This window comes from Guyanagaster necrorhizus (genome assembly GCF_019112545.1).
Source record: "Guyanagaster necrorhizus MCA 3950 unplaced genomic scaffold BT62scaffold_27, whole genome shotgun sequence".
NCBI lineage: Eukaryota > Fungi > Basidiomycota > Agaricomycetes > Agaricales > Physalacriaceae > Guyanagaster > Guyanagaster necrorhizus.
Window position 1 is genome coordinate 159588 of NW_025064906.1, and position 67210 is coordinate 226797.

The 67210-nt window shown below is 46.1% G+C and overlaps 13 protein-coding genes across 13 annotated transcripts; 5 read left to right on the top strand and 8 right to left on the bottom strand.

Moving 5' to 3' along the window:
• Positions 1 to 1336: 1336 nt before the first annotated feature.
• On the bottom strand, positions 1337 to 3470 carry BT62DRAFT_922394 (uncharacterized protein; the record flags this gene model as incomplete). Its single annotated transcript, XM_043184395.1, has 11 exons — positions 1337 to 1400; positions 1488 to 1554; positions 1610 to 1629; positions 1685 to 1816; positions 1878 to 1974; positions 2025 to 2198; positions 2252 to 2542; positions 2605 to 2885; positions 2943 to 3021; positions 3072 to 3232; positions 3289 to 3470. 11 exons carry the CDS (start codon positions 3468 to 3470, stop codon positions 1337 to 1339), a joined length of 1548 nt encoding a protein of 515 aa, XP_043036174.1.
• A 795-nt stretch (positions 3471 to 4265) lies between these two features.
• BT62DRAFT_366905 (uncharacterized protein) lies at positions 4266 to 4716 on the bottom strand. The gene has a single exon (XM_043180657.1). It carries the CDS (start codon positions 4608 to 4610, stop codon positions 4326 to 4328), a length of 285 nt encoding a protein of 94 aa, XP_043036175.1. The 5' UTR covers positions 4611 to 4716; the 3' UTR covers positions 4266 to 4325.
• A 2830-nt stretch (positions 4717 to 7546) lies between these two features.
• Positions 7547 to 9310, top strand: BT62DRAFT_1009999 (RCC1/BLIP-II; the record flags this gene model as incomplete). The annotated part of the gene is made up of 5 exons (XM_043177598.1): positions 7547 to 7876; positions 7934 to 8137; positions 8190 to 8641; positions 8691 to 9209; positions 9271 to 9310. 5 exons carry the CDS (start codon positions 7547 to 7549, stop codon positions 9308 to 9310), a joined length of 1545 nt encoding a protein of 514 aa, XP_043036176.1.
• Positions 9311 to 9701: 391 nt separating this feature from the next.
• Positions 9702 to 11002, top strand: BT62DRAFT_1010000 (uncharacterized protein; the record flags this gene model as incomplete). The annotated part of the gene is made up of 4 exons (XM_043177599.1): positions 9702 to 9901; positions 9969 to 10178; positions 10414 to 10513; positions 10565 to 11002. 4 exons carry the CDS (start codon positions 9702 to 9704, stop codon positions 11000 to 11002), a joined length of 948 nt encoding a protein of 315 aa, XP_043036177.1.
• Positions 11003 to 11110: 108 nt separating this feature from the next.
• Positions 11111 to 12123, bottom strand: BT62DRAFT_367244 (uncharacterized protein). Its single transcript, XM_043180658.1, has 2 exons — positions 11614 to 12123; positions 11111 to 11560 (listed from the first exon to the last, which is right to left on the bottom strand). The coding sequence occupies exons 1-2, from the start codon at positions 11869 to 11871 to the stop codon at positions 11213 to 11215; spliced, it is 606 nt and encodes a 201-aa protein (XP_043036178.1). The 5' UTR covers positions 11872 to 12123; the 3' UTR covers positions 11111 to 11212.
• Positions 12124 to 12375: 252 nt separating this feature from the next.
• BT62DRAFT_1010003 (uncharacterized protein) lies at positions 12376 to 14116 on the bottom strand (the record flags this gene model as incomplete). Its single annotated transcript, XM_043177600.1, has 9 exons — positions 12376 to 12651; positions 12750 to 12797; positions 12878 to 12962; positions 13017 to 13051; positions 13125 to 13412; positions 13475 to 13743; positions 13793 to 13946; positions 14004 to 14025; positions 14055 to 14116. 9 exons carry the CDS (start codon positions 14114 to 14116, stop codon positions 12376 to 12378), a joined length of 1239 nt encoding a protein of 412 aa, XP_043036179.1.
• A 2129-nt stretch (positions 14117 to 16245) lies between these two features.
• Positions 16246 to 20852, bottom strand: BT62DRAFT_1010006 (RdRP-domain-containing protein; the record flags this gene model as incomplete). Its single annotated transcript, XM_043177601.1, has 24 exons — positions 16246 to 16332; positions 16393 to 16680; positions 16739 to 16826; positions 16878 to 16994; positions 17052 to 17325; positions 17376 to 17482; positions 17536 to 17572; positions 17624 to 17646; positions 17699 to 17829; positions 17873 to 17965; positions 18026 to 18044; positions 18099 to 18172; positions 18207 to 18503; positions 18552 to 18660; positions 18717 to 18824; positions 18874 to 18976; positions 19025 to 19152; positions 19202 to 19278; positions 19331 to 19391; positions 19440 to 19752; positions 19800 to 20085; positions 20139 to 20507; positions 20577 to 20701; positions 20756 to 20852. 24 exons carry the CDS (start codon positions 20850 to 20852, stop codon positions 16246 to 16248), a joined length of 3411 nt encoding a protein of 1136 aa, XP_043036180.1.
• Positions 20853 to 23988: 3136 nt separating this feature from the next.
• Positions 23989 to 26267, top strand: BT62DRAFT_1079064 (uncharacterized protein). Its single transcript, XM_043179447.1, has 23 exons — positions 23989 to 24042; positions 24096 to 24121; positions 24176 to 24187; positions 24245 to 24287; positions 24336 to 24371; positions 24426 to 24439; positions 24493 to 24591; positions 24646 to 24673; positions 24729 to 24754; positions 24805 to 24830; positions 24885 to 24919; positions 24967 to 25003; positions 25058 to 25073; positions 25123 to 25162; positions 25210 to 25251; positions 25299 to 25354; positions 25408 to 25467; positions 25522 to 25552; positions 25602 to 25656; positions 25710 to 25729; positions 25782 to 25892; positions 25942 to 26007; positions 26059 to 26267. The coding sequence occupies exons 1-23, from the start codon at positions 24004 to 24006 to the stop codon at positions 26113 to 26115; spliced, it is 975 nt and encodes a 324-aa protein (XP_043036181.1). The 5' UTR covers positions 23989 to 24003; the 3' UTR covers positions 26116 to 26267.
• Positions 26268 to 27063: 796 nt separating this feature from the next.
• BT62DRAFT_1010010 (uncharacterized protein) lies at positions 27064 to 28421 on the top strand (the record flags this gene model as incomplete). Its single annotated transcript, XM_043177602.1, has 6 exons — positions 27064 to 27172; positions 27227 to 27268; positions 27328 to 27581; positions 27648 to 27711; positions 27766 to 28100; positions 28155 to 28421. 6 exons carry the CDS (start codon positions 27064 to 27066, stop codon positions 28419 to 28421), a joined length of 1071 nt encoding a protein of 356 aa, XP_043036182.1.
• A 1628-nt stretch (positions 28422 to 30049) lies between these two features.
• On the bottom strand, positions 30050 to 33759 carry BT62DRAFT_935709 (uncharacterized protein). Its single transcript, XM_043186999.1, has 11 exons — positions 33072 to 33759; positions 32865 to 33020; positions 31864 to 32806; positions 31546 to 31809; positions 31358 to 31491; positions 31248 to 31310; positions 31005 to 31190; positions 30922 to 30952; positions 30835 to 30872; positions 30542 to 30772; positions 30050 to 30494 (listed from the first exon to the last, which is right to left on the bottom strand). Exons 1-11 carry the CDS (start codon positions 33453 to 33455, stop codon positions 30255 to 30257), a joined length of 2670 nt encoding a protein of 889 aa, XP_043036183.1. The 5' UTR covers positions 33456 to 33759; the 3' UTR covers positions 30050 to 30254.
• Positions 33760 to 33801: 42 nt separating this feature from the next.
• On the bottom strand, positions 33802 to 35135 carry BT62DRAFT_935710 (uncharacterized protein). Its single transcript, XM_043187000.1, has 4 exons — positions 35074 to 35135; positions 34882 to 35014; positions 34729 to 34806; positions 33802 to 34676 (listed from the first exon to the last, which is right to left on the bottom strand). The coding sequence occupies exons 1-4, from the start codon at positions 35074 to 35076 to the stop codon at positions 33997 to 33999; spliced, it is 894 nt and encodes a 297-aa protein (XP_043036184.1). The 5' UTR covers positions 35077 to 35135; the 3' UTR covers positions 33802 to 33996.
• Positions 35136 to 36093: 958 nt separating this feature from the next.
• BT62DRAFT_922403 (uncharacterized protein) lies at positions 36094 to 38300 on the bottom strand (the record flags this gene model as incomplete). The annotated part of the gene is made up of 11 exons (XM_043184396.1): positions 36094 to 36161; positions 36214 to 36277; positions 36350 to 36378; positions 36516 to 36615; positions 36898 to 37145; positions 37193 to 37277; positions 37323 to 37441; positions 37536 to 37724; positions 37774 to 37938; positions 37977 to 38201; positions 38273 to 38300. The coding sequence occupies 11 exons, from the start codon at positions 38298 to 38300 to the stop codon at positions 36094 to 36096; spliced, it is 1320 nt and encodes a 439-aa protein (XP_043036185.1).
• A 1567-nt stretch (positions 38301 to 39867) lies between these two features.
• Positions 39868 to 42676, top strand: BT62DRAFT_935715 (zincin). The gene is made up of 15 exons (XM_043187001.1): positions 39868 to 40057; positions 40111 to 40168; positions 40217 to 40362; positions 40409 to 40488; positions 40538 to 40557; positions 40603 to 40734; positions 40788 to 41039; positions 41093 to 41123; positions 41171 to 41249; positions 41297 to 41519; positions 41573 to 41612; positions 41664 to 41833; positions 41890 to 42061; positions 42111 to 42451; positions 42502 to 42676. Exons 1-15 carry the CDS (start codon positions 39909 to 39911, stop codon positions 42517 to 42519), a joined length of 1911 nt encoding a protein of 636 aa, XP_043036186.1. The 5' UTR covers positions 39868 to 39908; the 3' UTR covers positions 42520 to 42676.
• Positions 42677 to 67210: the final 24534 nt, after the last annotated feature.

The following is a 67210-nucleotide window of genomic DNA, read 5'->3' on the forward strand; positions in this document are numbered from 1 at the left end:
TATCGCTATGCCGGTGTGGTTCTCCAGTTGGTATTACACTCGGTGTAGATTTTGACATTTTGCACTATTCGTTGTTCTGATTCACGCGCCACTTGATATGTGAGATACTCTGCTTCTCAAACTCGTTCCCGTGCTAAGCCTGTTTGTGCCATCTCGCATGATTTAGGTACATACAGCTTCCATAGGCTCTTTCAAGTAGGAGTCTGCGGATTTCTCGAGCTCTTTCAATGAACCGGCGATTGCAGTCAGATAAGACGCGCTTTCTGAAAAGATATTGGTTGAATCACAGCTAAATAATATATGCTAGAACTTAATAAGTGTTTGTCTGGGCACAAATTAAAGAGATTCACCCGCACTGTTGCTCGTAACAAATATGCCAATAATTTCAGACTTGCACGACGAACCACCAGGCGACGGAGCGTAAAGAATCACCGAACTCCGTCGGACTTGTACACAATCATCGGCAAAACAGTAATATTAGAACTAGAAGCCCGGACGTACTGAATTGATGGACACCGTCGAATGAATGTAAAAAAGATTAACCTAAGCGCGTTCTGCGAAAAGCCGGAGTACAGTAAAGAGTTCCGCGCGTTCAATCTCGCAGTCCCATGGATGTCACCTGACCTTGAATGAACTGCGCGAGGGAGCAGCCACACATGCGTCCTGGCGTGGGGCTCTTTCATTGGTATTGATATATGATAGGCGAAGAAAGGCACGTAGCTTGGAAATTAGTTCACCAAGAGTACTGAGTTTCTGTTCTTCTAATCAACTTCAAGTTTCAAGTTTGAAGGGCTGCCTGGAACTCGGCAGCTTCTAGTGAGTCGCTATGCAACGAGAAAGACTCCTTCGCCTTATTAGACGCAAATGTGAGGTTCTAACGTAAGACAATCCACTTTTTGGTGTAAGCGTTGACTTGCTATTATTGCTCACTGAGTCAACTGAGCCATCTGTGGTGACAATTCAATGACAAGCAGAATCTAGAGAGATGTATTGATTGCCTGGTGGTTTCGAGCTCAAGAGTCATGAGATGATGGCTCATCATCTGTGAATTCTTCGTTACTAGGGCTGACTTTAGGAAGCCAAGACGGAGTTATTTTCATGATATCAATACCGATCACGCGCATAAGAGACATACTCAGCACAATCGGATTGAAGAACCATCTGGGTGACATAAACTTCAGAATTTCCAGATTCCTATTCAGTACTAGTACAGGTAAAGCCTTCACGTTAATAATAAAAACGTTTGGCGGGGTCTGAACCAAGACTCAAGAAATACGTAGTGCAGTGGCGTTTAATATGTACTGCCATAGCACTTTCGCAACAAGCCTAGGATGCATCATGTCAATTGAAGGGGCAAATAAATGCCTGCAGTGGAATATTGCTGATCCAGCTTGCTTGTCCTGAAGATACTAGTGAGAAGTGCGCTTTGAGTCAGAGCTTGAGAAGGGCGTACGGAAAATGCCAAAATGAATATCTGTTTCACGTACCAGCGACCTAAGGAACCTGAGGAGAGCGTTTCTCCAGCCATAGGCACAGTAGTCGAATATCCATAGTCTATAATCGCGCAAAATTCACGTCTGTCTGACGCCAAAGATGGCCTGCCACGTACCAAAGGCTTTTGCTGCATCCCTACGGTACAAGCAGTCAAATCAAATCCACAAATTGATGAAATAGAATTTCGTACCAAAAAGGAATTGTCTTATCTGCCTGCATTTCGAAGAATCGCTCAGAAAAGTTGCTCGGAATCGATTGGACGTTATTTTGCAGCAACGTATTGAGACAAATGGCACCGATGAACGCCTTCATACATCCTTGCCTGGAGAAGGAGAAATCAGAATAGAACAATGAAAGAGGGGGGGGGGGCAGAAACTACTAACCCAAAGACAGGATTGACTCTCATAACACTGTCTCCAGCAGCGACAAAGTTTGCTGGTAAATTAGTAGCCTTCTCGTAGCGAATGTGATTTGCAGTTACTGTATAAGCAAGTTTAGATTGGCAATGTGCAAATAGGTTGAAAACACACGGAATTGAGTCTTGCTGCATTCCGCAGTGTCTTTGACCTCATCAAGGATGTCCAAGATCTGCAGGAACCATTCCGGGATAGGCTTTCTTACAACCAAGCTATTCGTGTATTCCTTGAACTCATCGAGTGTCTGAGGGAGGTCGGGACAGCCCCAGGCTCCGGCGCACAATTGAACTATGAAGATGGTCAGACCTGGCACCAGAGGGACGTGGTACAAGATAGCGTACCAATGTCACCTTCGATACGCTGGCAATATAACGCGCGAGATTCAACCCCAGCTTCGGTTAAACAGACATAAATTGAACTGCACCGATCCCATGACGTCGTAAGCCCAGGGAACTTCTTTCCCACTTCGGGGGGCACATGGAAGCGCAGTGTTGAGTAATAAACGTTCGGGTTGTACTTGACATTCACTTCCTCGAGAGAAAGTTTTCCCCTCGGGTACTCGCCCGATTCAGGAACGCCGAAGCCTTCGCGTCGTAGCCATTTCATCCCACCGCTTGCTGGACCAGTGCAGTCTGGGTGCGTCTCAGTAATAAGTCGAGACGCATTCCATGAATTGAAGGCAAGTATGACCCACCCATAACCATCACGGCGTCCAAAGTCAAGGATCCTTCCTCCGTGCGCACAATAACCTTGTCAAGGTACCGCTTATCTGACCCACTTCTAGAGACGCCGATAACGGTGCCAATAACTTGGCGAACATGCTCGTGACGACCACCGAGGACCAACCGGCGTAGAAGCGTTTCGAGACCGATGCGTCCGACAAACGTCGAACTTGGAAGCGCGCCGCCATATTCTTCATATGGGACGTATTGCCATTCACCATAGGTTGAAAGGCGGAAGTCAGCCGGGTTGATGCTAAACAGCCGACACGTTACCGGGTAATCATCAGGCGCAGAACAGAAAGGTACCCACCGTACATCAGAAGCTTTGCATTCCTCATCAAAGAAGGGGAACAGCTTGCGGTATACCTGGTAAACGAGGGCAGGATATGCTGTTGACTAATGTCAAGAGAGTAGAGAATACATAATGGAGCGGACGAACCGTGGAAAGAGTGATATTGCATTACTCGGGAACGATTATGTTCCTGGTTCCAAGCATCCCTCCGTTGGGCGTCATCACGGCCCAACCATGACTCGGCTTCGACAAGAACAACATCTTCAAAATGATCAAGGCAAACGCGAGCGGCAAGGAGACCTGAAATGCTGCCAGATATATCATTTAGACAACCAAGGGCGGATCATGCTGTGGATAATGCTACCTGCCACCACAGATTACGGCAGTGCCTCGAATTTTATGTTGAGCTGTACGAGGAAGACCAAGGGCGTCGATGTCCTTGACGCAAGTCTGTTTCAGGAACAGGTGGCGCCTTAAAGCGCGCCCAAGTAGTGATAGAAAGTAGTAGAGGGCAAAGGGAGCCACAGAAAGCCATAAAAGTCTCATCGCGAAGACACGAATATTGCCGACAACGGTTGCATGTCGCCACACATATATATGGCTACGGACCCAGATAGTTCGTTCAGATTTAAATCCAGGTTTCCTCCATCAGAAGATACATGAGGTGCTGAAGAAGCAAAGGAAAACGCTGAGGTGGGAACTATCATGTGTTCCCAATGTGCTTCTATCAAACAGCAGGGGCTGCCGGCGCCGGAGTAAAAAAAAAAGTGCTCACTTCAGGGGTCAGAAGAGGGACAGATTAGACGCAGACAGAAGAACGCAATTCAGAAAGTTGCGATCCAATGATTTAGTCGTTTGTTAGTGTAACAGTTTCGTCAAGGACGAGGGGCGTACCGGCAGAAAACTTTCCCATGCAGTGGCTGTGCAGGTCCGGACCCCAACTTAGAATACTTTTCGGTGTACTCGAGACCATCTCTCGGTCGATGATAAGTTTGTGGATCCTTTCAAGAACTTCAAAGATGTGACGAAGGCGGATTCCAGGCCTTTGGCGGAACATATTTGCGGTCAGAGAGGTCCTGAAGTGATTTTGCTTTAAATACGCAACAAAACTCTTCGTCCCTTCTACGGTGTGATCCGAGTTGCCAGGTGCGCTACAACTCCTGATAGCGGGTTTAAACGTGCCCTTGATTATTTGGTAAAGGCAGTTGCCTATCGATTCATAAAACTATACGGGTTATCGGTCCATGCAACTTGGTGAACAAGGGGCGTGGACACTCATGAAAGTATTACTGTGTCCGCTCATGACAATATAGCGAAGTCTGGGCGTTTTTCAGTTGAAATGCCAGGTTTACTTTGTCATAGAGGATGACGCGTGCTCGTTGGCACGGCCCGTGCATTATTTCACCGGCTTTCCCTCGCGGGAGAAGAATCGTCTGTTATGATATTGTCGAGGTCTGCAATAGTCCCGATGTCCGAAGATAGGTTCCCGGACCAACAAAGGAACCTTGGAGAAACCGACAAGAGAAATGCGACACTGCAAGGGAACTTGAAGAAGATCCTCGGAGTACAACGATGTGTAAAACTGAGGACGAGTAATCCCCCTACCAGAACACAAACGAGACTACCGGAAAGCGTTTCGCAAGGCAACGAATAATTTACGACGTGAGCTTTGAATAATGAAGTCATTCAGTTAGTGGCCGACTACGACGACTACTGTCGGAATTCGTTTCAGATTTTACTCGAAACTTGTTTAGTTCAGGTCAACCACACCGATACTATGATATTCGTACTGCCCCTGCAGCAAGTCTCGATTACTATCAGCGCTCCATGGCCTGGAGAAATTCTTGGCGCACGTATTTTCGCCCTTATCCAGCTTTTCGGCGTAGCACTCATGCCATCAGGAACTGCAGCAGGGCTCAAGCATCCATGAAAATCCGTGAGCATCCTTTATAATCATTATCTCGCGGAGTTCATAACTCGTCGTACGTTGTAACAGTATGATGCATCTAGCTGCATCGATACCCTTCATCAGGGCACACGCTCCTTTACATATACCTGATCCTGATCCAATCATTCTGATGATGCTTCTTTGGTGAGTTTTCATGTTTGTTCTGGACACGTCTCGGCGTCTTATACAGGGCTGTATTAACAGGTCTTTACCTTTCTCCGAGAGCCTGAGGTTGTAATGGCCTGCGTAGGACATTGTTAAGGCATGGTTTTAGGGTATAGCGCCGACTATCTGCGTGTGTATAACTGCGCTTCCGAATGAAAGCCCTAATATCCGCCAAGTTTTATCACTGCCGCAGACTTCTTTCTTATGCTCTTCAAAAGAAAGACTCGAAATGACCGGTACGTGCTATTTTCCTTTTGTCAATGTCAAAAATTGAAAGGTTATCCCACAGAGCCGATCATCGACCAGCTTTTGCTGTATTGGCTGAATATCAGATTGACCAGCTACTGATTATTGAGCCGTCCACTTTCGTGCATACTCACCTCGTATTATTCTCATTGTGATTCTTCGCTTTAACCACGGAGGTATGAAGAATCCCTGTCTTTTCTTCCCATAGCCCTCTGACACACCACAGACGATATGGGTAGACCCACTCATTTTGGTCGCCATACACTCTTTGGTCATCATACATTCACTTTTGTGTCGAAGTACATCTTAATTTCTTTCTGACTTACCGGATCATTAACCTGCTATTGCCTGTCCGTCCTGGTAAGATAAGCTGACCTTGCTGTCCAAATGTTACGAAATTAATTTATAGGCCATTCACGGAGATGGGTTAGGTCTGTAAGTTCGAGGTTTCAAAGATGGGCCTCCGAATCTATGTTAAATGGGCGTCGAGCGGTCGCCGAGGCAAGTGATGATATTCTTCATTGTATATTCATCGATCGTGTAGCCTGGTGAAATGGCCACTCAAGTCCAGTACGACACCATCGAATTGGTTTGTTTTTATCTTGTTATTTCTTCCAGATTATTTACGGACTGTTCAGAAGCAAGATAAAGTCAGGGAGACGTTCAGGCTGACATCCTTCTCCGGGAATAAATTAGTCCAATGGATTGTTGAGAATGGTGGCGGTATCGTTCTAATCCACAAGTTTGATGGAGTGCAATGAAGAATTTCATCTGGACTATCGCCTGCGTGGTATTGCAAATGAACATCCTTTCTCTCGGACGTAATCTCTAAGAAAACGAATTCCCTCCAAGTCCTTCATAATAAGTGAATTGAGAATACTTGTGTCGTGATGCGACAGATACGCAAATTGGAAGGATTTTCAGTCCGGCACCTTCTTTTATTCAAAGTCTCTTCGGCAAATGCCCTGTTCCGAGTCGAACAATGAACGTGTTTGTCCACTTCATCGACTATTTTGGCCCTCCTCCCTCTCAGAAGGCCAAAAATTGAGTTCAGCGATATTTGCGGCGGCGTAAAAACCCGATCTGGCACATCTACTTCACTTATCAAGACTGAACATCCAAAGACCAAGCCAACCAGGCGGGTGAGATATTGTTATAATACATAATACTTCGTTCTGATGAGGCATGTGCCCTAGCGATAACAACTTTGAGATACTTGGGGCGAACTGGCTTATACATGAAGTTTACGTCTTTGGGTCAGTCTGTTCCCCGGTGTTCCCAGCACACGGATCTCACGATACGTCTTCCGCGTAGCCAGCTTTCGATTGGCAACGTGCATCCGTGGCGCTCAGAGCTCAAAACACAGATCCATGAAGCATGGTGCGGCATGAGCACGCCTTCTTAGTATCACTCATGAACTCTGAAATCTACAGTTCTCTATCCCAGGCGCCCAAGATGGCCGGGTGACTGAATCTGTGAGGAAAGCCTTCCACGAATATTGATGTTCTAAGATTCATTGTCGTTACCCAGGAAACTAAGTCCGAATAATCCCTTTCGGAGGTCTGTGCATGCTTCAATCCAGAACACAGATTAATCGAGCTCATTCGGCAGTTACCTCTGGTAGAAATGGGGATGTGGACTCTTGCCCCCAGAAGTGTGCCTCTTGAAGTTCGGTAGGAGTATACATTTGTTTGCTCTTCTTCAAAATCGAACTTTGGAAGAGTGAAATTGGGGTATGGAAATGCACTTGTTCTGTACAGTAGGGATAGCAACATGATAAGATAGTTTACCAAAACATGCGGAGACCAGGCGTGTCTGCAACTAAGGGCGAATAGACGACGCCGCGTTTTGCCCAAGTTACTCGCTCAAGATGGAAAATTGTATATCGGAGGTGAATAGAAGCAGGTCTGTATGAAGAAATATATGATTTGCAGATAGAAAAACCGGAGATGACGACAGAGCTCGAAAGTTGGATCCCCAGATCGGATAATATCCTTGAACTTAATTAATTAAGAAAAAAAAGGAAAACGCGTGGGTGACATGTCATGTGCTTCAGTCCCTGAAATGTCACGTCACAAATGAGAAAATTCCCCCCACCACCACCATTGACCTCGAACATCTGAAAGCCTTTCGCATTCCTGGTAAGTGAAACTTATTTGATTGAGTCATGATGCCTAGAAAAAGTTGGTACAGAATATCTTCTTGTCACTCACCACTTATTTTTTTTTTCATAGGGGCGATCGTTCGGACGGAAAGAATGACCATGTCAACTCGAGCTGCAAAATACGTCTCAGTCGCCCCAGGAACAAATGGAAAGAAACGAAAACTAGCGCACGAACCAGGGTCTCCTCGCCGGAAGAAACTTCGAACGGTCCAAGGCCCGTTGAACCGACTTTCTACTTTACGTTCCAACGCCCCATCTGCCTTGTTCGTTCATGGAGGAGGAGAATCTGGACAGCTTGGGCTTGGACCGGACGTTCTAGATGAAATTCCTCGACCCAGACATCACCCAAAGTTCGAGAAACTAGGTGTGGGTATTCAATGTATGGCGGCGGGCGGAATGCATTCTTTGCTCGTTGATTCGAAGGGCCGGGTGAGTCAGCTATCAGAGAAAATAAATCGGACACAAAGTCATGGATTCTATTCACAGGTTTGGTCATGGGGCGCTAACGATGAATTTGCTCTGGGTCGTGAAACGGAGGGTGTGGCAGGCACAGATGCTGATGAGCTGGAATCGACGCCGGCTATTGTCAGTGGCCTTGATGACTTCACTGCTGTCTCTGCATCTGCGGGTGACTGTATTAGTGTTGTCATCAGCACAGAGGGTCAATTGCGTGCTTGGGGAGCCTTTAGGGTGAGTCAATGTGCAACCGCTGTAGTCTTTCTGTGAACGTATAACGACATAGACAGAAGATGGCTTACTGAGCTTCGACGGCGACCCTTCTCATCCCTCAAAAATAGCCCAGCCGCAGTCCTATTCCTGGCTCTCCGAGGAAACGATCTGTCAGGTCAAATGTGGTGCCAGCCATGTTCTAGCGCTCACTACTGACGGGCACGTCTTTACATGGGGATTTGGCAAGCATGGAGAACTCGCACGTAAAGAGCAACACCATACTTCAACTCTAAAGCCAGAGCGGCTCTCTTTGCGTAATATTGTCACTATTGGAGCCGGGAGTCACCAGTCGTTTGCGGTGGATTCAGAAGGCTCGGTATACGGTTGGGGATTGAACCATATGCATCAGCTGGGGTTAAGGCCCGAACGAGTTGGACCAGACACGAGCGTCTCTGTCCCGACGCTCATTGATTCGCTGCATCCCAGCTTGCATGGCGGTGCCCGGGTGATTGCAATAGAGTGTGGGTAAGTCTGTCAGTCTAATCCATCTTTTTGGTCCTGACTGTCTCTTAAGTGAATTCCATACCATATTTCTGTTCGATAATGGTGAGGTTTATGGATGTGGACGATGCGACGAATACGCCGTTGGGCTTGCAAATGACCATCCCGCCATGATAAATGCTCTACAGAAATACGAAGAAGAACTTCCGTCGCTCCGAGAGGAGCTATCAAAGAAGTATGGGTGTCCTATCGATGATCCCCAGCTGAAACGTCCAGTCGTTGACCTGCACATTCGTGAACCTGTCCGGATAGCATTTCCCCCGCCGCCAACCGACGAAGAGCCTGCACCCACGCTCCCCCCCTTCGATCACGAGTATTCATCGACGAAGATTGCAACCATCTCTGCTGGACTCAGATACAGCTTGGCGTGCTCGACAGAAGGAATGCTGTACGCATGGGGCGTAGGCAGCACTGCGCAATTGGGGTTGGGTAAAGAAGAGACTGCCGAGACACCGACGAGGGTGCGTAGTAAGGAACTGAAGGAATATTCAGCTGTCAATGTGGATGCCGGAGGTCAGCATGCACTTGTGAGGTAGGACCCCTCTTTTCTTGCGTTTCCAACGTTTCCGGTGCTCAAGCCAAAACCGTTGCAGTGCAACCCGGGCAGGTTTCGCCGCAGCCGCCGCTTCTTAAAGTTCATCGTGACCCACGGGCGAGATTTCGCTCCACTCTCATTCATATCTGTACCTAACTATTTAGATGCAAAGGAAGAACATATACTTATAGGTCTTTATTTGTTTTTTTCTCTTGACCCCATGGGGTTTCGAACGGATGCGGAATATCCATTCCCGACTTGCTGTTTTCCCATCACTTCGGTGCAAATCCATCGCCACGAGGTTGTATATTCTTCCATGTTTCATCGCGCGCCATAACATCATCACAGTTCATTATGTCAAGATAGGCCGGGCCGTCAACGATACAACTCGGATAAACTGCTTGCTCCAAAATGATCAACTCTAGAAGCTTCAGACGCGTTACAGTATAAAGCTTCTCGTTTCTTGTCGAGTTCTTCTTCTCTGCGCCCATGAAGGTCACGCTGCCTGTCCTCCTAGCTTTTGCGCTCTTGGTACAAGCGCAGGATACCACCCTCCCAGCAGATGTTGGCACTGCAACGGCACTCGCTACGGGTACTCCCATCCTCAGTAGCTTGGACAGCTCTATCAGCACCACCGTCCTCGGAGTAAGCGATGGGGGTGGAACTACGCTCTCCTTCGAGGTCACTGTGTGCGTCTTTCGTTCCTTTGTCTGGCGTCCGACGTTATTATTGACGCGTGTCATGTGTCGTGTGTAGGACGGACCTAAGTGATTTCCCGTCGGATTCGCTCACCATCTTCAGCAATCCGTCAGGGTCAGGGACGTTGACGACGGTGCCGTCAGTGTCAAGCGTGTCCACGTCGACGTCGAGAAAGTCAGGAACGTCGACGGCCACTCAGAACAGTGGAGCTGGGGGATTGAGGGTGGAGGGACTGGTAGTTGGTGTTGTGGCGGCTCTGGTGGTATGGTCGGTGTGAAGCCGAGACGAGTAACGATGAACTTTCAATCATGATCAAACAGACATACTATTTATTCTACTTATCGGCTATCTTTTTATTCTGTTGAAGCATTTGTTCTGCCCATCGTATCTGCCACCGTGACAGTAGTATTTATTGTATTAACATTCAAAATCTGTGATTGATGGCATCATTTCGCTTGTTTCCTTCCTCCAACGTCACTCGGCTTCACATGCCACCCACCAGTGCCGATGACACACTCTCTTCAAGCTCCAAGGAGGAAGCTCACCGCGACTTCTCACTATCGGTCGTCGTATCGGCGTTTCGGGACTCAGGTCCGAGGCGAGTAAAACTGTATAGTCCAGGAGGCACAATTGACATTACCAAATGATACCAGAGACCCCAATGCCATCCAAGCGCCTGCTACGAACTTTATCCTGCCAAAGCCTCTCGATTTCCCAAGGGCGACAAGTGGCGCAAACACGATAAGCGCTCTCTGCAGCGTCAGAGCGAGAATGGAATATTCTCTCTATGCCTCACCAATCGAATACGTATCCCAGCACGGGCGTCGCCATCGTTATCCATCACATTATCCCATAAACTATGCGGTGGATTTAGAGAACACGTTACCCACGTCTGGACTGCTACCACCTCGTTTTCTAAACCGAAGAAAGGCTCCACTATCGTCGTCGCCAAATTCTACGATCCTCTATTCTTTGGTGACTCCGATGGCACGGACATCAGGGCCCCCCTCTGCCTTGCTACTTGGTCTGCCGCCACTCAAGTGGGATCGTACGAGAATCTCGAGTCTCTCCAAGGGACTGGCATTCCTTAATGTTTAGGCCTCTACGCCGCACGTTTTCATGGAAGCAAGGCAGAACCGTGCACGTCCTACTGCTGGAGCATGTCGCTGGAAAGGACCTACGGTACTTCTGTAGTCAGGGAGAGGTCGTGACCAATTACCTGCCATTTGACAAACACCGTGATGCTATATTCGCCACCTTCTTCCGATTGAACTATGGATTTCACCAACCCTAGGCGTCTTTCAGACCGATTTAGGCCCAAGGACCACCATCGTCAGAGCCCATCTCGTCGAGGACCATTTTGTTCTGCCGAGTCTTGTCCGGTGCGTCTCGAAATCGATGTCGATGATGTTCAGGCAGAGATGGTCGGCTTGGAAAGGGTTCGACTTGACGAACCGCCTGACCAATGTGCGATTGAACGTATTCGGAACAAGTTCGCTGATTGCGTACCCAGCGAGTACTTCTACCGCTGGCTCAGGGGTTTGCGCCGACATCCATAGTGTTGTTTGTTTGGCTCGGCTTTGAGACGTACCCAGGCCAGCGAGTACCTCTACCGCTGTTTGAGGAACCAAAGTCACTGTGTGTTCGTCCTTGATTCTCAGCGTTAGGTGACCTCGTGACTAACTCTTTCAGTCAACCTCACCTTTTTCTCCTGCAAATTCGCTTTAGTGGCCGTCAGTTCGCTCCCTCCGCCGTCAAAGACCACAACCAGGCAGCCGCTTGACCAAGAATATAGGTGCAATGCGACTGTTGGGCTCTTTTGCCGCAGAATGCTTCCATCCTCGATTACCCATAAACACGTACACCTCCATCTTTGGTCAATATTATGGGGCGGTTTGCAAGGCGGCATGATGGCCTGATCTTGCCATGAAGGAGAGCAAAGGGGCCGCTGACATGTCATGTCTGAACTACTTCCTCACACAACGCTGGAAGACCCCAAGGCCATCTACTTTCCGGCGCTTGTTACCAGCTATACGCCGTCCCTGTTCCTGATTTTCCCGAGGGCGACGAGCGGTGCGAACACAATAAGGAGTCCCTGCAGCGTCAAAGAGATGAATGGCGTATACGCTCTGTGTCTTGCTGATCGCATACATCTCCCACCATCTCCATCTCTGTCCATAACCATATCTCAAAGCTTGTGCGGCGGCATTCGAAAACGCGTCACTCATGTTTGGACCGCTTCTACACCAAAGAATTCTCCTTCTACTATCGTCGCCAAGTTTTATGGTCCCCTATACTTCCGTGCAGAGTACGACGATACTGATCCTTTTCATCTTGCCGCATGGTTTGCTGCTAGCGAAGTGAGAGCGTACGAGAAAAATCTCTTCAAGGAACTTGTATTACTCGGTGCCTCGGCCTCTATGTGACGGGCCTTCCTGAACAGGAAGGACGGACCGTGTATGTCTCAATATTGGAGCATGTCACTGGGAAGGACCTGCGTTATCTCTGCGAGAAGGCAGACGAAAGGGAAAAGATCGTTGCTGATGATCTGGGCGAGGAGCACCGGGATGCTATATGTTCCACCATCTTCCGATTGGCTATGGAATTTATAAACCTTTGTGTTCTCCATGGCGATTTGGCTCCACGACCTGTTTGCTCCACCAAGCGCTGCCTGGCCCGCCATGAAGTCGACGTGGAGGATGTTCAGGTGGTGATAGTTGACTTTGAGAGGGTCTTCTTCCTTGACCCAAATGATCAGTCCCTCATTGATCGTTATAGAAAAACGCCTTGTGGATGTCATACCTAACACGTACCTTTCTGCCTGGTTTCGAAACTTACGTGGGTTCCCGTAGCAGTGACCAGTGGTGTCAACACGACAATCTTACTCTGCAACGCCAAAGGAAAGCTTGACGCGCGCGATATAACTCTGGTGTTCATGTCTCCTTTATCGCTCTGCTTCCTCCCACCCCATATTTCTCTTGCGGCATATCAAATTCGATAGTGAGCCCCCCAGCTCGTGGAGGCCGCGGCTCCGCGCCGAAGACGAGGTGCCTGCAGAAACAATCAAGCATGTGATGCATAAAGTCATTGAAGTATCATCCATACTGCGTGTAGACAAAAGATATAGAACGGAGCTCGCACTATTGCGGTACCAGTAAGACAGGCAGCTCGCTAGCAGCAAGACAATAATACGTGCCCAAATCTACTCTACACCAGCTCAAATCCCAGCTCATCCCAATCATCCCTACGTGAATCCACAAAGGTGAAACAGAAAAGCTTCACCCTATTCGTCGTAAGGCGCTGGAACAACTCCTTAAAGAAACTCAGCGCCGCCCAGGCCCACGATCTATGAGAACCCGTCAAGCTCCGGAGCACAATCTTGAGGGTACACTGAACGTCTGCTACATCGACAGTCTGCTTTCTTTGCTTGTGTAGCTTGGGTGGCGTCATATGATCATGCCATCCCTGGAGCTTGTGCAGGAGAAGCACCTCAAGGGGAACCTTCATGGCAGCATCATCGTGCCAGCCATGACGACATCAACTTTGGTGTACTTGGTAATGACCCCTTCTCCGATATATTGACGGTGCTGATACCATGAGACTTGGTAAGTGGCTCCCGATGCCTTAGCCTTTCTGAGGTAAAAATGGAGGGGATCCTGGTTGACCAGGCTGCGCTTGACGACTTCCGAGCCCGCCGAAGACAAGATGAGGATATCGACGTTTGCTGTCGGTGACCTGCATGGCGAAGGAGAATCGGTGATCTGCTTGCTAGGCGCTGGGTGGCATAAGCGAGGGTCGATGAATCGCCCACGACGTGAATGTCCAGTTGCCACTACTGCGGAATAAATTAGCTTATACGATGGAGAGCAATAAAGTAAAACCCACGGAGCCACCGGTTGCTGAACCACAGAGAAGATACCATGCTAGATCACCGTAGATAGTCCAACGAACATTTAGGGCTTGGAAGGAGTCGAGTATTGCGACAGCGGCACTGCGGATGACGCTGATCCTGAATACTTTGTTGCCGGTCAGTTGCTGGGCGACGAATGCGAATGAGAGAATGGAGTTAGAAAGCAGGAAAGTACGTCTTACGAGAATGACTTTGTTGCTTTCCCTTGGACCGTGTCAATGGAAGCGCAGTACTTTTGCGAGCGTCTATCAAGGGATTGGCATAGATAGAAATACAGATTATGAAAGGATAACATATTGCGACAAATGATCCTATCGCTGAAATAACGACCTAATTCTTCTCAATCAAGGTCGTTTAATATGTGACTTTTCGTACAACTATTACTTTGTGACGCAGGGTGTGGTAGTGGCGCGCGACATCCAGCTGGAATATATTTCATGAGCCATAGAAGCAAGAGAAATGAGTGAAACTTTGCATTGTTCAACCCAAGTTTCCTTCGAAGTGAGGATGACGGCAAAGAGCATCCTCTAGAAATTCAAGGCGATCCTCAGAAAAGGAGCCAGGCCCTTGTACAAGTTGGAGAGATTGCCAGCCTTTCAGCTGCTAGGAGAGTCCTGAGTAACTATATTAGCTCGCAGAGTTCCAAGGAAATAATTGAACGGTGTGCTTGCCTTTTGGCACTCGAACGCTCTAGTATCGTTCCGATTGCGTATAGTAGGCTGAAAAGGCCGACCTGAAGAGAGATAGGAAGACAACGTCGCGGCCGAGAGGAAATGGGGAGAGGATGATGGGGGTTCCAGAACTCTCAGAAAGACTTTTTAAAGAGGTGGTCATCGACCACTACAGTGAGAAGACACGTTCGTCGTTGCGCTCGACTGCCGCGTCTCTACCCCTCAGAATTTGTACTCTCTGTTCTTGCCACATGGTTTACTTCTCTCTCATCTTGTAGCCATGTTCTCGATTTTGGCATCGGGAGCACCCACTATGCAGGGGGACATTATTTCTGCCCGCTTCCAGACCGTTGGCAAAGAATCATCACCAACAGCGTTCATCGTTCAAAATGTTCTATTTCCATGGGCGTCTAGTTTCAGCCATCAAAGAAATCCTTCAAAGTTGCTAGTTTGTAGAACTTTGGATGGTCTCCTTTTCACCTTTGTTTGCGAAAAGTTCTCTGTCCTTAGCCATTTGTACGAGTATTGCCGACCTGTAATTGGGTTTTCATCGACATTTTCTGGGGTGAACGGTTGGAAGGTGAACCAACCACGGTGCGTATGCTGACTCTGCTGTTTCGACTACTGCAAAGTGTTCTTCAACTATGGCCTCGTGCAGCCTGATGACGTCCCGCTCCTTCCCTTCTAGCTTCTTCTACAGCGCTGAATATATGGATACACCTACACTAGAAGGCGCAGGGTCACCGTCGAAGCTTGCCGAGTTCAGCATCGATGATAAAGTGAACTTTGTGTGGTGGGAAAACTGGCTCCTGGCAGGCAGTACGATTAGTACATCCTTGGAAGGCATCATGGACCTATGGAATCTTTACCTATACCCAGGGATGGACATCGACTCTCCTGCCCTAAAAGTTGCATCTCAAAATGACCCGGGAGTAACGCTTCAAGATCGCCGGAGACTGAATCATGGATCAAGTCTCCGCCTCCGTCGTCCGAAAAAGTACCTGTTCGACTAACTTGAGGTCTAGATAAATTCATATGTCCTGCGATTCATGGACTGTCCTGTATATTATAACTGCACCCAAGGTATCTTCAATTTTCAGATCTTGAATCCATTTTTCCTTGTTTATTTACAGAAAAGTTCATCAACTAGAGTATTCGAGGGCAAAATCATGCTTGCTGTCAATACTGCCGCCACTCCACCAGGACACGTGCTGTCCAGTGAAGATCGTTCAAAATCAAGAATACGCAAGGTCCCGCTCCGATCTGTCGCACGTTCCTCAGCTCGAGGTCATGGCGATGAAGTCCAATGGAGTGGAGAGCATTCGCGTGCTTCCAAACACTTCGGCTACATTCATGACGAGTCAGAATCAAGTCAACAATTTATCCCAACACTTACAGCTCCTCCACGCTCATCCCTGCTTCGCCCCACGCGATACAATGGAAGGCTTCTCCTACGTCACCCAAGATCACAGTACCCCAAGATTCATCGGGCATCGTAAATGTACCATAATACAAAGGGGCGACGTCGTCCAAATTTTCGTAGTTGCACTATTTTGTACAGTTGAACGGTACTAATGTAACATTGTTGATTTTGGGAGGAAGGTTGTGCCTAATATTGAGGAACTTGGTGATGAAGTCGTACACAACAGTACTTCCAGAAAAAAGGCACATCTGTTAACTATGCCATAGACTCAAATCTGGTCTCGCTATGAACACAGCTGGTTACGTTACGAATCACACCAAATAATAATAGTCAGACGTCCTCCACCTGGTCTTGCAACAACGCAGCGTCGTCTTCCTCCTCTTCCTTGATAATATCGTCTGTAACAGCGTGACACAGCTACACCAGTGGATCAGCGATAAATTAAACACCCAGGACGTAATTGAAAGGAGCATATACCTCTAGCGCCCATATCCATGGGAATGAAATCAGTTGTTTCCGAGGGACCTCTTCATCTTGTTCCTCAAGTAAACCTTCATCAGCATACATGCTGCCAGGTGTGCTTCCCCTGTTACTCTCGTTGTGTATATTGACGTATTCGTTCGTCGAGTCTCGTTCGTATGTAACGTGATATGCAGCAATAGCCCATTTTTTCATGTCCCCGCCCTCGCGCTGAGCTTTGACAAATCGCTTTGCATGATTTCGGTACGTACGCCGCAATGCCTCCATTGCCTCTTTGACAGGTCCCTAACGACGGGAGCATAGTAATCAGAATCGAGAATAAGTAGGATAAGCTGTTTCTTACCCGCACAGCGGAGTCACGTTCTCGTTTCTTCTTTCGATCCCCATTGACGGAGACGCCCGCCCACAGCTCTGCCTCACACATGGTGTGTCTGTATTATGTGCGTCATCAGAGTCGTCTTGTGCGACAGAAGAGCACATACCTTCGCATGAGCCCCTCCAATTCAATGTCATAGGCATGTTTGGCCTTCCCTGCTTCCTTCAGGTACAATGTCGGTATCATCATGTTTGGTAACCAGGAGTGTTTTCGATGCACGCCGCTTTCGTTAAGTCTGAAATTAGCATTACTCACCAAACGTTCGAAAGGCAGTACTTACGAGATAGGTATATGCTCTAGAGGTGGCTGGATAAGCCTGTAAAGTTGTCCCAAAACCTTTGGGGACTCGTATCCGCCTTCACGTTGGAAGTCTGGACCCTCGCTGTTTTGAAGATGAAGAGGTATTTTCACAGGCACCCCCGACTTTGTAAAATCGACCGCGTTCGAAGCTAATCGTGCAAGTTCCAAACACTGAGGATCGGACGGTTCAAGCTCGTCAGATTTCGCCTCGTGTATACTCGAAACTAATCCCAGGACATCGGATTTCATGAACTCTGGAAATGTCCGTGTCATAGCGAGAAAACGGAGAAGAGAACGTACGTACCTACAAAGAAGTCACATATATCTTCGACTTCAACGTTCTCCTGCTCATCTGGGATCTCCTCTGGTTCTACAGCAGTATAGTCCATCGGTTCTTGTGGATCCTTGATCCTGAAGGTCTCATCAACGTTGTATACTATGACATGTCTTCAGCCATAGCTCACTGAAGTTCAGGGTCCCATAAAACTGTGAAGAAGTCCCCTAATAGGCAATTAGAACACGGTCTGAATGGGAAAAGCATTCGAGACGCACCGTCCAAGTCGCCTCCAGAAAGTCTATTTACAATGAGCTCATATAAAAACAGCAGAAAAAGTATCGTATACTCACTTAGAGGGAAGATTTCTTTCGCCCACTTGCGTAGAGAAGATGACGACGTTTGTAGGCGGATGGTCCTGCCAGACCTGCGAGGAAAACCGCTCATGGTCGATGGCTGTTGCTAGCTGAATATCACCTGAAATCTAGGGTGTGGACAAAAATAGTCACAAAGACAATCACACTAACCAGGATGGAGGCATGGATTACGAAAGATCGTACATTGCCCAGTAACAACATGCCGTTTGCCTCCAGGCGGATGTACGGCGCAGTATATTTCTCCTGGTTTCAAGACACTACGAGAATTGGTCAGTAGATACCACCATGCGTGAACCAAATTACCCAAATTCGTCCGCGATACCTTGATGGACGAAGATGAGCAAATGGATGGTTTGCGGAGACGAGGCTTACTTACCCATCAAAAAGGCTCCCTCGTTTACTTGGATCCGCTGTTGAATTGGCATTGCTGTTTAGTCTTCCTGCTTCTTCCTGCTTTCCATAAAACGTCCGGAACAACACTCACAGCCCGATATTTCAAATCCTGCAGAAGCTGACACTCTATGCACTTCAGCACATTTCGCAACAGGGGTTCCTTGTTAAATCGGGCCTTCAGCATCTGCAAGATCGGCAGCTCCGAAGACTTGTAGAGTTTCCTGGCCATATGCTTTGTATCGTCTAACCGCTCAATGTGCAATTCAATATTCTTGATATTCCTAATCTGGACCTGCATCATCCGGACAAAGACTTCGTCGGGCACGCCGAGATGAGATAGAAGCGAGATGGCCTGGCGATTGAGGTGGGCATGTGAGTGGGTGGATATCTAACAATGTTAACTATAACGGATCTCTCGGTAAGGGGCGCGACCTACTTTCATTACCCCCAATTCAGTGTTGCGGCTAGCAAACTTTCTCATGGAAGGGCGCACCCTCACGTGCGTTCCTCGAAGGCGAGGAAGGACGGATAAAACGCCTTTATAGCTACACACGAGGCGCGTTAGCGTCTTCGAGGTGCCAGATGAAACTGTTGAGCGCACCCTCCCATCCGTATTTGAACCGCCGATGGAGATGTGGTATTTCCAAGAGCTTTGGCGCACATCTCAGCAAGCTCGACGCTACAATTCCCCACGCCGTCAGTGTAGTTGCTATGATACTGTGACGACACTTCGCTGAAAATGAGACAGACATGCTCACTATCCATGATGCTCGATGTCTGGTATTCTCTCTTTCGACGTTATGTCGCAGACCTTCCTCGTAGCGCTGAAGCATAAACCCATCCTACTAGCGTACTTGGCAACTTGACCCTCGTGAGATTGAGGCGCCACCAGGCCAATCAAACACTCACCAATGCGGATATGTCCAAAGTTGCCCATATGCTGACGGACAATGTCTGCAGTGAATCCGCGATCCGGCTCTTCGTGAATCATCCAACAAGAATGTTCCTTCAGCTGTGACTCGCCGGCGGCAAGAAAACTTTCCCCTTGTTCAGATCCATATGCTGTAAAAGAAGAGAACAACATACACGTAATGTCGTGGGCCAATTTGTATGCCTTCCTCAAGAGCAATGCGTATCCGTGCAAGAACTCCCGTGCGTGGATTCTGTGTGAGTGTGAGTGTTTACGTTCAGCCATACAAAACAGAATAGACTGACATCATCGTCGCTTCGTTGCAAAAGCGCGTTGATCCGAAGTTTACCATTTTCGTCCCCAAAACTGTGTGATAAGGAAGTAATGGGAAGATATAAAAGTCCCTAGACAAACCTCACGCGCAAAAAGTTGTCCTGAAACTCTGCCCAATGTCGAATGACCCTATTGCTGGTCTCAATCGTCGCTGGAAAAAGCAGAATTCGAGTCGGGGTGACGTGGACACGTCTCATAAAAATACGATCCGACAGAAGATCAGTCGGAAAACCAGCTTCGTTGGTCGAATGGCCAGCCTGAGTGATATGGACGACCTCTGCGGCCTTGACCTGTTGCTCCGTTTGAGATTCATCTAGGCGTTCTAACCGAAAAAGGGCACGGAGAACCCTAGGAGCATTGAACGAGAACCGTAGGTGGTGCCTCAGTTTGCTGACTGAGGAAAGATAAGTCTGTGTTTGTCAGGAGACGAAAGGTGCTCACCGGAATCAGCGTGCGGCAAGAGGATGCCATGAGAGACAAGCCCGAGGAACAAGTATTGACACTCAAAGGAGTTCGGGTGGTCCTTGTATTCGTGTCTTAAATAATCGGCAATGGTATTTATTGTTGAAGGAGATGTCTGGATGACCCTGATGGGATCATAATCCACTGTTGTTCGAGCTTCTTCCCCGCGTTCCAGCGTCCGTAACCGATCAAGAGTATGAAGAACGCTGTCTCGTGCTCTCTTGTCCAAGACGGCAGTAAACTGATATGTCCTCCAAAGTCCAAACTTGATGAGGCGTCAGTGTTAATAATTTAAAGCGAACACGAAGGACCAAGCACCTTCATCGGGGCTTTCCGCCGGTCCCCGCAAGGGAGTGGAGACAAAGGCTGAAAACAGTGTTCATCCTTGGGTATGGCATTATTCCAGTCATCCTCGGTAGCCCGCCGAATGTGAACCCCAGGCGGTAGCGGCTCGTCACGCGGATACAGGTGCTTCCAATCAGCTTTGATATGGGGAGGCCTAGAGAATGTGATGGTCAAAGTTACGTGTTTGAAGTCTCCACTGCGTGGATCATTATTGTATATGACCTTCTCGATGTCACAGAGTTTGCTGGTGCAGAGTAACACTTGAAAATACGGAGCGTCAAAAAGGGCGCGGCCAAGAGATTGCCTAATGCTTGCCAGGATAGTCGTCGTAATCGAATCTTGCTTTGAAGAACATTTCCTGTTTCGATAAGAATTTAAATAAGAAATGAAAGTAAGAAGCAGGCAACATACTTGCTTCCCGAAATTCAGAGAGAGCTGAGCATGCTCCAGATTTTTTGTTTGAAATCCAGGCATAAAGTGAGTCGGAGGACCCCTGATAAATCCCATTCCGAACGTATCTATCCCTATCCGAAAAGCTAATATGCGGATTTCTCAGAGAAGAAAAAGGGCGTGATAGCCTGACTGCTCACCGTCTTTGGGCTTTTCTCCTTCACCGTGGGTGCTGGGAGCCTGGAGGTCTGCATTATTTCCGTCAAACTGTATTGAATTTAGGAATTCCTCAGCCATGAGGGCATTCGAAATGAGGGGAAGGAAGAAAGGGGCAAAGCGCAGTATTTCAAATCGAATGACGATCCCTTACCCTCTCCCTGCAACGACACCTGTGCTATTTTTTCCTCCTGCAGCTAGGGCTACCACCAGGACATCCTGTCCAGATCATTGCAGAGGTAGGCGCAGGCGGGAATGACTCTCTAGTACCAGCCGAGTGTGCACCATACACCATATCGACGAAAAGTCGACTGCAGATTTTTTTCTACATTTTTGTCCACTTTTAGGAATGGCGAGGGACAACGAAGATATCATACCGAAGGCACTAGTCCAGGTCGTCGAGCTTATCCTCTTCAACATCCGTCAATATGTGGTTGCCGCAGAAGATTTCTAAGGTAAGTCAAGATGGCCGCTTTGTTTCCGGTGGTATCCTTTTGTATCTTAATATACTCAGCTCCCTCCAAAAAATGATCGTAGACGCTCCCTTCCCCTTTATCGATAGGATCCGAGCGCTACATCAATCGATGGGCAACGGAACGAAAATCTTCCCGTCAACACCAGCTCTTCAGGAAGAAAGTTTAAACAAGGTCTCGCGATACGATCAAGGAGAACGGAGAAATCTTGCGGGTACAAGTTGGCGCAGCGGTTCTTGTCAAGTCCCACAAGGTCTACACGAAGCTCCTTACCATGTCAAGAAGTAAAGTTTTATGACTGGTCACAGAATTTGACGATACTTGGATCAAACCAACAAGTACAATGAAGGGTACGTTTCTTTTTACCGCACGGAGTTTTGCTGGCTCAAGGTCATAAGGAAGCGATTGTCACCGGGGCTATCAGCGATCGGGTTGGATTTTTAACTTCAATATGTATGAGAAGTTTCGGCGACCTTGCTTCAACGAGCCACAAATTGGACGCCCAATATTAGGCGCTAGCATCTTGGATGATTACAACAGCTCCAAACCTTAAACCAGTCTTTTATGGCCGAGAGGGAGGATACTGATCTGTCATCACTCCCCGACCTCCAGCGTGTATTTCGTAGGTGATTCTTAGAAACCCGCAAAAAAAACAGTTTGCTAAGCTGATGAAGAAGAATACAGATCAGCATGAACGACTCCTACGGCAAACAGAGGATCGTATCAGATGCTGTTACTACTAGGCAATTCGGTATACGAAACGGAGAATTTGGTCAAAGGTAGAGACGCTGCCACAGTCTAGAATATGTCGATGAAGAATCTCAGTCCCATAGACCACATCAGGAATCAATCTCAGCAAGCACGGCGTTTGCCTCTTCTTCTAATGGATGTCTGATTGTGTGTATCATTTTGCCTGATTCTTACTTCTTACTTAATGTTATCAGCTATATTCATAGCGAGACTAGACTTGAATCTATAGCACAATCAACAGATAGGCAGTAACTATCCGATTCTCACGTCTGAGATCGCGTCAGTAAGCCCTCAGAAAATCCATAAATGTTAGATCGGTGCCAGTCAGCTGCGTAAAATAGATGGATTCAGACCTGCAAGTGTGTACTTGGTTCTCTTTAGGGACACGGCGGATTGCTTCTTAGGGTGAGGCATCATCTTCAGTACAGCTGTAATGCACCGATGTTTACCGTCGGATAGCTGGTAGTCGGTGCTTGATGATGAGAGACGTCAGTTCTTGATGTGTGCGCTTGGTACCAAATACATTTAGAGGCTTCTCCACACCTCCCTGAATGTCATGGTGCGCTACAGGCCATGCTACATCGGTACCTGGATGGTATATTCTCGTCCTAGTGGTTGTTCCCACCAAGGTACTGCCCTGGGAATCCACTTGAGAAGATCAAACTCCTCAAAAGCCTGGCCCCCTTCTTGCGCCAGCCTACAAACCCGGTAAACGCTATCCCGCTTTAGCAAAGTGTCTCCCGAGGGGAAGTTTTCTTGAATGTTAATGCTGAACTGTCGCACCGGGGTCTTCTCGTTTCCGCACTTACCGGACGTGCTAAAGAAGCATATAATGTGGTCAAACAGGTCACCGAACATTACGGCGTCCGTTTCTGTGAACGTAGGAAACTCATATCCATTCGACAAACTTGCTCGTAACACCGTAAAGCAACAGTCCGATTCGGGGGAACGAGCGTAGAGTTCCCGTAATGCCCTTCACCACTAACTCCAAGGAAGTATTCAGTATATATCTTCCGGATGCCAGGTGATGGGTCCAAGGAAGCCATCAACTTCAGTCGACAGATCAAGGCAGCAGCATCGCAGTGTTCTTCATTAGATTAACAGCCACGGGGAATGGTTGAACAAGGTAGTATGGTGAGCCTACCAAGCTATAGAGTGGTAGACTGATCACCGTGACAAGTGCAAATTAGTTCTAGTATCGTGTCGCGTCAGATAACGGCACTACCTCGGAGGTTCTGTAGTAGTGCCGGCGAAACTAACATTAAGAATCCTGATCCTAAGTCTGTTTCAGATAGCGGGTCCGCCTAAAAATTCTTCCAATGTGATCGTCGAGAGAAGGGAGGGAGGATATTTATTCTTGAGACTCGCAGGAAGCCACAAAAGACCGAAGTATGCACTGCGGAATAATATAGTGATATCCATCGCCAGAGAGCTTGGCCAGAGTACAATCCAGACTTTATTTCCCATCAGAAGCTGCCAGTCGTTGCTGAGGAAGCCCTGCGATCCGAAACATGTGTTCTATCTTGTGCTCCTATCGGACCCACTGAGAAGAACCGTCCCGCTGGCAATAGAACAAAATTACATTCCAGAGGGTTCATACAGTGAAGTAAAGAGAAGTTGAAAGACGGGATGACGAAGCATAAAGGAATGCGTCTCAACTCGGGCCGGATCCTACCGACGCATTTGTGGCGGTGCAGCTGCCTCAAAGTTTAATTACTACTTAATTTTCAGGCCTGGAGTGACGCAAAATGGTCGTTTCCTCGACTTTCCAAATCAAAATTGGCTCGAAATTTGCTTCTCAGGTTCTGATGATCTGAACTGACAGGTGTATATGATGATCAAAAGGTTCGCTGATGCTACATTTCGGTAAATTATCTAACCATAAGGGCTGTTGCTCTATGCGACTTCCTTCAATAGAGACTCAAGTTTTCTTTTGGGGTTCGGTCTATATAACTGTTCCGTTCAAATCGACGTGTAACCCTGCTCCTTGGTAGCTCTGTCCAGTAAAGATGAGTGAAACAACCTCCACTGCAGCTCCTGACAATACGGTATTCAACATGCTCTAATCGAATTACAATCGATACTCAGTCGTTCGATACAGATGGGAGCGCTTCTCATATGTACAGTGTATGAGGTCTTCCGTCCTTCACTGAGTATTTCTCATCTCATGGCTTGTCTCAGAATTTCAGCATGGTAGGCAATTTGATGAACGTCTAGCGCTGCGAAGCCTCATCAATCTCGGCACTCTAGTTTTCAGGGAGTAACAGTGCTCTGTTCTTGGGAATACTTTGTAGTACGTATCCTTTACCAGTCCCGCTCTTCTTCATATTCACTGCCACAGGATCACAACAAAGATCAAGCTATCACCAAAGTTCTTGTGGGTGTCGCTTGTCTAAGCTGTTCCTATCCAAGGTTAATTGACCTCTCGCAGGTTTCAGTGGTGTGGTAAGTACGGTCGTATCATGAATTTCCAGTGGCTGTAAAATCACCGCATCTAGCTTTATCGATACACTCCATCAAATTTTCATCACGCATGCCCTTTATATATACTTGGTGAAGGGATTCTCCGATCCGGCAATAATGCTGCGACTACTTTGGCGAGTTTTTTTTTTTTCATTCTTGATTGCACCTCATTTACGACCCGGCTATAGGAGCTTCCTTTCGCAGGTCGTCCTCACTGTGAGAATCCGCACATTTCTAAAATTTAGCCCATCTCCATTCATCATTTTTCAAGGCGTTTCAAGGGCTTCTTTGCCAGGGGTAGGTGCCTATGTTTCATGTTAGATCATGGCCTCATTCATCGCCGTTAGCTTTTTTACATGGAGAGTATGGATAGGCACGTATTTGATTTCTGTGAATGAAACTCGTGCTTGCTGATGACGTACTCCAGCGAGCCAGAAGAACAAGCCTTTGAGTGCCATAATTGTGAGGGTAAATATGTACACCTCTGGCTTTGTATTGACTCGGTGCAGGCAGCTCTAGTAGCCGGAAACTTTGTGGTCACTCTTTGCAAGTAATTTTCTAGCAAATGTTTTTCTGGGCTTTGACGCTTTCCTTTTGAAGATTATTTTGGTAGAAGGTGGGCTTCTTTTCGAGTGCATGTCCGTCGATACTCATGCAGGATATAGTGTCCACTTCAAGTCATTAGCAGAGCTCTTGCAACAAAAGGTATCATCGATCCGCGCTACTTCGACGTTGCTTGATCCCCTGCGTAGGACACTGCAATGCTGCTAGCCATCGGATATAGCGCCAACCTCGTACGTTTGCCGTAATTCTCTATGACGACGTCCCGACGCTTTTGTAGCTCATCACAGTGTCCCTCCTTTTCATTGACTTCAGAAAGACGACCTCAGGTGAACAGTGAGCTACCATGTTCACTGTTCGAGAGTTAGTACTGATCTCTGTTCATAAAGAACGAACCGCGTTGTCGACAAATTCAAGTCGTGTGTCATGAACAGCGGCTTGTTGATAAGGTGCCCATAATGACATTGAGTTTTGCGTTCCGCACAAAGCTCATATAAGCCAAGCCTCGTCGGGGTCTTTTGTTTTGTTACAGAGGTATATTGAATATCCTTCTTTTTGTCCGCGATTTTTCACGCTCGTATAGGCTGCTTGGCCCCAATCTCTGCTTTCTGCTGCAATGTACACCCTTCTTTGTCGAAGTACGTCTTGCTTTTTTCTTTTCTTCGCAGTACGGAACTGACTGTGCCCTTAGTGTATAGTGTTTCTGTCTTGGTAAGAAATGATGATGTTGAAAGTCAATTCGGTTTAATAGACACGATCCTAGGCCATCTTGAATTCGCGGAAGCAACTTGGGTCTTCGAGTTCAAACAAGCAGAGTTCGTCTAAGGAAATTATGCCAAATGGATCCCGTAGACCTCGTATCCAAGTCGCCAGGGTGACTACTTCTTTTTATTTCGTGCTTCAGTCTGCTCATGGAAGGTTAGCCCGGTGAACTCGCGATTCATGTAGAATGCGATACACAGATGCAATACGACAACATGGAGTCACCGGCACGTCCACTTCCCATCTGCTTTTCTCAGCTCACTTACGAATATCTATAGCAAAGTCATAAGGAGGGAGAGACGTTTGAGCTGACACCCTTTCCCAGGAATAAATAACTTTATCCGGCTGTTAGCATCCTTTCTTCCTCGCTGTATCTGATGTTAGAACGGCGGACGGGTATGCAATATAAATATGGTGCATCTGCTTCCTCAACTAAGAATGCCTGAGCCTGGCCTCATTCAATGTAAGGTCAGTAGGCACGTACAACGCAAATCTCTCAGTTGGAGTATGCAGAAACAAAACCGTGGCTAGAGAAGTGGTCCATGTAGTGCGGTCCTCATGGGCACTTTACAGCAGTTCATAAAAAAGCTGATGGGGAAAGGACAACTTTCTCATTTTCAACAGAGTTATACCTTTCCGGCTTTTTCAAACGATAAGTAGCTTTTCCTTCTGCGCATTTCTCTCGAAGTCTTGGTCTTCATCGATGCATCACCGGTCTTTCGTTTCACGCTCCCTAGATCCTGATCATCTATCCGATAAGCAATTATATAAAACACAGCCAAAGAACTGCAGATTTCGCTGATTTTGATGATACACCGCAGATGTGATGGTAATGATCCCTGTAATGCAAGACTAAACGCCGAGAGGTGGGCATTAGGCAAGGAATACCATTTAGGAGTGAACTTTCTCCCCGCGCACAGCCAGAGCTATATATGCATTACATACATTCAGAATGTATTCAAAGAGTCAGTATGGTCCTTACATCGAGGGTAGCGGGCCTTGCCGCTTGTCGGCCGGCCTTAGTTAGTGGACTTTGAAAATAGAAATGATGGTGCGGGCAACGGCAAAAGCTATTGGCCTTCAAGATGATCAAGGTGATAATCAATGCCCCTCAACAGTAATAATTTCGTTAACATCTCAATCCTGTTCATCTCGCCGATATACTAGGACCTTTCAGCTGATACTATTTTGTTCCGTGGTATGCTATTAAGCCCTCTCTGTCCTTGTTCTATTAAAAGGGACTTCGTTCCAATACCAAAACACCATCCACGAATTCCATCGACATGTCGAGAGGAACACAACCTCCTGACCTCTCAAGTGATGATGTTCAGACAATATTCGAGGCAATAAATGTTTTTCTAGACGAAACCATACTCTATGCATTTTGCTCTGGTATGTCTTTCCGAATAGCGCTCGTCGAATAAATTCGATTTAAACCATGCGTAGGAATTTATACGGGCGTCATCGTTGTCACTATGTGGAGCATTTGTCAGTTCAATCTCAATTACTACTGGCACTTACCTGCCGTCGCTAACATGATGGCGCAGTATCTGCGAAGACCACTTCACACAGACTCATGGGGAGCTATGCTATGATAATTGTCATTCTGACCCTTTATGTCCTGGACATGATATCCTTCTCGTTCTACTGGCATTTTCTCTGGCACACTTTGGTAGATGAGGGCTGGAATTTTTGGACCGAGTTTCTAGAACTCCAGATGAACACTCCTACGTCCGTGAGGGTGTTGTGGATTACAAGTGTAACCGGAGGAATCAGCACTATTCTCGCCGACATGTCAATGGTTCGTCATCTTTGACCACTCCTTTTGCATGCAAAACTAAATGGCTTGTAGATTTGGAGATGCTAGACCGTGTGGGGACGGAGATGGTTAATCGTCCTTCTCCCCATTCTCTGCTCTCTTGCTGGAACAGGTATGCATACGTGCCAGAATTCTTCTTCCATCCCAATGCTCATAGATGATGAAGCTTCGAAGGTCATGCATGCATATCTTCAGTTGCACGACACATTCAGCAATGTTCAGAATGCTGAGACCTATGCTAGTCTAGCGACATGGACTATTGCCTATCTATCTCTATGTCTGTCAACAACGATGCTCTCCACGGTTCTCATCATATTTCGGATCCTTACTGTTTGCAGGACAATGCACGGAGGGACGGGTCTCCGGTCATATAAAGGTGCCCTGGAGATCCTTGTGGAATCATTTTTGCTCTCCTCCACCATTAAGCTAGTATACATAACACTTGTGGTTCGTGACAGCACGGGAGGGGAATATGTCGACATTCTATCTGGTGTAGCAAAAGTACGTTTTCTTCCTTCATTTGGCCACCAAGCAATCATGCTCGCATTATTACAGGGAATAGCACCTACACTCATCGTTGGACGAGTTGCTTCGGGACATGCTCGCCCAGACGATTCTTGGAGCGTAAGCATCGCGTCATCGCTTCGTTTCGGAGGTCATCCCGCCAACCAGAGTCACGGTAGTAGTACGGATGAAGAAGTTGGCGGGAGTTACCTCGATGATTATGAACATAGAAATCGCACTAGCAGCGAAGTTCCTGGAGGCCAAAATGAGCCATCAGAAGGATCCGTAGCAGCAGATGGAAGTACGACGGAGAATTAATTTTACGCATTGGACTTGGAAGTTGGCGTCGATCATCGCCAGGCTGTTTTTGTTCGAACAGGTCTCTCCTGACTATTATCACTACCTCTCCACCTTCATAAATATTAGTAGATATGGCTGCTGTGTTTCACTCTCGGGTTTAATGCCTACGTATGTATTTCCTTGTCCCTCAGATAATTCCATGAGGAAGTCCGAATATCAAGCACAAACAAACTGATGATGACTCGCATGGAGCTTTCGAACACTAAGGAGAAGATACACTTGGTCTAGGCCACCTGGACTAAACATTAGGCAGCATAGCAACTCGATAAGATGATTCACAGCAGTAAAGGCACGGGATACATTTGCTTTGATTCCCATACCCTGACGTCATTCTTCCGAAGTTCGATTGTGTAGAACGGCAAAACGAATGCATCGTGCGTTCCTGCGGAATTTGATGAAAAGGTGCACTTCTGGGGCATACGAATATATATTCCCGTTTGGCTTGATAACAACGTCCGAACAAGCTCGATTAATCATGCTCTGAAAAAGCGTTTATGGACCCTCGCTTTCCTAGACAGTGGCAGTGAACCTTAGACCACCATTATTCGGAGAAGACTTCCCTTTGGCTATCTTACAGATCCAGTCACTTCGAGTTCTTGGGCACCTCGGATAGGGACATGTAGTTTTTAGATCTGAGTATATGTGTGAGGCTGAGATGGAAATTTGTGCCCATGCATCGCACCATGCTTCATGGATCTGCGTTTTGACTAGCTCTGACCCCTATGGATGCAAGGTTGCCAATCGAATGACGAATCAAAGCTACTTTGGCGACGCATCGTGAGATCTGTGTATACTGGAGACACCAGGAAAGAGACTGACCAAAGACGTCAACTTTCATGTATAAGCCAGTTCGCTCCAAGTATCCCAAAATTGTTATCGCCAAAATCCTAGGGCGTCTGCATCATCGGAACGAAATATTGTGATAACAATGCCTCATCCGCCTCAGCTTCGATCTCATATACCGGAATGAACTTGTGAACCTACGGTCACCACGGGTCATGCTCCAACGTCCTATTTTGCCAATTCATCGTCATGCAGTACTCAATATGAGCTGGGAACCAACCGGCGTGAGTGAATACCAAAGAGTGGGACTTAGCGTACATTCGGTAGTTATGGATAGGTCTACCCAGAACTGAACAGATCCGAGTGTCAGAAGGAGGCGGTATAGAACGGATTTCGCAGACATATTTTGCAAGCTATTCGACGATGATCTTTTTGGATTCGTCCCGGAGATCAGGCCAGATGGTAGCCAGGCACTCCCCTGGTATAAGTTGCACAACGATATAATTAAGCCTCTTCCACCGAAAGTACAGCCAGACTTTAGGAACCGGAACCGACCAAGTTTTGATTTGAATACTGATTTTCCACCTAAGAAATCTTTGATGGAGGCGCCATAGCGGATGATTCTTCTGGCGTCGCAAGTGCCTCTGAAGTCAACTCTGTGCATCAGGAGGCGCACGGAGTCCAAAGTAGTCGATAATGAGGATAAACGTGTTCATGCTCAGGTTGGTTGCAGTGGGGAAACGGCACGGCGTTTACCGGCGTCATTCAGTAACATTGTCCCTCACGAAATCCCAGGCTTAAGCATGAAAATAAGTTATGAAGTGCTCAAGAAAACATACTTAACTTACAAGGATAAAGAATGGGAATGCAGAAGGATTTACAAACCAAGGCCTAGACCAAAAATAATTACACATTACCAAATGTTCTGTCAAAAACTGAAATAAAACCGTTCTCATGACAAGAATAACTAGCAAAAATAATCATACAAATGCGTTTCTTTCCCAAGGCTCAAGCACTATGTCTTCTGAATTCCAAGCTCGTGCGATACAAGCCTTGAATGGATGCCAAGGCCTGCCCAACATCAGGCCTCTCCTGCGGATCATCCGCCCAGCAACGCTGAATAAAATCCCACTGTGCGTTGGTGACGAAGGATGGCGCAGGCCGCCGCGGTTTCTTGCCGTTATGCAGCTCGATAACAACCTGGGCGTCCGTGCGGACATAATGGTACGGGATGCGGCCTGACAAGATCTGGGAATGTCCCGGTTAGATTGACTTGGATGGGTAGCTCCACTCACTTCTAGAGTAACGCTGCCGAAAGAGTATATATCACTCATAGTTGTGAGTGATGTCACCCTATCGTCCTCATCGTCTCCCAGGAGAATTTTGAACAACGAGGCGTCGGCCCAGCGCACAGCTCCGCTGACTCCGGACGTCATGCAAGATGTCCCGTCAAACTCAGCGACAATACTTGACAATCCAAAGTCTCCCAGGAGCGCCTTCCCTTGATCGTTAATCAAAACGTTCGACTAAAAACCCACCCAGGTTGAATTAATCCCCCACTGAAGAGCAATAGACTGTCTTCACGTACCCCGGTAAGATCTCCATGTACAATGTTGAAAGAATGTACTAGATTGTGAAAATTAATAATAGCAATAGGCCTCGCAGACTAACTCACAATATTTTAACCCTTCTACTACCCCGCACAACTACAAGATAATTAGCGCTGTACAGCTTCGAAGGGAGACATTGAAACCCCACAAGCTGTAAACGATCTGTCATGGAAAGGAGATCTCCGCATCGTTCCATGTACTGGGTTACGCACCCATTATCCAACCATGGGCAGATCATAGCGTCGTATCGACCAAAATCTGATACAACCCCAAGTAACGGAAGGATATTCGGGTGATCCAACTTTTTCCACATGTTCAGTTCCCTCAAAAGCCGCTGGACGTAAAATTAACAGCGCTGAATAAATAGTTCGAGAAATAGATAAACACCCACCAACTTCATCTTCTCTTTCATCTCCGGGTTGTCTCCGCCGGAGCGCAGAACTTTGATGGCGACCTGTGACAAAAGTTAGATTTATACGAGATGAAAGGAATTTACCTTACCGTTCGTTCGCGTAGTCCGTCCATCCATAATCCTTTCCATACATCGGAGAATCCTCCGTGGGCTTCAGGGAATCGGCCTTTTCGCGTGACTTTGCCAGTCAAATCCAGTAAGATTGTTGGATCATGCTCATCGACTGCACCGAGGACGTCATAAAGGGTGTTTTATTCTTGAAAAAAGATGTACTCACGAGTATCCAATTCCGGAGGTGGTGTAGGTGGCGGATCGAAATGTAGGCCCAGAGGAGTAAAATGGGTCTCCTCCGATAAAGGGCTTATGGGGACATCTGAAGTGCCGTTGAAGAGAGTAGGTAACAAGCCTGGGCTCAACAGAATATCGTTGTTCCCAAAATTTTGGCGGATCAATGATGAAGACTCTGATTGAGGTCCTTTACGGGCAATGATACTCCATGGTCTAGGATGCGATCTCCGTCGTCCGCCAGCATCTTCATCTTCTGTTCAAAATGTAATTAAGCCAGTCTCGGATCTATGAAACGAACATGACATACCAGAAAGGAGAGAGACATTATCAAGACTATCCCTGGAGCACGACTCGTCAACGATGGCTTCAGCGAAGAGTCCCAGCATCGAGCACCATTGCTCATTCTGAGAGGAACAGATCGTGTTGAACTCCAAAACACGGGCGTCTGTCCATTCAACTGAAAAGGATTGAGGACCTGTAATACAGACCATGTCAAGAGCGCTAGTCGGAATAGCATGGACGAGATTTAAGAATGACTTCTCCCTCAGCCCAGGACCCAACTCCCATGCTTTAGTGGGATATTGCGCTGGCAGGCGATCCCCCGCACCATCCAAGCAGCACAAGAGCATCGTTTCGAACAAGAAGACGGCGTATCGTACTCCTGAGGCCTCCACGAGGACATCATCGAGAAGAAGAGACCCGAGGGAACCGGGGTCGATCTCACTGTCCCAGAAGTATGCCCGCGCCTTGAGGATCTGCGTGGCCCGCATCGAACGTATCTGTCGACTCATCTCATCGATGGTATCCGATGACTCGCGCATTCGAAAGACGACGGTACATAGAGAATCATAAGACGGATGTTCGGCTGGGGAAGACACCTGCAAGATCGCAGTGAGGAAAAACCAGTACTCGGAAATTCTGGAAGGTAGTTGGCTGAGAATGTTGAGAAGGGTCTGAGCATGAATCTTTAGCGCCGGATCAAGGAGGTGCAGCTGATTCCGGAGGAACTCGAACATGGGGAGGTAGTTTACGCATATGGACCGATACGCGCTGCTCGTTCTCGTTTTGAACGATATATGTTCCGAGTTGAACATTACAGTCCAGTTCTCCAGCCAAGGAGCAGTGACGACATTCTCCAAGAAAGATAGGACTCTATCGTGATATTCACGTAGATGGGTACGATTGATGAGAAGGCACTCTAGGGCTGGATCAACCAAGCCTGTCGTTTCTGACATCATCAATACAGATTCCTATCAATGCAATGTTAATAAGTGATAGACATCTACATGTGAAGCTGGCGCAACGTACCGAAACCATACCCAAGTTGCACACATGAGCCCGCTCAGTATCCAGCAAATTTTGCACAAAAGCTTGGCGCTGATACTGCGACCGGTAAGGAACGACGAATAGTCCTGGATAGGACCCTTGTAATGCGCACAGAATGCTCTGTACTGTTTTCAACACCTGTCGCATACAATGAGGAAGACTATAGTTATACATAAACCACCCACATACCTTCGCAAACCCAGGATTCGACCTCCCAAACATATCATCAACACGAATGACCTCCCCATATGGGAGTAAGCCCCGTATCTCCAGCAGGCGCACATGATCAATGAACTTTGCAAAGAACGCGACTCGCTCGTCCATCGACAGTTCAAACTCAAACGCGACGGGATGATACGGCGGCGACAAGAGGTTCAAGAGTGTACATGATGGCGCCCCCAGCGAGAAACACTCCCACAATATGCGATACGCCTGGTTGGGCTCGCTGCACCGTGTTTCACGGGCGAACCATGGCTTGAATTCGACAACCAGTAAGAGTCGGCTCAGGATCCGAAAGCTGTCAAGCCGCAGCTGCTCGGAAGGTGCCCTGGGTGGCGATAAGATACAGCTCATTCAAGCATACGTGTATATGGGAAAAGAGAGAATGGGGAAGGGCCTATCAGGCGGACAGCCACAAGTAGTACACAGGTAGTAGCACACTACCCTGCAGGGGCAGCACAGCCTGTGCTTAATCAGACATCGGAAGGAAGTCGGAGGGATTAGTGCTGGATTAGTTCATTGAGTATCCAGTAGCATCACAAGCAAGAGAAAGACACATATCTTTGTCGGTGACTCCGAAAATTTTGTGTCATTCCATGTGAATTATTGCTCAGCTGGAATTCCTGGCACCCCAGCTAACCGCGCAATCAGCAAACGGGAGCATAAAGCAAAAATCATACCTGAGAAAAATAATTGACCAGGTGACCAAGACAAAGTACTGACCTAGTCAGCTCACAGTGAAGTAGAGTACAGCATGCATAAATATCATCGGTAATAACAAGACAAATCAAGTGTAAAAGAGTGTAGAGATATGTATCCAACGAAAAAGATAGACATACAAAGAGGAGATCCCAGGAATCAATAAGTATATGGAGCAGTAGGTACCACCAAAGGGCTACAACCTCTTCAGGGCCTTTTTTCTCTTTTCCGCACCTGTGACACCGGGCCCGGTGGCGGCTCGCTTCACCGCTTTGGTTCCCGTTACAGGTGTACTCCCCGGTATACCGACCCCAACTTTGGCGACATTCGCGTCGGCAGTGCCTAAAGGCAAAGGAGAGGTATGCCGTTCTTTGCCGACGGCCGGCGTTCCCAGTTTACCAACAGCGACGTTGGATGGCGACGCTGTCAACGGCCTGGGGTGAGTCGTCGGAGCCGGAGAGGCTGACTTACGCGTTACAATGGGCAGGGTAGGTACAGATGACACTGCGGATGAGATTGATAGAGGTTTCGCTGGTGTTGATGAGTCTAGGGCTGGAGATGAAGGGGATAAGGATTCGGTTGTCGCTGCTTCTGAAACCGATGGGGGGTCGAACTCCGCTGGTCGGACGCGTGGTGTTGCATGAACGCTGGTGATGAGTTTGGCTCGGTCACAATAACTTTGGTAATTCTCCAGCAGAAGCTTGCCGGCCTCCTCGTCAAGCGCTGATTCAGGATTGGGGTAGATAAGCAGGCACTTGACGGTCACCAATATATGGCCAATGCCGTAGGTTGGTTTCCAATCTTTCTTGAGTGTGTTTACACAAATTTCTCCCGCCGCGGATACGTTGGGATGAAAGATCTTGGTGGCGAACCAGCCTGCAAGTAAATTCGATAAAACCTTTCGAAGACAAGAGGATAGGCGACGTACATTTGGGTGGCGCCGCCGGGAACTCTTCTGTAAAATTGAACTTCACCTTAAAGTACCCTCCAGCGTAAGGTGTGCCCTCTGCGACATACAGGTCAGTTTCTGAGCCACCAGGAGCGTATCTCGAAAAACGCCCAAATACGTAAATGGACTCACCTGGGCCCTCGATGAGACCTACAACGTCTAGCATATCGTCATCACTGATTTGAACGCGAATTCCTTCTGGTGGACTCTTCTTGAGCTCCAACAGCTCGCGCATGAGACGTCGGAGTGCGGCAGGTGGCACAGACTAGAATGGGCCAAAAATACTAAGTATTTTGAGAGCATACAGGCAGAACAGTGACGCACCATAGCTCTTGACAATAGGGAAAGAGTAGAATGGAGAGGGGTGGCAGTGGTTCAAGTCCAACTCACAAACATTACCAAATCAAGGACGTATCGAGGACGTATGTCCTTCCACGTGATCAGCCAGCAAGTAAACCCAAAATGGCAGTCCACCTTCTAAACGGAGAATGATCTCCCCCTTTGACGCCAGTCGACTTGGAAGTTCACTCCCTGCTAGTGGGATTGTGAATAACTTTTTGACACGCAGGATGATGAAGTCCTGTGCTCCACTCACTCACTCACTCCGAGGTACCCGTTCTGGAGAAACAGCAGCAGCCGTTATCAGTGAGTGCACACCGGTCATTTCATTTCATTAACGGATACAGGTTCTGGATTCACTATAATTACCCTCGTATAATTGAACAAGGAGATCCGTAACTATAAACAGCGGAACAACGCCCTTCCTTGACAACAAAGTCGGGCCATGGAGACGGTCACCTGACGGTCGCGACACACGTACGCGTCAATATTATATAGGACTTGGCAGTCAGGGGCCAGCAAATCCAGGCCTCATTATAGTTAATAGCGCTAGGCTTAGCTTTCTCTCGGTGGGAACAATCTATTACGCCGGGGCAAGAGAGCGCCCTTCAAAGATCCTGGTACAGCTGCAACTTTTATTTAGCCTTTGCCACAACAACCGGAGAGAAAGAGCTGTAGGTAAAGGGCTAAGAATTCATCGAAGACAGCTATGGCGGGCCGCGCGGCTCCGGCTCCCACCTTTATTTGAACTTCATTGACAACTTGTGTAATGGCAGAAAAAAAGGGAAATCAACAGTTCTGCGGAATTTCTGTTTGTAGAGGGAATAAAGGCAGCCTTGCTGGTCCCTTCGGAACTACAGAGCTCTTCTCGAGATCAGTGTGCATCTAGAACCAGGTTGCGTCTCGCCTTCAATTTTCAGATCATAAGTCCATCGTTCCTCGTTTATTTACAGAAGGATTCATCAGCTAGAGTATTCGAGCGCCAAATCATGCTTGTAGTCAATACTACCGCCGCTCCATCAAAGAGTCGAAAACTTCGTCAAAGTGTTTCAAGTTCGCTGCAAAGACACGAGCTGTTCAGTGAAGATCATTCAAAATCAAGAGTACACAAGGCCCCATTCCGACCTCTCGTGACGTTCCTCGGCTTAATGTCATAGTGATAAAGCCCTAGCGGAGTGAAGAGCATTCGCTTGCTCCCAAACAGTTCAGCCACATTCACGGCCAGTGAGAATCAAGTTAACAATTTATCCCAGACGCTCACAGTTCCTGCACGCTCATCCCCGCTTCGCCCTACGCGATACAATGGAAGGCTTCTCCTATGTCGCTCAAGATCACAGCACCTCAAGATTCATCAAGCATCACAAATATACCATAATACAAAGGGGCGACGTCGTCCAACTGGTGACGAGAGAGAAGCCGATACGCACGAGTTTCCTTGTCCATAGCCTCAACGTGGCGCTGGGGGTACACCTTGACGACGATAGAGATGACGGTCTCTCGGCTGTCCATAACCGATCCGCACCATACCTGTGCGAAATTACCAATAGTAATGCGCTGGAAGACATGCACATCTGAGCCGGGAAGATGAATAGTCGAAGGAGCTGGTGGAGAGGTATCGTCCGGAGAATCGTCGCATAGCACCTGAGGAAAGAGGATCCGAGGAAGCCGGGTTACACCAGGATGGTCGAATGTCAAGGATATCTAGAATCTGGCGTTCAGCGTTTTCGGAAAGTGAAACAGCAGAAAGCGATGCCATCGAGATCTTAGCTGCCGTAGTTGCACCGTTTATATTTGGTGTCCCGTCGGGACTTGCGCGTCAAGTTGATCAGCCTGTTCGGGTTGAGTGGTGGGATTCCGAATGGCAGGAAGGACACCTTTATGGACCGAGGTATTTGGAAGCATGAGGTAGGTTATGATTGTGAGTAACGGAATACCCTTTTCACAACGATTGAGTTCATCGATAAAAGGATACTCAACGGGAGTGGGAGGATTGTCGTCGCAATAAAGGTGGTAGTGAGGCGACACAAGCAAACCGTGATGATTGGATGCATATGAACCTATAAAAAACCGAGCATTCGAATATAGGGGATACGAAGACGCGTACCTCTTTCAAGGACGACAGCAGATAAACCGCTGAATATTATTCTGTATTCCGATGCTGGATCGCATGTAGATAGTTGAAGCCACGCCTATGGACATTCAGTTATAATATGAAAGTATGCATAAGGTGTCACCTTACTACATGTGGCCTTTGCTTTGCGCTGTTCTATGAGCAGTTCATATTCATGCTCCTTCTGCATCTCCTTCGCGGGATGAAACGAAATGTACAGCGGGGTATTATTTCCGTAATAACCTGGAATCATAAGTTGCAAAGAAAGTGACGAAATCTACCAGTGGCATGTCTACCTAGTATCGATCTCGCTGACGAGGGAAAATCCAGTGCAGACCTGGCGGTTTTTGTCGCTGCTGACTATTACAAAACGCGAGTTTCCCAATGATGGTCGCACATAGCGTATTCACTTTGGCGCACGTCTGTAAGTACACCTCTTCTGCTGCAAAGTTTTCCTTCGGTAGCTGCTCGAGATCAAACGGACAGAGTTCATCGTTCTCTATCCAGGACGCCGCCTTCTCTAGGTCTGAAGCAATTCTATGAGCAGTCGACATAACGAGCCAGAGACTACGAACCAATCTTATACGTGCGCCCTTCCTCGGTAAATAATGTGAAGTTGGAGATTTCGGGAAGAATGGGATCGATGGGGCAGCTAGCGAACGCGATGCCTATAATGCCACTGAAAAGGGCATGCTCCACTTTGTGTCCTGGATCAGACAGCCATTCGTCTTTGTCAGTCACTACGCAGCCCGGATAGCAGCAGGAACAAACTCATGACGTGTTGCGTGAGCTACGCCGTGGAGAATTGTGACGAGAGCGAGGAATGAGGAGCCAGGGGAATTGTGTTCGAGAGCGGCTGAAATACGCTTATCCACTCGAACGAGGGTAGGATCGAGGGCTATCATGAAGTGAGGTTTCTTGTCTACGGATACGACCTTGGGGAATGAGTTGGTTAAACATTTGGTGACATCACTGATAGTTGGAGCAAAACGTGGAGATGTGACTATAGGAAAAAAAATATCGACATTCCCAGAAGATGAAAGTGTGTTTTTCAGAGTAAGGGCCACCTCGGACCATTCAGATATGCGTCTTCAAGCGCCATGGCAGGAATGAAAGCAAGTTGAACTTGTTACATAAGTGAGTACGTCCTGTTTGTTTGGCTCCGCCCTGCTCGACGCACACCTGTCCACGTCAGGGACAAATTTCCTGTAGCTGATAATCGTTAGTTCTCCACATCATCTTTGTCTAGTTTGAGGGCTTCCCTTGTTCAACTACTATCTTCTATCATAGTCGACCGGACGGGGTTCAAAAGTACCTCTTCTCTCTCAACATCGTCTCTCATTCAAGATAGCCGCGCCAGACGGTTACTTTCGACTTTACAAAGAATTTCCCCGCCCAATTCCTTGTTGTGGCGTTCGTACAAACTGACTATAGCTGCAGCACAAATTTCTGAGCAAGTTGGTTCGAATTCCTGCAATTGTTGTTTCAGAATACCATTTTACGGCATGACAGGCCACAGCACACCTCCGCGAGATACGGACGTCGCGCTCAGGGACTTTGAGTACACTGAAGAAGACCTTCCTTCAGCGCGAAGAATGATCCGTCTCATACAACGCGGGCTGACCCGAAGTGCCGACTCGAACGTACTGAATCACTGTCTCCATCCTCAGGCAAGAGGTTTCCCTGGATGGCGAACAAGAACAAATGCTCGCGTTTTTTTCAAACTATTTCCCTGCGGTCTATCTGTCTATGGCTTTGACAACTAGAGTTTATGGCCAAGTCTTTTGTGGAGCTGGTTATGGTTCTATCATTTTCGTCAGCTACGATCTAGCTGTTGCTGCGAACCCTATCCAGGTTAATCGATGAAGAAAGCAATGCAGGAATAAAAGCAAGTTCAACTTATTATATAAGCTAGTATTAACCGCGGGCGGCCCGTCCTTAGCCAACTGTCCCAAGCCAAGTCCGTAGAAGCTCGGCTCATGCTTATCGAAATGGAGCGACGACCGGTTTGTGGTGAACCACTGGCGAAAGCATCTGCTCAGCACTCGCTTTCAGCGTGCGGTTCAAGTGAGCGACTGCGATCGGAGCCATTATACAAACTACCGTCTGTTTTCAGAATACCGAACGTTCGATTCATCGTGACGAATTCCAAGGATTGGGCGGTAGCCCACCTGCACAATCCTCCTGATGGCGGGACACCTGAGATCGTATCATGCCGCTATTTGATGAGCTTCTCTGGTCGAAATCCGTACAGATGACACTATGGAACTCTGCTGGACCGAGAGATAGAAATGTACTTTTGGAGAAGGCATGTGCGGGCCATCTATGCGATGTTGATGGAATGGATACGTTCTAATCACGCGCAATCATGTCAGTATTCATTTTTCCTTCTCTAATTGTTTCTAGAGAACATGTCGGCCACCCCGAGTCTGCCGTTGTTCGACGACTCGAACCAGGAGCACGGCCGCTGAAAACTTGATTTCCTTGAGTCACCCACACTGGATATTGGTGAAAAAGAAACCCAGAGATTTGGATGTGTGTTGGAAGTTAGACAGTAAGGCAAAATGAATAACAAAGGCCGCAGACATCAGCATCATTTAAATACGAGGAAGCAAAAATGGATATAAATACGACGACACTTTTTATTTAATGTCGATCACGCCCGAAAACGGCGACCTGTATAGCCACCACGTAAGAACCAACTGTGACAATGAGCGACCCGATAACTCAGTCCAATTACGATCAAGTCTACACCGAACATGTCTCGTTCATCTGGGCCATCGACTGGGAAGCAAAGACCGTCAGCGGGGAGGCAGTTCATGATCTCAAGGTAAAGGTCGATGGAGTAACAGAAGTAATGTGCGTATATCCTCTTCAGAATACTGAGAAATGTTGGAGTTCACATTCCAAAGCTTCGACACGGCAGATCTGGATATCAGTAAAGTCTCTGTGCAAGACAAACCAGTCACCGTGGGTCCACCAGCACGTCGGTCGAGCTGTCGTTGACCAACGGCGTAGTACGATGTCAAAGGGAAGCATTTCGTAATGGGCTCTGCTCTCCATGTTCCTCTTGGCAGTGGACTCAAGGCTGGATCAACCGTCAAGGTATCAGTGCTATACAAGACGACCAAGGATTGTATTGCGCTTCAATGGTTGGACAAGGAGTAAGCATTACTGCCCGTCAAGTCTCTTGTTACCCATTCTTTGTAGACAAACCAAGGGAAAAAAGTTTCCGTACCTCTTCAGTCAATGCCAGGCCATCTATATGCGAACTCTTGCGCCTGTCCAAGGTTCGTAGCTCATTTCGGTTCGGCAGCATTCTATGACCACAGTTCGCAGATACTCCGTCTGTCAAGATTGTAAGGATCACCTTCCTTTGCATCGTTACCTGACCGTTCCACCAGACATACACGGCCAAAGTTACGTCCGTTCTTCCAGTCCTTCTATCCGCCATCCGACAATCGCCACCCTCGGACGGCCCCGCTCATGGAGGAAAAATTGTAGGAAAGGATCTTGTCGAATACATCTACCACCAGGTACGACCTCTCGCTCTCTCTCTCTCGCCTGACTTTTGTTTGACCCAGCCCAGCCCGTCCCCATACCGTCCTATCTGATAGCCATTGCGTCCGGAAACGTCGTTTATCGACCCTTCCCCAAGTACGAAGACAGAAATTGGACTAGCGGTGTCTGGGCAGAGCCAGAGATGATTGACGCTGCTTATTGGGAGTTTTCTGAAGACACATGCAGATTTTTGAGGGCGGAAGAAGACATCGTCACCTCGTATAGATTCGGCGTATACGATCTCCTTGTCCTCCCGCCTTCCTTCCCTTACGGTGGCATGGCGAGTTCTCATTTGGTTGTTTCGTCTCATTCGTCTTAACCGGCTACTCGTAGGAAAATGCTTGCCTTACCTTTTTAACACCCAGTAAGACGCACTTTGGTATTTCCTCAGACAACGCTTAACCTGTGCAGCGCTGCTGACCGGCGACCGGACCCTTGTCGACGTCGTTGCTCATGAGCTCACCCATTCTTTCTTCGGTAATGGCGTGACGTACGTGCTCTCCGACATCTTCTTTTCATTTTTGACGCAAACTACAGTCACGCTCACGCAACCCACTTCTGGCTCAATGAAGGCTGGACGACCTACATGGAGCGCCTCCTTTTGCAGGTCATCCATTCCCCGGCCGACCGAGGGTTTTCCTTCCTTATTGGATACAAGAGTCTAGTCGATGATCTGGAATTGTATGCGGACCGACCCAAGTACCAGCGATTGGTCATCGAGTTTGAAAAGGGCGAAGACCCGGATGACGCATATAGCAAGGTTTGATGCTCCTCGCATTGTTAGGAACGGCATTTTGAGTTTCTTCTCTTCAGGTTCCTTATGAAAAGGGTGCCAATCTGATCCTTCACCTTGGTGTGGTCTAACATTTGGTCCCTTCATTCACGTATCTTATACATCTCACAGAACGGACTATTGGTGGCCTTGATGTTTTCCTTCCCTACGTCAGCGACTACGTCAACACATTCATGGGCAAGAGCATCACCACTGATGAATGGAAAGCACATCTGTATGCTTACTATGAGAAACACGGCAGTCCCGAGAAGATCAAAGCCCTGGATAGTATTGATTGGGATGTGTGTTATCTTCATTTTTCTTGCTGATTTCTCCTCTGATCGTCCCTATGGCATAGGCGTGGTTCTACGGCGAAGGCACAAGTCTGCCTGTGACCATGGAATATGACACTTCCTTGGCTACGAAAGCTTATTCCCTTGCTGAACGCTGGGATGCCTCACGGGCCACTGAAGTTTCCAAGCTCAGTTTCAAGTCCGATGATCTTAGTGGTTTCAACTCCAACCAGACAGGTGTGCCCTCTTCTTCGTAATGAAAAACAAAGCAATGAACAATGCTCAGCGGTATTCCTCGAGCGCCTCCAATCATATCTTCCCCTCCCCTCTGACCTCCTCACGCACCTTGGATCCCTCTACGGCCTCTCAACAACCCACAATGCCGAAATCCGCTCGAGGTTTTACCAGCTCGCTTTGATGGATGTGTCGTCTCCAGCTGCCCCCAGCTTTGCGGCTTCGGCGGCAAATTGGGTTATTGGAGAAGGGACGGGTGCAGTGGTGGGAAGGATGAAGTTCTGCCGAGATATCTTCCGAGCGGTGTTCAAGGTCGACAAGGATACAGCTTTGCAGGCGTTTGAGAAGGAGAAGATGTCGTTCCATCCTATTGCGAGAAAGATGATTGAGAAAGTTGGTGATTTGTTGTTGCTGCGTTTTATGATTGCTTATGGGTTTAATAGGATCTGGGTCTAGCTTGAAAAGGCTGCGATGTTTAATTGCTTCCGGCATGCAATCAACCTACTCCATTGTGTACATTCTTTGTTATTCCCTTGACATGACGTACATACTAGCAGATAGGATATCAGGATCCTCCAAGGGATGTCGCACATTATGAATTTTTTTGTGGAAAGAAAGACTGACGACCTAGGTGTCCGCACGGTTGTTCTTTGGGAACATGGAACAACACAGCCAAAGTGCTGCAAATACTATCATGGCGAGTGGTTTAACGATCACGTCCGTGTGCAGGAACGCATAATTTTTGATTGTATCCAATCGTATTCTGCGATCGACTGTCCTCCCCCTGCTGAAGAATTCATCTGCCAATCCGATCTGGGACTTGACTATTATCGAACGCATTCTTGGCTCTTTTCTCTCTCTCCTGGAATGTAAACAGTGTTTGGACGACCACCAACTTTCTCTTGATCTTGATATCATACTTCATGCACTTCAAAATCGCTTGCCTAGAATTAGCCTTGATGGTGAGCCCATCATAATGGCTTTCCATGCTCAACTGCTTAATGTCATTGGCATGGTTGTTGTGGCCTTGACCAGCACTGATGCTGAATCCATGGATGTTACTCTAACCACATCATATCTGATATTCTCACAGCTGGGGGACCAGAAATAATTGAATGAGTGAGCAAGACTATAGTGATAGAAGGGAAACAAACCTTGAGTCTTGTTTTGTCATGCAGCTGGTCTCTAAGATAAAAAACAATTACATTCAAATGTCAAGCAAGTTGATGGGAAGGTTATGGCAACTAGGTTCATATGTCCTCTTGTTGCTTGAACAAACATGTTCTTCAGATATGGCTTCATCTTGCATCATTCAGGCTGCCATCACATTTTGGATATTTTTTCAGCAGGATATCTGTTGTTATTGTCAAAAAAGACATGTTTCATTTATTCATCTATATTCTAGCATTCAATTTTCTTTTCAGTGTTACTCTAGGCATGTCATAATGCTCTATTAGGTTCTCTTCAGTATCACCTCTTTTAACATCACAATGACTCACTTCTCTTCTGATGACTACTTCAAGAACCCTTTTCAGAACACTGTTCTCTTCAAATCCAATGTCTTTGCTTACAGAGACATGAGGTTATTGACCATTCACTCTTATCTTAGTGCTATCATTGAGCACTATCCTCATAGTGTGGGTGAGGCAGTTGTCATGAAGATCAAGCACATAAAGTATTCTCATAGCAATTCAGAGCATGAATACATTCTTTGTTATATCAAAGACCAGTGCAATATCCCTGAAAGAGAGGCCATCATTTGGATTGAGCTCTTTTGCAAGATGGATACATCTCTAACTCAGTAAGTTCAATATCTACATGGTCCAGTCACTATCAGTTTCATGCAGTCCTTCTCTAGCCTTTCTGGTATTGTCTGTGATATCTTTACTATCAACTGCACTCTGGAAATTATACTGATCAAATGAAAGCTGGTTGGTATAATTTTTGGAGTGCAGTTAATAGTAAAGATATTGCAGGCAATACCAGAAAGACTAGAGGAGGACTGTGTGGATGTTGGTCTTTCTGAGTTGGAAGTGTACTTATCTCATAAAAGTGCTCAATCTAAATGACAGCCTCTCTTTCAGAGATATTGCATTGGTCTTTGACATAATAAAAAATGTACTTATGCTCTAAATTGCCACAGGAGTACTTCATGTGCTTAATCTTCATAATGACTGCCTCATCTACACTATGAGAACAGTGCTCAACAATGGGGCTGAAATAAGAGCAGGTGGTCAATGACCTCATGTCTCTGTGAGCAAGAACATTGGACTCAAAGAAAACAGTGTTCTGAGGAGGGTTCTTGGAGTAGTCATTGGAAGAGAAGTGAGTTATTATAGTGTAGTAAATGAAATGCAGAGTTTTCTGAAACTTTGAGAATATGGTTGCAAGTTTTTGGATTTAAATAAGCAGATGACAGTAGAAGTAGTAGGTCATATGCACTGGCTATAGCAATGTTTGAGTAGTGTATGTTGAAGATAGAAATGAGAATACAGCATAGCTCTCACACACAACACTGATCACCTTTCTTGGATTGGGCCAGACCTTCTTCTAGCTATTTGATGTAAAATGAATCAATACTCTTATCACTTATGAGGGGTGACAAGTCTGACATGGGTACACATACTAATAGTATAGGAGTGGGATGTGTGTTAGAAGTTAGACAGTAAAGCAAAATGAATAACAAACACTGGAATGAGCTGTCTGTATTAATACTAGCTTATATAATAAGTTGAACTTGCTTTTATTTCTTGCCATGGTGTTTGAAAATGCATATCTGAATGCTGCTCTGTCTGAAGTGGCTTTTACTCTGAAAAACACACTTTCATCTTCTGAAAATATTGTTATTTTTCTTCCTATAGTCACCTCTCTATATTTTGCTCCAACTATCAGTGATGTTACCAAATTTTCAACCAACTCATTCTCCAAGGTTGTATCTGTAGACAAGAGCCTCACTTCATGATAGTCCTTTATTCTACTTTTGTTTGAGTGAATAGATATATTTCAGCCACTCTTGAGCATAATTCTCTTGGCTCACTCTTGTCACAATTCTTCATGATATAGCTTATACAATGCATCATGAATTTGTTCCAGCTGCTATCTGAGGTGGCTGTATAGTGACTAACAAAGATGAATGGCTGTCCAATCTGAGATATAAAGTGGAGTATACTCTTTTTAGTAGCATTGTAGGTGTCACATTTGCTGGCTGTCCTACCAATCTCATTCTTTCTGAAATCTCCTACTTTACATTATTTACTGAGGAAGGATTTATATATAAGATTGGTTTGTAGTCTCTGACTTGTTATATCACCTGCTCATAGAATTGCTTCAGACCTAGAGAAGATAGCATCCTGAATAAAGAATAATGAACTTAGCCTATTTGATCTTGAGCAGCTACTGAAGGAAGACTTTGCAGCAGAAGAGGTGTATTTACAGATGTACATCAAAATGAATATGCTATGTGCATGTAACAAAAGTGAGACAAGTCACAGTTCTATCATATAAGGACTTCAGATAAGCAAAGGGTGACCAGATAAAAGAGACTTTGATTTGAAAAAAGTTGTCTATCTACTGTATCACAAAGGTTTATCTAGTACTTAAATAATTCAAATAGATAAGGAACAGATATAGAATAAGATCATAGAGATAAGGGTAAGCATAGTGAGAAACAGTAATCTACTTAGTTGAATAATATTGGTATAGTAATGTAAGAGATCAAGAGAGTAGGGTTTGATATATGTTGAGGTGTTACATATGCTCTCTGGCACTTTGCCTGACAGGTGCCAATCAAATAGGAACATAGTTAGTGTTGGTGTCAATATTCTTGTCAAAATTAAATAAATCTTCCACATCTAAGCCTATCTCTGGCAATGCAATGAACTCTTTTATGTTGACATCTTTCACAGGTTGTGAGTATTAGGCTCAAACTCCACATGACTGATAACACATGATAGACTAACAGAACCTCACACTTCAGATTATACTGTTAGAATTCACTGATGTGATATCAGCTTGTGTGATCAAGGCACTTTATGAATGGCTCGAGATAGGATGGTGAAGAATAAACTTTAGTTTGAGACTGGGGTATTACAGCAAGAACTAAACTATTTAAATACTGTTCTGTTATCTGGTTATTAATAACTGTTCACAAAAGATATTGTCTGCCATAGAGCTGTTGCCTCTGCTGTTGCCAGACTCTCCACAAAAGCTGTTGTCTTGCTGTTGTGCTGTTACTGCTGCACTGCAGTTGGAGGACAAAAGGAGCATTGTCTCTCTCTTCACAGCACACAGCATCGTGACAGGAGAGTGACTGACTGGTGCTGAGCTAAGCATTCCCATAGTCCTAAGCACTGGCCTAAGCACCCTGATTAAGCAAAGATAGGAGTCATTTCCAAGGGAAAAAGAAAAGAAAATAGAAAAAATCATAACATTACCCCCTCCTTAAGACCATTGTCCTGATGGTTAAGTTAGGATAAATCTGCCAGTCTCGGTGTGAGTTGATTGATCTCCATACTATATGTGGCAGGTTGGTTGATATATATCTGGCTAGATATATTCTCTCTTTCTGTTGTCACCACCAGGTCAGCCTCTCTATCCTCCCTAGCTTGGCTGTTATTGGTTGCAGGTGGTCGATCTGCTGGACCCATCGTTGTACTCTGTATTGCAGATATAATATTGAACATGATCCTTTCTACTTCCAATTTGTTGATTCTGTGTTTGTAATCTTGTATGGCCTCCTCCACGTTCATATATTTTTCATTGACCTATTGGTTCAATTCTGGTCCATAACCTTTCCAACTGACTAAGTAGTCAATGGTTGTTTTTATGCCTCTGCCTCATACTTTAACTTTTTGGGTTTTGTGGTTTAGCACTTCATCAATTTCATAGTGTTCTTTATCATCAATGAGTTCTGGTGGCAGTGGAGGTGGTTGTTCTTAGTTTGGGAAGGCTGGTGCCACATATAGTGTCAGTAATGTTTCATTAAAAACATTATGAATTTTCCAAGTTGTGGGGATCTGCAACCTATATGTGGAGTTTCCAATTTTGTGTAAGACTTTGAATGGTCCTGTTCATTTGTCTGCAAGTTTCTGTTTAGACCTTAGTAGGTGTAGATTTGTTATATCCAACCAAACTTTGTCATTGGTTGAATATTCATGTGCTGGCCAGCAATGTTTATTATACTGCTTCTTCATTGTTAAGGCAGCTCTTTCAAGAGCTGTCTTGGTTTTCTCATGGATTTTTGCCATTGTTGTTGCAAAATCCTTTGATGCTGGTGTCATTGTATGAGCCCATCCTGTTTCTGCAACCAGTGGATTCCACCTGTAGTTCACAAAGAATGGGGTTTTGCCCATTGCTGAGTGAATTCTGTTGTTGTGTTGGAATGCTGCTAATGCTAGCCATTCCATCCAATCATCCTGTCGATAGCTGATGAAAAGTCTGAGGTACTTTTCAATTTCTTGGTTGGCTCATTCTGTTTGGCCATCCATCTGTGGATGGTATGCCATTGAGACATTCTGTTTGATGTTAAGGAGTCAGTACAGATTGTCTAGAAATTTGGAGATGAACTGTGATTCTCTGTCTGAAATCACTACTTGAGACATGCCGTATTTTGCATAGACTTCATCTTGTAGGATTTTAGCCCATCCTTCAGATATTAATTCTATCAAGCATGTGATTGGAATAATCACCTTTGAGAACCAATCTACTATAACGATGATGGCATCATAGCTATCACTTTTGGGAAGTCCCATTATCATATCCACTGAGATGTGGGTCCATGGTGATGAAGGGACTTCATTTGGGTGAAGGAGAGCTGTTCTGGGTTGCATTGAAGCATTGTCTCATTGGCAAACTTTATAAGCTTTGATATATCGGGTGATATTATAGTCCATTTTTGGCCACTAATACTCCCTCAAGATTAATTCCTTTGTTTTGGAGATCCCTGGATGTTCAGCAGTCATGTGATCATGACAGGTGGCAATAATGTCACCTTGTAGTCCTTGATCCCTTGGGATATAGATCTGACCATCATAATGGATCATCCCTCCTTCCTTCTTCAGCCCCCATTCATGATTTAGTGATGTGGCTATCTTCTGATCTCATTTATAGGGATCTTGGATAGTGCTCTTGATGCACTCATGCATTTCCTTCTCCATGGGCATAATCATGGCTCAGAAGTGTTCTGGTTGTAATAATACAACTCCTTCATTATCAGTTCCTCCTTGGTCATGGTCCGCCCTGCAGCTAAGGAGGTCAGCCCTCTTGTTTGCTGCACCAGCTTTATGGTGTAGCATATATTCATATTCAGATAGTTCTGTAACCCACTGGGCTTGTTGGCAGTTTAGTTTTTGTGGAAGTCAGAAATATTGGAGGTTTTGATGATCTGTTTAGATTTCAAAAGTCTGGACTGCTCCAATGAGATAATGCCACCATTTGGCCAGAGTGAGCATTATGGTGAGCAGCTCCTTGTCATATATTTCATAGTTGTGCTCTGTTACTGTGAGTGCCTTTGACATGAATGCAACAGGTCGCCACTTGCCATCCTGTTCTTGAGAGAGTATGGCTCTAATTGCCTCTTCACTGGAGTCAGCCTCCATCTGGAATTTTTCTTCTTGACTTGGTATAGCAAGTATGACATCCTCGGCTAACCGGCATTTTAAATTATTGAATGCTAATTGTTGTTTGATTCCCCAGTTTCAAGGCACATTCTCAGTTAATTGCATCATGGGTCAGACTACCTTGCTGTAGTCCTGAATAAACCAGTGGTAGAAGTTGGTGAATCCAAGAAATGATTGTAGTTCCTTCTTCTTGGTTGGTTCTGGCTATTTGGTTACTCCTGCTACCTTGATAGAGTCCATTCTGATGCTTCCTTCACTGATGATGACTCTGAGGTATTCAGTTTCCAGTACCTCGAATTCACACTTCTCGGCCTTGAGGAAGAGTCAGTGCTTCCTCATCAGTGATAGCACCTGTCATACTACTCTTCAGTGTTCCTCCTTGGTTTTGGACATGATGAGAATGTCATCCAGATAGATCGTTATCTTTCCCATAGCAATGAGATCTCTGAAGATATCATTCATCATCCACTGAAAGGTGGCTGGTGAATTGGTGAGTCTGAAGAACATAACCATCAGTTTAAACAAACCGTGGTTAGTTCGAAAAGCAGCCTTCCACTCATTGCCTTCTTTGATATGCATGTTGTTGTATCCCCACCGAACATCTAGTTTGGTATAGTATTTTGCACCCTGGAGTTTGTCCATTAGTTCTGCGATCAATGGAAGTGGATAGCGGTTCTTGATCATCATTTTGTTGAGCTTCTGATAATCCTGCACTGGTTGAAGTTTCCTGTCCTTCTTTTTGACAAAAAAGAAAGGGGATGCCATCGGTGACTTTGATGGTCGGATCCTTCCACTATATAAGTTTTCTTCTAAAAACTTGTCCAGCTCTTATTGTTCGTTATTGTCCAGTGGATAGTACTTGCAATCTAGGTTGGCATTTGCATTTGGGATTAGTTCAATTGCATGGTCCCATGATTTCACATCAGGGAGTTCATCGAAACTTTCTTTTTTGAATAAATCCCGATAATTGCGTATCTAATGGGGTACCATTTCCTCAAATGTCCTTTCTTCTTTTCTGGCATTAGCTTTTGCTGCTAGGTCATTAGCATGGTGAATGGCTTGAATGTTAATAGCCTTTTGTAGATCAACAGTGAGAATTGTTTCACCGTCTTCCATCTCTTCATCCCACCGATCTTCAGGGTCATTATCCAGTAGTTTGAAAGGGGTTTTTCAGCATCGGCATCTTGCAAAAATGAGGCGTCCAGTCTTTCAATTAATGAGTGGATTATGTCAGATTAACCAATCATGTCTAAGGAATATTTCCTTGGTCCCCAAGTCAGTTACTACCAGGTCAATTCATTTGAAATGATCCCTGATGGTGAGCCTGAGCTCAACATATTTGGTGATCGAACTGATTTGATTCTTTGTTCTGTCCGCATTGTAGACAGGAATTGGTGCTGCTGTGGCTCATGTCAGAAGATCATGCTTGTTGATAAAAGCCTGATTGATAGAGCTTCCAGTGCATCTGCTATCAATTAATGCAGTGACCTTGTGAGTGCTTTGAGAAGTGAGGGTTTCAATTCAGGCTTCAGTTAATAGGTCTCTTCCTGATGTTTTAGTTCGTTGGAAAAATCTTCATAGTTCATGCAGTTCATCAAGCCACTCCAAGGCTCGACACCTTTCTGCTTCTCGCATTCCTGTGATCATATCATCGATCACTTCCTCAATCCAGGTCTTATGGACCCAGTTCTTGAGTATAGCTTCTGCCATTGCTTCATTTTTTATGTCCTTGATGGCTTGCCAAGTCCATTTGATGCCAAATGGCTGGAGCCAACTAGTGGGGTTCTCTACTCCTGTTCAGGCATTGGCTGATTGAGTTCGTTCTAAAGTTTTAGTTTGGTGAACTTTTAGGGGTGATGTATCTTTGGGGCTCTCTGCCTCTCTTCAGCCTTCCTTTGGTGATTGAGTTTCTGAAATAAGTCCTTTGGGTGATTTCATGTCATGAGTGATAATGTCAGGTATATTTGAATGCATGCATAATTTAGTCATAGGTAAGGTAACTACAGAGTCAGTTTGTCCAGCAAATAATTGTGACACTTTGCTTAAGTCTTTGGCCAAGTCAGTGGAATCACTTACTGCTTGGCCTGATCTTTTCCCTCCTCGGGCTTATCATCTTGCTTGAGGCCTTCATCCTCCTTCATTAATTCAGCAATCTGTGCCTGAATGTCTTCTTGTATGTACTTGTTCTTCTTCTGTGGACAGTTTTGTGCCATGTGGCTCTTTTGGCCATAGTTGAAACACTTCCCCTCCTTCTTGAGGTGATCCACATCCATTGGCTGACCCATTCCGATATATGTTGTGCCTGTACTGGTTTGCTTCATGCCATAAGAAGTTGGAATCAAGCCACTGGGCTTGGTGGATATGGTCACACCGGAGGTGGAGGGCTTTGGGCTCTGTCCCTGACTTTGATGGCTATAGGCCAAGATAGTCACTTCTGCCTTCTGTCATTGCCATTCCTTGTATATGGTGATAATTCAGCTCTTCCATTCATTGTAGCCTATGGAAATGTCTCAGCCAATATCTGAAATGGTTATGAGGTAATGGGGTGGTAATCCCATTTTTATATATTTGACCATTCGTCTGGTGTTGGCAGTGTCTTCTTAGACCCTGGCAAGTGTGCCGAGTCATTTTAACTCATTGAAATACTCTATGGCCAGTTTTTCAGCCATTTTGAACTTCTTTATTTTTTGTTTGTGGACTTCCTGAATGATGGGGTCCATGAATTTGTCCCTGATCATCTGTTTGAAGACTGGCCATGCAGGATATCGGTGATGGTCTCTGGTAGTAGACCAGAACATGGGGGTGATCAAAATCCACCATATTTTGGCCTTGTCCACTATGTGGGTGACAGCAAAGATCACCTTGTATATGTTGGCAAGAAAGTATGGGGCAAAAACCTGGAAGTATTGGTCACAGTCGACCAGGAAGTGATTAATGTCATCGGATGCTCCTCAAAAGAGGTGGGGTTTAGCACAGAGAATTGGTTTTACTTGGAGAATCTGGGCACCAGCATCAAGAGTGGGCATCAGGTTTGGGAGTCTGCTATGAGGCAGTTGTGCCCATCCACTTGGAGGTCCTGGGAATGAATGAAGAGACCCATTGTCAGCAACAGGACTTTTTGGTTTCGGGGCTTCCTTTCACACAATTTTCTCATTTCTAATGGTCTAGCCCTGAGCAAGTGCTTCAGGGTCATCCTCTGTTGGGGGAGGCACTTCAGGCACATTTTCTCCACTGCCTTCAGCTTCGTCTGGAGGTGGCTGTCCGGCAAATGGTCATGGAAAGGGTGGCAGTCTCCATAAGCCAGGGTGTTGCAAGTCTGCCTGTGGTTGGCTCCTAGCAAGCCAAGATGCCATGCTGTGGATGGCCGACATGGCGAACAAATATTGAGAGGATGTCATTCAGATTGATGATGCTGTGTCTGCCATTTTAGATGACATTACACTCAGCATCCACATTCTGAATGCCATTCTTCCACCATATTTCGGCTTGTATAGTGGTAATGGTCCCATCTGATAATGTGAATATCTTTGATTGAAATTAAAAATGGCCTGCTCAGTGGCTGCATACTGTAAAATTTCCTTTTTTTCAATGAAATCAGCAAAAATATATCTTTGTCCTAAGGACAATCTCAATCAGAGATTGTCCTTCCATAATTTGGCTACCTGCTCCTAGTACAGCCAAAGAAATTCCTCTTCACATGCTTTGCATGCCTCCCATTGCAATTCTTCTTCTGTCAGCAGCTTGAATTCTTTTTTCCAGCTAGAGAGCAGAGCCCTGCCCTCCCTGCTGAGGTCCACCTCCTTGGCCTCATTGTCCATGTCAGTTGTCCTCTTGTTCTCAAGGAGGGAACTGCCAGGTGGATTGTAGACCACTGGCTTGATCAGGCTAGGGCTGCATACTGGGTCCGGCATCACTGGGTCTGAGACAAGGAGCAGACTGTCACTCAGGCTGCTCTGGTGGCTCCTTGATGCTTGTTGCTGCTCTCAGTGCTATTGCTCTGCGATACCAGCAGAAGTTTCTGTAAAACTTTGGGTTGAGGAAAAGGGCCATAAAGTTTCCATCAAGGAACTTCTTGAGGTCACTGGTGGGGTTGATACTCTCATCATCTCCTCTGATGGTACCTCTCTTGGCTGGAATTCTATCTCCCTGGATTGGGATATCCTCCATCTCTGCAATGGTATTGGTCCCATAAGATAGTGGGCAGTTGTCATTGAGGTGGAGCTAGGCCTCTTCTTTCCTGTAGTCTGCCCAGAGGTTGGACTCAGTGGCAGGAGTGGTAGGTTCTCTGAAAGGCAAGTCAGGGGTGGTGGTTCTGATATAGGTTGTTGTTTGGCTACCTCTCTCACCTCTTTTGCACTTCTCTGCTGCTTGTGCCTGAAGATACCTTCCAAAGAGAGTGTTCTCCCTGGTAATCTTGTTGTTAATATGTGCTTGATCCTGCCTGTACTGAGGAAGGTCTTGGACATGTCATACTGGGTTCTCTCTCGAGGGACCTGGGATGTGTTAAGCCCAAGTCTCATGTGGTTATCAACATGTGATAAACAGTTCAGTACCTTGCACTTCGGGTATGTCCGACTGAGTTCACAGAGTCAATGACGGAAGTGAATCAAGGCTCAAGTAGTAAGAGCTCGAGAGTAGTTTGGTGAAGATAAACTTTAGTTCGAGATGAGGGTATTACAGCGAGAACTAAGCTACTTAAATACTGTTTTGTTATTGTGCTATAAATATCCATTCACAAAAGCTGTTGTCTTGCTGTTATGCTGTTTCCCCTACCATTGCCAGTCTCTCCACAAAAGCTATTGTCCTGCTGTGTGCTGTTACTGCTGCACCGCAGTTGGAGGACAAAAGGAGTATTGTCTCTCTCTTCACAGCACACAGCAGCGCAGTAGAATGAGGACTGACTGGGTTGCTGAGCTAAGCGTTCCCATAGTCATAAGCGCTGGCCCAAGCACCCTGACTAAGCAAAGATAGGGGTTACTTTCGAGGAAAAGAAAAGGAAATAGAAAGAAAATAGGAAAAATCGTAACATTACCCCCTCCTTAAGACCATCGTCCCGATGGTTAAGTTAGGGTAGACTCCCCCCCCCCCTTTGGAAGGAGGTGGCTGATCTGCTGGACTGCTGGTGGTACATTGCTCTTCACTGTATGTCCCCACCATTTTTGTGTTGTCCATTGCAGAGCCATCTTCATTGTCCTCTTGTAACATTCCCCCGTCGTTGGCAGATCGCATGGAATTGGCACCCTTCATGTCTAATATGTTGATCCTGTGTTCATAGTCCTGTATGGTGTCGTTCATATTCATGTGTTTTTCATTGACCCATTGGTTTGATTCTGGGCCATATCCTTTCCAACTGACCAGATAGTCAACAGTTGTTTTCATGCCTCCACCTCGTGCTTTCACCTTGTGTGTTTTGTGGTTTAGTACCTCATCGACTTTGTAGTGTTCTTTGTCATCGATGAGTTCTGGTGGAGATGGAGGCAGCCGTTCTTGGTTTGGGAAGGCTGGTGCCACGTATGGTGTCAGCAATGTTTCGTTAAAAACATTATGAATTTTCCAGATTGCTGGGAGCTGCAACTTGTATGTGGATTCGCCAATTTTAGCAAGGACTTTGAATGGACCAGTTTGTTTATCTGCTAATTTTTGTTTTGGCTTTGGCAGATGAAGGTTCATGGTGTCCAACCATACTCTGTCATTGACTGAGTATTTGTGAGCTGGTCGTTTGTGTTTGTCATATTGCTTTTTCATTGATAAAGTGGCTTTGGTCTCTTCATGGATCTTTGTCATTGTCATTGCAAAGTCCGTTGAAGCTGGTGTTGTCATATGGGCCCACCCAGTTTGCACAACTGGTGGGTTCCTTCCATAGTTTACAAAGAACGGTGTTTTGCCCATTGCAGAGTGGGTCCTGTTGTTGTGTTGGAATGCTGCTAAAGCTAGCCATTCCGTCCAATCATCTTGCCGATAACTGATGAAAAGTCATAGGTACTTTTCAATTTCCTGGTTGGCCCATTCTGTTTGGCTGTTGGTCTGGAGGTGATATGCCATAGAGGCATTTCTTTTGATGTTGAGCAATCAGTACAAGTTGTCCAAGAATTTAGAGACGAATTGTGGTCCCCTGTCAGAAATTACTATCTGAGGCATGCCATATTTTGCATAGACCTCGTCTCGTAGTATCCTTGCCCATCCTTCGGATGTCAATTCTGTGGAACAGGTGATCGGAATGATTGCCTTTGAGAAGCGATCGATGATAACAATGATAGTGTCATAGCCGTCACTTTTGGGAAGTCTGGTTATCATATCCACCGAAATGTGGGTCCATGGTGATGAAGGGACCTCATTTGGGTGGAGCGGTGCGGCTCTGGGTTGTGTTGAAGTCTTGTCTCGTTGGCAAACTTCACAAGCTTTGACATATTGGGTGATATCATGGTCCATCCTGGGCCACTAGTATTCCCTTAGTACAAGCTCCTTTGTTTTTGCAATGCCAGGATGTCCAGCTGTTGCGTGATCATGACATGTGGTGATGATGTCACCACGAAGTTTTTGATCCCTGAGGATGTAGATCCGTCTGTCATAATAGATCAATCCCCCTTCCTTCTTCAGCCCATGCTCATGGTTGAGTGATGGGGCTATTCTTTGATCCCACTTGTGGGGATCTTGGGTGGCACTCTTGATGCATTCGTGCATCTCTTCTTCTGTGGGCATAATCATTGCATGGAAGTGTTCCGGTCGCAGTAATACGACCTCCTTGTTGTTGTCTCCTCCTTGATTATGATCTGCCCTGTGGCTGAGGAAATCGGCCTTCTTGTTTGCTACACCGGCCTTGTGATGGAGAGTGTATTTGTATTCTGATAGTTCTGTGACCCATTGAGCTTGTCTGCGATTAAGCTTTTGAGGTTGTCGGAAGTACCGAAGGTTCTGGTGATCTGTCCAGATCTCGAAAGTCTGGACTGCTCCAATGAGATAATGCCGCCACTCGGCAAGTGCAAGCATTATGGCGAGGAGTTCCTTATCATATATTTCATAATTGCGTTCTGTCACTGTTAATGCTTTTGACATGAATGCAACAGGTCTCCATTTGTTATCCTGTTCCTGTGATAGTATGGCTCCGATTGCTCCTTCGCTTGAGTCGGCCTCCACTCGGAACTTTCCATCTTGGCTAGGGATTGCCAAGATTATGTCTTTGGCCAGGCGGCATTTTAGTCTGTTAAATGCCTCCCATTGGGAAATTCCCTAGGTCCATGGGGAATTTCCAGTTAATTATGTCATTGGGTGGACTATTTTACTATAGTCCTGAATGAACCATCAGTAAAAGTTTGTGAACCTTAAGAAGGATTGTAGTTCCTTCTTCTTGGTTGGTTCTGGCCATTCGGTTACTCCCGCTATTTTGATAGTATCCATCCGAATGCTTCCTTCACTGATAATGACTCCAAGGTATTCGGTTTCCAATACTTTGAACTTGCATTTCTCGGCCTTGAGGAACAACTGGTGTTTCCTCATCAAGGATAGTACTTGTCATACTATCCTTCGGTGTTCCTCCTTGGTTTTGGTCATAATGAGAATGTCATCCAAGTAGATTGTCACCTTCCCTGTTGCTATGAGATCTTTGAATATGTCATTCATCATCCATTGGAAGGTGGCTGGTGAATTGGTGAGTCTGAAGAACATAACCATCAGCTTGAACAAGCCACGGTTGGTTCGAAAAGCGGCCTTCTATTCATCACCTTCTTTGATATGTATGTTGTTGTACCCCCATTGGACATCCAATTTGGTGTAATATTTGGCACCCTGAAGTTTGTCCATTAATTCCATGATTAAAGGAAGTGGATAACAATTTTTGATCGTCATTTTGTTTAGTTTTCGATAATCTTATACTGGTCAGAGTTTTCCATCCTTCTTTTTGATGAAAAAGAAGGGTGATGCCATCGGTGACTTTGATGGCCGAATCCTTCCACTGGACAAGTTTTCTTCCAAAAATCTATCCAGTTCCTGTTGTTCATTATTGCTGAGTGGATAACACTTGCAATCTAGGTTGGCGTTGGCGTTTGGAGTTAATTCGATGGCGTGGTCTCAGGGTTTGGTACCGGGTAGTTCATCGAAACTTTCTTTTTCGAATAAATCCCAAAAATCATAGGCCCATGTGGGTACCATTTCCTCGAATGTTTTCTCCTCCTTTTCCACATTTGCCCTTGCTGCTAGGTCATTAGCATGGTGTGTAGCTTGGATGTTAATGGCCCTTTGGAGATCAATGGCAAGGATTGTTTCACCATCTTCCATTTCCTCATCCCACCGATCTTCAGGGTCTGTGTCTGGTAATTCGAATGGGGTTTTTCGGCAATGACATCGAGCAAAAATGATGCGTCTGGTTTTCCAATTGATTAGCAGATTGTGTCTGATCAGCCAGTCATGTCTGAGGAAGATTTCTTTGGTTCCGAGATCTGTTACTGCCAAGTCGATTCTTTCTGAATGATCACCGATGGTGAGCTGAAGCTCAACATATTCAGTAATCGACCTGGCTTGATTCTTGGTTCTGTCTGCATTATAGACGGGAATGGGGGCAGCTGTTGCTTTAGTAGGTAATTTGTGCTTGTTGACAAAAGCTCGATTGATACTACTCCCTGTGCAACCACTGTCAATCAAGGTGGTAACCACATGGGTTGATCGGGATGTTAACATCTCGATCTGGGCCTTGGTTAATAAGTCACACCCTGAAAGTTTGGTTCGTCGAATGAATTTCCATGGTCCATGTAATTCATCCAACCATTCCAGGGCTTGACATCTTTCTGCAGCCTTCATCCTGGTAATCATCTTGTCGATCACTTCCTTGGCTCGGGTCTTGTGTACTCAGTTTTTAAGTATGGCCTTCACTGCTTCTTCATTCTTGGCATCTCAAATGGCCCGCCAGGTCCATTCGGTGTCAAATGGCTTAAGCCATGTTGCAGGGTTCTTTACCCTTGTTTGGCCTGAAGGCGATTGAGTCTGTATTATTTTTTTAGCTTGATAAATTTTTGATGAGGATGCACCTTTGGGGCTCTCTGCCCCTCTTCGGCCCTTTGTCGGCACTTGAGTTATTGGAGTTGGTTCTTTGGGTGATTCTGGGTTCTGAGTAATAGAGTTGGGTATATTCGAATGCACACATAACATAGGTGGTAATACTACAGAGGGAGAAATGTTAGTCTGTCCAGCAGAAGGGGACCCATTACTCTTGTCCTTAGCTGAGGCAATCGAATCACTTATTGCTCGGCCCTGTCTTTTACCTCCTCGGGTTTCTCTTCATTCCCAAGGTCTTCATCTTCCTTCATCAACTCAGCGATCTGTGCTCGAATCTCTTCTCTGGTGCGCTTGTTCTTCTTTTGAGGGCAGTTTTGTGCCATGTGGCCCTTCTGGCCACAATTGAAACACTTCCCCCCCTTCTTGAGGCAGTCCACATCCATTGGCTGACCCATTCCGGTATATGTCGTGCCTGTACCGGTTTGCTTCGTTCCATAAGAAGTTGAGGTCGAGCTCCTGGGCTTGGCGGATATGGTCGTTCCAGGGGTAAAGGGCTTTGAGCCCTGTCCCTGCCCCTATCCTTGGCTTCGATGTCCATAGGCCAGGGTGGTGGCCTCTGCCTTCTGCCATTGTTGTTCCTTGTACATGATGATGATCCAACTCTTCCATTCATCATAACCAATGGGGATATCCCTGCCAATATTAGAGATGGTTATGAGATAATGGGATGGTAATCCTATTTTCATATATTCGACCATGCGTCCAGTGTCAGCAACATCTTCTTGAACCCTGGCAAGTGTGCCGAGTTGTTTTAATTCGTCAAAATAATCCATGGCCGGCTTTCCGGCCATCTTGAATTCCTTTATCTTCTGTTTATGGACTTCCTGGACCACAGGGTCCGTGAATTTGTCCCTAATCATTTGTTTGAATACTGATCATGCGGGGTATCAATGATGGTCCCTGGTGGTAGACCAGAAAGTGGGAGCAATTAAGACCCACCACACTTTGGCCTTGTCTGCCATGTGGGTGATGGCAAATGTTACCTTGTACATGTTGGCGAGGAAGTACGGGGCAAATACTTGGAAGTATTGGTCGCAGTCAACCAGGAAGTGGTTTATGTCATCAGATGCCCCTCGGAAGGGGCAGGGTTCCACGCAAAGAATTGGTTTGACTTAGAGAATTTGGGCAGTAGCATCGAGGGCAGGCATCGGGTTTGGGAGTCCGCTATGGGGTGGCTGTGTCCATCCCTTTGGAGGCCCTGGGAATGAATAAAGAGATCTATCGTCAGCAATGGGACTTCCCAGCTTTGGGGCTTCCTTTCGCACAATCCTCCCATTCCTAATAGTCCAGCCCTGAGCAAGTGCCTCAGGGTCATCTTCAGTTGGGGGAGGCGGCTCTGGTACTGGGGCCTCACTGCCTTCAGCCTCATCTGGAGGTGGCTGCCTGGCGAAGGGCCATGGAAATGGCGGCAGCCTCCATGATTCAGGATGGTGCTAGGCTGCCTGTAGTTGGCTTCTGGTAAGCCAAGATGCCATACTATGAACAGCGGACATGGCGAATGAGTATCAGGAGGATGCTATTCAGATCGATGGTGCTGTGTCTGCCATTTTGCTCGGCATGACACTCGGTGTCCATATTCTTGGTGCCATTCTTCTGCTATATTTCAGCTTGTATGGCGGCAATGGTCCCATCTGATAATGTGAGTATCTTTGATTAAAATTAAAAATGGCCCGCTCAGTGGCCGCATACTGTAAAATCTCGTCTTTTTCAATAAAGTCCACAAAGGTATACCTTTGTCCTAAGGACGATCTTAGCCAAAGATCGTCCTTCTATAGCTCGGCTACCTGCTCTTAGTATAACCGAGTGAACTCCTTCTCCCTCACTTTGCATGCTTCCCATCGTAATTCTTTATCTGTCATGGGTTTGAATTTCTCTGTCCAGCTAGAGAGCAGATCCCTGCCCCTCTGGCAAAGATCTGCCTCCTTGGCCTTGTCGTCCATGTCAGTTCCCTCCTTGTCCTCAGGGAGGGAACTGCCAGGCAGGTCATAGACTGCCGGTTCGGTCGGACTGGGGCTGCATGCTGGGTCCAGTGTCACTGGGTCCGGAGCAAGGATCAGACTGTCACTCGGGCTGCTCTGGTGGCTCCTTGACACTTGTTGTTCTCAGCACCATTGCTCTGTGATACCAGCAGAAGTTTCTGTAAAACTTCGGGTTGAGGAAAAGGGCCACAAAGGCCCCATCGAGGAACCTCTTGAGGTCGCCAGTGGGGTTGATACCCTCGTCGTCTCCCCCGATGGTGCCTCTCTCAGCTGAAATCCCATCTCCCCGGACTGGGATGTCCTCCATCTCTGCAATGGTATCAGTCCCGTAAGATAGCGGGCGGTTGTCATCGAGGTGGGGCTGGGTCTCTTCTTGGTAGTTGGCCTAGGGGTCAGACTCACCGATGGGAGTGGCAGGTTCCCTGAAAGGCGAGTCAGGCGTGGTGATTCCGATGATGGTTGTGGTCCTACTACCTCCCTCGCCTCTTCTATGCTCCTCTGCTGCTTGTGCCTGGAGGTACCTCCCAAGGAGGGCATTCTCCCTCATGATCTCGTTGTCGATGCATGCCTGGTCCTGCCTGTACTCAGGAAGGTCTCAGGCACATTGTACCAGGTTCTCTCTCGAGGGACCCATGATGACGGGGCTGGCTGGTCACATTCTGCTTGGTACCATTTGTATGCCCTCTGTTCTGCTAGTATTACTGCCAGCTGGGCAGCGCTCCAGCCTGTCAGCCTCGGCAGCAGCGGTTCGCCACCAGTGGCGCTCATTGCTGTCATTGTGCCAGTAGTTGTCATTTCTGCTGTTAATGCTGCTGTGTCATATTGATGGGGTGTGTTGGGACCCGTAGCCCCTGGAACTGCTGGTTTCTCGAGCCATCTGTGAGGCATCCAGGGAGTCTCTAGCACGGCGCCCAAGGCTGGTGCTAGAGGCAGGAGTTGCTGATCTGGTTGCTGCGATACTGTGCTGGGGGGACAGGACGGGGGTGTCAGGTCTGGGTCGTCGAAACCCTGCAGCCCAAGGGTTGTCAGGGTTTTGGACGACTGCTGTCAGGGGTTGCAGAGGGTATGTATGCTGCCGATGCTGCTCCTCTTCTTCTTCCCTAGCACGCCCTTGAGCCAAGCTCCCAGAGACACTTTCTGGGTCAGTTCCTTCGGTGGGTCGGAAAGACTGTCGGGCAGAGGCAGGGATGTCGTGGAGGAGGAGATCTGGCATGACATTGTAGAGGATGGTTCGAATGCATTGGAATTCATGATAGTGCCTGATTGTCCAAGCTATGATCGATTGGCATCCATGGCACAGCTGTATGATCACCAGAAGACCAATCAAGATTCCTATAATAGATGCCAAGAGTTTGAAGAACTCATGGGTAAAGTTTGGGTTGAAGGGATCAAGGGCAGGGGGCATTCAGTTTCTCAGCACAATTGGGCTTGAGAAAGAGAATGAAAAAGTCTCAAACTAATTGTTAAGCCCAAGTCTCATGTGGCTATCAACACATGATAAACAGTTCGGTATCTCGCACTTTGGGTATGTCCGACTGAGTTCACAGAGTCAATGGCAGAAGTGAATCAAGGCTCAAGTAGTAAGAGCTCGAGAGTAGTTTGGTGAAGATAAACTTTAGTTCGAGATGAGGGTATTACAGCGAGAACTAAGCTACTTAAATACTGTTTTGTTATCATGCTATAAATATCCATTTACAAAAGCTGTTGTCTTGCTGTTATGCTGTTTCCCCTACCATTGCCAGTCTCTCCACAAAAGCTATTGTCCTGCTGTGTGCTGTTACTGCTGCACTGCAGTTGGAGGACAAAAGGAGTATTGTCTCTCCCTTCACAGCACACAGCAGCACAATAGGATGAGGACTGACTGGGTTGCTGAGCTAAGCGTTCTCACAGTCATAAGCACTGGCCCAAGTGCCCTGACTAAGCAAAGATAGGAGTTACTTTCGAGGAAAAGAAAAGGAAATAGAAAGAAAATAGGAAAAATTGTAACAGGATGACAGAACTGGTTGATCATGTTCTGCTTGGAACCATTCATATGCTTTCTGCTCAGCTAGTATTACCACCAACTGGGCAGTGCTCCATCCTGTTGGCCTCAGCAGCAGCAGCTCACCACCAGTGACACTCGTTGCTGTCATCGTTCCAGTAGGGGTCATCTCTGTCCTCAGTGCTCCTGCTTCATACTGATATAGTGTGTCAGGACCCACAGCCCCTGGGACTTCTGGTTCCTCAAGCCATCTATGAGGCATCCAGGGAGTCTCTAGCATGGTGCCCAATGTCAGTGCTAGGGATGGGAGTTGTTGTCCTGGTTGCTGCAATGCTGTGCTGGAGAGATGGGATGGGGGTGTTGGGTCTGGGTCATTGAAACCCTGCAGCCCAAGAGTTTCCAGAGTTTTGGACGACTGCTGTTGGGGGTCGTGGGGGATACATGTGCTACTGATGCTGCTCCTCTTCTTCTTTAGAATGTTCCTCAGATGGGCTCCCAGGCTCATCTTTAGTGCTGAGTCCTTCTGCAGGTCAGAAGGACTGTTGGGCAGAGACAGAGATGTTGTGGAGGGAGAGGTCTGGTGTGACATTTCTGAGAATAGTTCAAATGTGTTGGAATTTGTGATAGTATCTGATTGTCCAAGCTACGATTGATTGGTGTCTATGGCATAGCTGTATGATCACCAATAGACCAATCAAGATTCTTATGATAGAGGCCAAGAGTTCAAAGAACTTGTGGGTAAAGTCTGGGTCAGAAGGGTTAAAGGCAGGGGGCATTCAGTTCCTCAGCACAATTGGGCTTGAGGAAGGGAAGGAGAAGTCTCAAACTAATTGTTAGGCCCAAACTCCATGTGACTGATAACATGTGATAGACTAACAGAACCTTGCACTTTGGGTTATACTGTTAGAATTCACTGATGCAATATCAGCTTATATGATCAAGACGCTTTATGAATGGCTCGAGATAAGATGGTGAAGAATAAACTTTAGTTTGAGACTGAGGTATTACAGCAAGAACTAAACTACTTAAATACTGTTCTGTTATCTGGTTATTAATAACTGTTCACAAAAGATATTGTCTGCCATAGAGCTGTTGCCTCTGCTGTTGCCAGACTCTCCACAAAAGCTGTTGTCTTGCTGTTGTGCTGTTACTGCTGCACTGCAGTTGGAGGACAAAAGAAGCATTGTCTCTCCCTTCACAGCACACAGCATCGTGGCAGGAGAGTGACTGACTGGTGCTGAGCTAAGCATTCTCATGGTCCTAAGCACTGGTCCAAGCACCCTGATTAAGCAAAGATAGGGGTTATTTCTGAGAGAAAAAAAAAAAAAATAGGAAAAATTATAACAGTGAGACCACTTCTGGAGATGTTACAGATGTCATTGAGAGAGGTGTGATCATATCAGGATGTTTGTCAGTCAGAACAGTGCTGAATGTGATATTTAGACTGAGATTAAGCACAAACAAGACAGTAGCCATGATATTATGATTTTTTCATATTCTTTTTCTTTTTCTATCTTATCAAGGCATCTATCTTATCTTAAGCACCTCTTTAGAGGGTGTGGGATGATTAGATAAACACAACAGACAAGATGCTATTGTACTTAGTTGTCTCACTCACAGACAATACCCTATTATCCTATCTCTGACAACCAGGCAGGATCAGTATTGTAGCACAGAACAGCACAATAGGTAGTAGCTATATTTATTACAAGGCTAACAGTATATAAGTAGTGTAGCTCTCACTATAGTAACTCAGCTTTGAGCTATAAGTTTATCTCATACTATCTTCTCTCAAGCCTTGCCTGTCTTTAGCCTTGATAGCACTTCACCTACCAGAATGCACTAAGTGGACTCTAGCATAACTGTATGAACACAATACAGCACTAGTTTATCACAAGTTCAGGTCATATGCAAGCTAGGTCTAACAGTTAACTTCAAGCTTTCTGCTTTTCTTTCTTTATGCACATTTATGGCAAAGAAAATTGAATGCTATCAACCTGTGACATTACCTCTGACTTTGTCAAACTCTTGAGTGCCATTGTTGGCATCTTGCTCAGACTCTTTGTTATTGTCTATCTCTGCCAAGAAAACCAATCTATCACTGCTTGAATAATCAGGTATTACCATAAGCTCTAAACAGTCTACTGCTGAACCAGGAATATTATGCTCATTCTCCCTCTCTATAACCTCCCTCCAGAACCTGCTGAAATCACTAATGAGCCTGTGCAGGGAACCATACCTGAAACCACCTCTAATGTCTCAAATTCAAAATCTCTTCTGATGAGATTGGAAAGAAGCCATCCCCTCAAGAGTTCCCAAAGATATGACTGATGTTTCCTCTATTATGACCTGCTAAACCTCTCTCTGATCCTGGACCATGAATACAAGAATCTCTCCAGTGACTTCTTTGAGGAAGAGCCATCCTCTGATTCTTCTACTACCCCTTCTACCCATAGAATTAGTGGAGTTGCCTGAGACTCTCTTAATGCCACCCAATTGGCTGCATGCTATGACTCCCTCTATGCAACCCCTGAGCACTCAGAAGCTGAAAATATCAACCTATCTGAGTCTGCAAGAAGCCTATCCAGAACCTCAGTACCTGACTGGATTGCCAAGCAGATAGAAGAGTTCACCCAAGAAGCTAGACCAATAGAAAGCTGGGCCAATGTTGAAGAGAAAAAACATATTATCAGCCAAGGGCACAGAACCCAGCCAGCCAGAACTTGATCTGAGTCCAAGGCATAGCACAGTGCAGAAGAAGCTTATTATAGAAACCAATGCAAAAAAGAAGCTCAAAGACAGAATCATGAAAGAAGAAACTATGAGAGGTATAGAAACTGAAGTGACACTATAAGTCCATTCTGAGAGCCAAGCTGGCCCAGAATGAACCTCCCCTCTCACCACAAGAAGTTCCTCTTCTCTGAACTCCTGAAATCCCTCTCTCCACTTATAGAGTCCATTCTTCACTGTCAGTTCATATTCCCAAATCAACTATCCAGTGACTCATCTGAGGCTGAGTTGCTGGAGTACTCTTTGATAAGCAGAATACTAACTGATTCCAAGAGTATCATGCAGCAGTAAAGGCAGCAGAGAGCCAGGGAGAGCCTATCAAAGGACTCCTTCTCTGACCCTTCACTTCTGCTGACTCCTGACCCAGCATCTCAGAATAGCTCACCTGCAACAGTGAAACTCTGGGAGTCATCCACTTTCAACCTACATGATGACTTCCCTAAAGGAGACAGTGAGGACAGTGAGGAGGATGATCTTATTCCAAGAATCTTTGAGTGTTCAGAGAATCCTGCTGAGATCAAGAATGAGGAATTACTAGAAGCTGAAATATGATGAGAATAGGAAAAGAAACTGAAACAACTGTATCAGAAGAGAGTTTATGAGATTGTTTGGGACTTGGAGTGGCAGATGACCTCATTCAGAAAGAAGTATTCCATAGCCAGTCCAAAAAAAAACAAATTGATATTTTACAGTATGCCATAACAGAATAGGCCATTTACCTGTATAACCAATAGCATCCTAAAGGCCTTCTAGCCAAACTCCTGGGATATCAGTCATGATTCAACATCCAACTAATGCTAAACACACCATCTGTCACTCTGAAACAGGCTATATACTTGGCACCAATAATCTGAACTATTAGTATGGCCTCCACTCACTGCTGAAAGCCACAAACTCTGCAAGCTAAGAATCTGACTAGATATTTCTGAAAGCTAAAGAAAAGCCAATTGATGAGGGGACAACCTCCTGCTGATAAAGCTGGATCCAGTGGTCAGACCAAAGAGGATGACTCTGAAGTCACTAAGCAGAGATTCACTGTCATCAATGGAGTAATTGTCCAGAAACCAGAAGAACAAGTCTCTGGAAGCCTGGTCACTTATGATGATTTTCTCCATTCCTTTTCCACATCATACCAGAAAATACCACTCTTTAGCAATACTTAAATCTGATAAGACTACTTATCTCTGACTCAATCCCCATGCAGCACAAATCAGACCTTATATAAAAGTCTCAACCCTTTAAAGAGCAATCAGATGATATTGATCACTTCTTGATTGATAGTGAACAATATTTTGAGGTATATTCTGCTTATCTATCTACTAACATTTATTGAGTCACCTTTGCTGCATCCTATTTTAAGGATAAGACCAAGGTTTAGTGGACATTAAAGAGTTGGAATCTTTATTCTATGACCAGGAGGCACCATCAACTGCTGTCCTGGCCAGTATTTAAACAAATGGTCTGCAACAAGTTTATTGATCCAGCTATTCAGAAAGTCTATAAACAGAAGATGAAGAATCTTTGAATGGATGACAAGATGGCCACTGAATACTTCAATGAGTTTGAGCAACTCACCAAACTGGCTGGACTTATTGACAATATCAAGGACAATAGATGTCTGATTGAATATCTTAAGAATGGGGTTTCCCACTCTTACATTTCAATGATCTCTGACATCAGTTTTAACATTCTAAAGAGATATGGAGAATAGAAGGCATAGATCATTATAATGAACAAAGAGTGACATCAACAAAAGATGGAGAATGCCTACTGGCAGAATGACTGGAAACTCAGCAATCAGAGAAAGGCTAATACTCCAACTTCTGCCAAGTCCAACATGATTTCTACACCCTCCTATTCAATCCAGAAGACTGGCATGGGAGTTACCTATACTGGACAAGAGAAACCTATAGATGTTGACTAATTATGGAAAAAAGAGAAGTGTTTCACTTGTGGAGAGAAAGATCATCTGTTCAGGAACCACCTGAAGAAGAAATAAACATGCAAAGACATTTGGATGCAGATTGCTGAGTTACAGAAGGAAGCTGATAGGCTGGAAGAGCTTGAAAAGAATATGAGAGTTGAGAAGATAAAAGACAGGGCTGATGAGTGAGTGATTCCACTTGGTTGGCCAAAGAACTTAATAGTGTGTTTCAAAATACTGCTAATCAGACTTATGCTAGCTCTGTAGGTACCTATTTACATGTGCATTCAAATATACTCAGCCCTGTTACTTTAAACACACTAAAGAAATCACAGAAAATCAAGACTCAAATGCCTATAGGCTGAACAGAGAGACCCCTGATAGATAGCTAAAACCATTTGAAACTGAATAGACTTGGCAGGCCATTCAGAATGCTAAAGATGAAGCTGAAACCAAGGCAGTACTCAAAAACTGGATGCATTGGATATGAGTCAAAGAAGTAACTGATAAAATGATTGAGGGATTGAAGAAGGCACAAAGAAACTAAGCTCTGGAGTGGCTGGACAAGTTAAGAGGATTTAGAAAGTATATCCAGTGGCTGCACCAAAAGTTCTATCAATCATGCTTTTGTCACTAAGCACAACCTCCTGATCTGATCCATGGCTGGACCAATCCCTGTCTATAATGCTGACAGCATCAAAAACCAAGCTGGTTCAATCACAGAGTTTGTTGAACTCTGACTAGTGATCAGAGATCATGCAAAGCAGATTGATTTAGCTGTGATTGACCTGGAATCTAAGGAGATCTTTCTCAGTC

Coding starts and splice junctions, on each gene's coding strand:
- BT62DRAFT_935715 (XM_043187001.1), top strand. CDS start 39,909: ATGAGCGACCCGATAACTCAGTCCAATTACGATCAAGTCTACACCGAA. Junction 40,489..40,537: donor AACTCTTGCGCCTGTCCAAG/GTTCGTAGCTCA, acceptor CACAGTTCGCAG/ATACTCCGTCTGTCAAGATT. Junction 40,558..40,602: donor ATACTCCGTCTGTCAAGATT/GTAAGGATCACC, acceptor CCGTTCCACCAG/ACATACACGGCCAAAGTTAC.
- BT62DRAFT_935709 (XM_043186999.1), bottom strand. CDS start 33,455: ATGAGCTGTATCTTATCGCCACCCAGGGCACCTTCCGAGCAGCTGCGG. Junction 31,492..31,545: donor ACCTCCGGAATTGGATACTC/GTGAGTACATCT, acceptor TCCTCGGTGCAG/TCGATGAGCATGATCCAACA. Junction 30,495..30,541: donor TCGGCAGCGTTACTCTAGAA/GTGAGTGGAGCT, acceptor GGACATTCCCAG/ATCTTGTCAGGCCGCATCCC.
- BT62DRAFT_367244 (XM_043180658.1), bottom strand. CDS start 11,871: ATGACATGTCAGCGGCCCCTTTGCTCTCCTTCATGGCAAGATCAGGCC. Junction 11,561..11,613: donor CGAATTTGCAGGAGAAAAAG/GTGAGGTTGACT, acceptor CTGAGAATCAAG/GACGAACACACAGTGACTTT.
- BT62DRAFT_366905 (XM_043180657.1), bottom strand. CDS start 4,610: ATGACTTCATTATTCAAAGCTCACGTCGTAAATTATTCGTTGCCTTGC.
- BT62DRAFT_935710 (XM_043187000.1), bottom strand. Junction 34,807..34,881: donor AGGTCTCATCGAGGGCCCAG/GTGAGTCCATTT, acceptor TGTATGTCGCAG/AGGGCACACCTTACGCTGGA. Junction 34,677..34,728: donor CCCGGCGGCGCCACCCAAAT/GTACGTCGCCTA, acceptor ATTTACTTGCAG/GCTGGTTCGCCACCAAGATC.
- BT62DRAFT_1079064 (XM_043179447.1), top strand. CDS start 24,004: ATGAGTGAAACAACCTCCACTGCAGCTCCTGACAATACG. Junction 24,831..24,884: donor TACATGGAGAGTATGGATAG/GCACGTATTTGA, acceptor GACGTACTCCAG/CGAGCCAGAAGAACAAGCCT. Junction 25,468..25,521: donor AACAGCGGCTTGTTGATAAG/GTGCCCATAATG, acceptor ATATAAGCCAAG/CCTCGTCGGGGTCTTTTGTT.